General features: G+C 49.3%; 2 protein-coding genes across 4 annotated transcripts; one reads left to right on the top strand and one right to left on the bottom strand.

Annotated features, from left to right (window-relative positions):
• Positions 1 to 17,569: 17,569 nt before the first annotated feature.
• Positions 17,570 to 37,083, top strand: USP22 (ubiquitin specific peptidase 22). Its single transcript, XM_055407505.2, has 13 exons — positions 17,570 to 17,876; positions 26,049 to 26,181; positions 28,006 to 28,119; positions 28,637 to 28,738; positions 29,106 to 29,275; positions 30,368 to 30,515; positions 30,973 to 31,078; positions 31,171 to 31,329; positions 31,984 to 32,110; positions 32,877 to 32,968; positions 33,665 to 33,727; positions 34,210 to 34,359; positions 34,677 to 37,083. Exons 1-13 carry the CDS (start codon positions 17,739 to 17,741, stop codon positions 34,717 to 34,719), a joined length of 1,545 nt encoding a protein of 514 aa, XP_055263480.1. The 5' UTR covers positions 17,570 to 17,738; the 3' UTR covers positions 34,720 to 37,083.
• A 5,987-nt stretch (positions 37,084 to 43,070) lies between these two features.
• On the bottom strand, positions 43,071 to 65,789 carry TNFRSF13B (TNF receptor superfamily member 13B). Of its 3 annotated transcripts, none has more exons than XM_088828959.1 (6): positions 65,618 to 65,781; positions 52,973 to 53,110; positions 50,594 to 50,836; positions 43,935 to 44,120; positions 43,347 to 43,555; positions 43,071 to 43,163 (listed from the first exon to the last, which is right to left on the bottom strand). In XM_088828959.1, exons 1-6 carry the CDS (start codon positions 65,676 to 65,678, stop codon positions 43,134 to 43,136), a joined length of 867 nt encoding a protein of 288 aa, XP_088685085.1. In that variant the 5' UTR covers positions 65,679 to 65,781; the 3' UTR covers positions 43,071 to 43,133. The 3 variants fall into 3 exon arrangements, with proteins under 3 accessions (XP_088685085.1, XP_055263481.1, XP_088685086.1); XM_055407506.2 differs by having other exon boundaries at positions 43,292 to 43,555; positions 65,618 to 65,779; XM_088828960.1 differs by lacking the exon at positions 52,973 to 53,110 and having other exon boundaries at positions 43,292 to 43,555; positions 65,618 to 65,789.
• Positions 65,790 to 66,152: the final 363 nt, after the last annotated feature.

Raw genomic sequence — 66,152 nt, 5'->3', positions numbered from 1 at the left:
CCCAGACCATAACACCAGCCATCTCATCCTCTGTCATGCCCTTCTCCTCCTGCCTTCAATCTTTCCCAGCATCAGGGTCTTTTCTAATGACTGGCCTCTTCACATCAGGTGGCCAAAGTATTGGAGCTTCAGTTTCAGCACCAGTCTTCCCAGTGAATATTCAGGACTGACTTCCTTTAGAATTGACTGGTTTTGAAACCGTTTATCAGAGTGGGAATTGAACCCATGTGCTGGGACTGGAACCCAGCCAAAACCCTGCTTGGGACTGGAACCCACATGGCTGGGACTCAAACCTATCCAAAACCTAATTTGGGACCCAAACCCAGCCAAAACTCTGCTTAGGACTTGAACCCATGGCTAGGACTTGAACCCAGCCAAAACCCACAGTACTTGGTTTCAGGGCCTAATAATAGTCAAGGCTATGGTTTTTCCAGTGGTCATGTATGGATATGAGAGTTGGGACTATAAAGAAAGCTGAGCACCGAAGAATTGATGCTTTTGAACTGTGGTGTTGGAAAAGACTCTTGAGAGTCCCTTGGACTGCAAGGAGATCCAACCAGTTCATCCTAAAGGAGATCAGTCCTGGGTGTTCATTGGAAGGGCTGATGTTGAAGCTGAAACTCGAATACTTTGGCCACCTGATGTGAAGAGCTGATTCATTTGAAAAGACCCTGATGCTGGGAAAGATTGAGGGCAGGAGGAGAAGGGGAAAACAGAGGATGAGGTGGTTGGATGGCATCACCGACTCGATGGTCATGGATTTGGGTGGACTTGGGGAGTTGGTAATGGACAGGGAAGCCTGGCGTGCTGTGGTTCATGGGGTCGCAAGGAGTCAGACACTATTGAGCGACTGAACTGAACTGAACTGAATGCTCAGGTTCTTGATGTCTCTTCACAGAAAGAATATAGTGAGAGACAAAGTGAAAGGTAAGAAGTGGATTTATTCAGATTCACAGAGAAGCACACTCAACAGACAGAGTGTGGGCCATCGCAGAGGGCTGGTGAAGCTGCCAAATGTGGCCTGGTTATTTTTTATAGGCTGGGTAACTAATGAGTGGGAGGATCATTCCAACTATTTTTGGGAAGAGGTGGAGATTGCCAGGATTTGGGCCACTGCCCACTCCTTGGTCTTTTGACAGTGCTTTGGAACTGTCGGGGCACCTCTGGGTGTGTCATTTCACTTGCTGATTGAAGATCAAGGTCTAGTCTTGTCTGCCATCTTGGTCCCATTTGATTCTAACTGGTTTATGTTGTGTCCTTCGGCTATGCCATTCTTTCAGAAGTTGTGCCCTGTCTCTTTCCCTCCTGTTACGGTTTGATCTCCTTGCAGTCCAAGGAATTTTTAAGTCTTCTCTAAACCACTGTTCAAATACATCTATTCTTAAGCGCTCAGCCTTCTTTATGGCCTAACTCACATCTGTACATGACTACTAGAAAAACCATAGCTTTGACAATATGGACATTTCTTGGCAAAGTAATGTCTCTGCTTTTTAATATGCTGTCTAGGTTTGTCATAGCTTTTCTTCCAAGGAGCAAGCATCTCTTAATTTCATGGCTGCAGTTATCATCTGTGATTTTAGAGTCAAAGAAAATAAAGTCTGTCACTGTTTCCATTGTTTCCCCATCTATTTGCCATGAAGTGATGGGACTGGATGCCATGATCTTAGTTTTTTGAATGTTGAGTTTGAAGCCAGCTTTTCCACTCTCCTCTTTCATCTTCATCAAGAGGCTCCTTAGTTCTTTACTTTCTGCCATAAGGGTGGTGTCATCTGTATCTAAGGTTATTGATATTTCTCTCAGCAATCTTGATTCCAGCTTGTGCTTCATCCGGCCCAGCATGATGTACTCTGAATATAAGTTAAATAAGCAGGGTGACAATACGTAGCCTTGACCTACTCCTTTCCCAATTTGGAACCAGTCCGTCGTTCCATGTCCAGTTCTGTTACTTCTTGACTTGCATACAGATTTCTCAGGCAGGTAAGGTAGTCTGGTATTCCAATCTCTTGAAGGATTTTCCACAGTTTGTTGTGATCCACACAATCAAGGCTTTGGCATAGTCAATAAAGTAGAAGTAGATTTTTTGTGGAATTCTTTTGTTTTCTATGATCCAACGGATGTTGGCAATTTGATTTCTGATTCCTCTGCCTCTTCTAAATACAACTTGAACATCCGAAAGTTCTCAGTTCACATACTGTTGAAGCCTAGCTTGGAGAATTTTGAGCATTACTTTGCTAGCATGTGAGAGTGCAATTGTGCGGTAGTTTGAAAATTCTGTGGCATTGCTTTTCTTTGGGACTGGAATGAAAACTGACCTTTTCCAGGCCTGGCCACTGCTGAGTTTTCCATATTTGCTTGCATATTGAGTGCAGCACTTTCACAGCATCATCTTTTAGGATCTGAAAAAAACTCAGCTGGAATTCCATCACCTCCACTAACTTTGTTCATAGTAATGCTTCCTAAGGCCCACTTGACTTCACACTCCAGGATGTCTGACTCTAGGTGAGTGATCATACCATCATGGTTATCTGGGTCTTTAAAATCTTTTTTGTATAGTTCTGTGTATTCTTACCACCTCTTCTTAATATCTTCTGCTTCTGTTAGGTCTATACTGTTTCTGTCTTTTATTGTGCCAATCTTTGCATGAAATATTCCCGTGGTATCTCTAATTTTCTTGAAGAGATCTCTAGTCTTTCCCATTCTATTGTTTTCCTCTATTTCTTTGCATTGATCACTGCGGAAGGCTTTCTTATCTCTCCTTGCTGTTTGGAAATCTGCATTCAGATGGGTATATCTTTCCTTTTCTCCTATGCTTTTCATTTCTCTTCTTTTCTCAGCTATTTGTAAGGCCTCCTCAGATAACCGTTTTGCCTTTTTTCATTTCTTTTTCTTGGGCATGGCTTTGATCACCGCCTCCTGTACAATGTTACGAACCTCTGTCCATAGTTCTTCAGGCACTCTGTCTATCAGGTCTAGTCCCTTGAATCTATTTTTCACTTTCACTGTATAATCATTAGGGATTGATTTAGGTCATACCTGAATGGCCTAGTGGTTTTCCCTACTTTCTTCAATTTAAATCTAAATTTTGCTATAAGGAGTTCATGATCTGAGCCACAGTCTGCTCCTGGTTTTGTTTTGGATTAAAGGAATAATTGGATTAAAGATTTACTGAGCATGGCTCTGCCCACCAGAGCAATACTGTTTTCCCCACAGCCAGTCCCTCCCATCAGGAAGTTTCCATTAGCCTCTTATCCTCTTCCATCAGAGGGCAGACAGAATGAAAACCACAATCACAGAAAACTAAACAAACTGATCACATGGATCATAACCTTGTCTAAGTCAATGAAACTATGAGCCATGCCTTGTAGGGCCACCCAAGACAGATGGGTCATGGTGGAGAGTTCTGACAAAATGTAGTCCACTGGAGAAGGGAATGACAAACCACTTTAGCATCCTTGCCTTGAGAACCCTGTGAACAGTATGAAAAGGCAAAAATATCTGACACTGAAAGATGACCTCCCCAGGTTGGTAGGTGCCCAGTATGCTACTGGAAAAGAGTGGAGAAATAACTCCAGAAGGAATGAAGAGGCTGAGCCAAGGTGGAAACAGCACCCAGCTATGGATGTGACTGGTGGCGAAAGTAAACTCCGATGCTATAAGAACAACACTGCGGAGGAACCTGGAACATTAGGCCCATGAATCAAGGTAAATTGGAAGTGGTCAAACAGGAGATGGCAGGAGTGAACATCAACATTTTAGGAATTAGTAAACCAAAGTGGACCGGAATGGGCAAATTAAATTCAAATGACCATTGTATATGCTACTGTTGGCAAAAACTCCTTAGAAGAAATCCCTCATAGTCAACAGAAAGTCTGAAATGCGGTACTTGTGTGCAGTCTCAAAAATGACAGAATGATCTCTGTTCATTTCCAAGGCAAACCATTCAATATCACAGTAATCCAAGCCTATGCCCCAACCACTAATGCTGAAGAAGCTGATGTTGAATGGTTCTGTGATGAGCTAGAAGACCTTCTAGAAATAACAGCAAAAAAAGATATCCTTTTCATCATAAGGGACTGGAATGCAGAAGTAGGAAGTCAGGATATATCTGGAGTAACAGTCAAGTTTGGCCTTGGAGTACAAAATGAACCAGGACAAAGGCTAACAGAGTTTTGCCAAGAGAACGCACGGGTCATAGCAAACACCCTATTCCAACAACACAAGAGACGACTCTACACATGGACATTACCAGATAGTTAATACTGAAATCAGATTGATTATATTCTTTGCAGCCCAAGAAGGAGAAGGTCTATACAGTCAGCGAAAACAAGACTGGGAGCTGACTGTGGCTCAGATCATGAACTTATTGCAAAATTCATTTCCTATAGGCAATGACTCAACGCACTTAAGTAACAAATGAGCTCGTACAGATTACCACTCATGCACACCATTATATAACCCTTTGGAGAGCCGCCACTTTTGTTCTCAGAGCTATATAAGACTGCACGTAAGTCCCTGGCTGCTGCACCAGCTATCCACAAATAAAGCACATCTGAAGTCTTCTTCCAGCCTCCCAACTCACGCTTTACCTACCTGGGGTTCAGTGATCAGCATGACAATTGGTGTAGTTGGCAGGATTCCCAGCAGGTAGGGGAGCCAGAGGCGTCAATGGATGGAGGAAGCCAGTGGCCACCAGTCAGCATGTGGTACCAGGTGGCCATGCTCCTTCTGGCACGGGCCCCATTAGAAGGCTGGGAGGCAGAGGATGGGTCGCCTACTACCCTTGAAAAAGTGTTGCGGGCCGTGAGTTCCCATCTACTTGATATAGCGGCAGGTACCGCCGCTGGCACCTTAGGCTGGATATTCTTGACTGCCTTGAAGGTGAATATGGACAATGCCCTACCTGATGCTGCACAGGTTTTGAATTGCAGAGACAGGCGGAAGAGCTAGAACAGTGCATACGAACTTTTGCTGGAGCAAAAGATGTGTGGCCTTGATGAACCCAGCACCTCAGACAGCAAGGTACAGCAAAAGATGAAACATAACCTTTGATTCAAGGGGATCACCCCAGGGAGCCCCTAATATGGCTGAATTTGTGACCTATCAGCCATTACTCAAGCAGAGTTGTTCTATTTGGGTGAAGCATTCGACAGAGGCAGGGGGGGCATCTAGTGTCATGGCTCCTATAACTCTGGGCCACTGGGGTAGACAGTATTATCTGCACAGGGGATGAAATAGAGTATTTGGCATCTATGACCACTCACCCCTATTGCAGCTGAGATTGCATAACATGAGGCAGCATATCCAGGGGCCTCCCAACCAAACACGCTGCATGATGGAATGGATCAACCATCCAAACAGTTTGGACTAATGTGGGAATTCCCAGATACTGTTTAAATAAAGGGCATACATTTGCCAAATTGACTCAGGTCGTAAGGGAATTAGGCATGAAACAGTCTAACCTGAACCTGCGTGTTTAACCTGAACACAAAGAGCTCAGATGATGAACAATTTATAAGTGGCATGCAAAATGCCATTTTGAACGATGCCCTGTCCACCTCTTTTGGATCCCTGACTTCAGTTCTTGTACCCTCTGTGGGGTGCCTCATCTATGAGGTGGCCTCAATTGTAGCAAGTCTAGGAAAGGTGGAGGGGAGAGGGAGAGTGCGAGGCAAAAGGTACCAGTGATGTGAAGACCCCTAAGGGGGCCCCGTCTGGGTCACACAGATGCAAATGTGGGCCGATTTGTTTGCAGTGGGAGTTGACAGAACTAAAATTGATGAGCAGCCAAATGCTGTGCTCCTAGAATTATGGAGGCAACGGAGACCGGAACAGCAGTTCACCAAGTGTGGGACATGCCCATGCAAGAGACACGGGTGGCACAGTTAGAAGATTACATGGCACCCAAGGACGCCTCTTTGGATGCCTGTTTCCAATTTGAATAGGGCTTAGGCCAAGGTTCTTGCCCAAAAGGAGTAAGCGGAGACTGGAGGTGCCATGTAGAACTTGCATTTCACTGGTCTTAGACCAACATATAGAGAGAGTAATGGCCTTGGTTGAAACCAGTGCTGAATGTAACCTCATCTATGGTAAATCTGAACAGTTTTCAGGTCCTGGTGCAGGAACTGATGGATATGGCGACCGGACAGTGAGGTTAAGGCTGTGTCCTTACCTTTGGAAATTGGGAAAATTCCTGCAAGGCTATATACTGTGTATATGTCCCCGATGCCAGGAACTGTTCTCTCCCAGGATAAGAAACTTGCCTGTGTCTGACTAAATAATTGAGTTACCTGTGTTGGTACCCTTAATGTCTTTGTCCCTTGTCCAAAGGTGTGTCATGGCAATCCAGTCATAGATTGGACCCCCACTTATGCAGAAGTACAAAATGTGTCAGCTTGTTGGGGCCGCCATGGGATTTCCCTGGCAGATCCAACCCATGACACTCGCAAATTGGATTTGGAAATTAACCTTCTTTCAACCAGACTCAATGACAGCTGAATGGAAAAACACAAGGTGCTCTTTCATGCAGGATGTGAAGAAGCGCCAGAATATATCCCACCCCGGGGGGATCATGTGACATGGGACGGGTTCTTCTGGCTACCTGCTGTAAGTGTTGAACTACAGACCATAGTCCCCTTTGTGTGGAAAGGAGAGACAGGTTGGCCCAGCAGGTTGGACCCCCCTAACCCTCTGTGTTAACATTGGCATCGTCCAAGGGCGTCATTCAGGTAACAGTGTTGTTCCTGTTCCCCATGGGACCTTGTGGATATGTGAGCCATATGGATGACCATACTTGCCTAGGAACTAAACAGGGTGATGTACATGAGGCCAACTGTACCTGCCTGCCTTGGTATATACAGCCTTTCCACACCACACCACCAACTGGGACACGGTCTGTGCACGATTTAGGGTGAAACAGACACCATGGTGGTATTAGCCACTGGCCTTATTTGTACACCGAGTGGCCATAGTTAACTGAAATTATATTGCACGTTGCCTGTGCTTTGAATTACAGGCATCAAGCACTAACACTGTCAGATGAAGAGTATATCAAATGAGGAAGATGGTTTTATAGAACTAAATGGCCCTCGATTTTCTAACAGTCGCTCGAGGCAGAGTATGTGCGCTGTGAGGTGCTGAGTGTTGTGTGTATATGCCAGATTACCGTAAGAACATGAAAATGGGCCTGCAGCCTATGATGCAGGAAGTCGAGAAAGTACAGCATCTCACTGGAGACGCCCTGCAGGAGTGGTGGACCAAGTCACCCAGCACCTGCCGTGGGACTTCAGCGTGCATCTGTGGAATAGCCGGCATCCCGGCAGTGTGCTGCCACAGCCTCTCATTGTTGTGGGGTGCAGGCCCAGGGGCTGGTGTGACTCACCAAGGGGGTATCGTGGAAGACGGACTGCACGTAGATTGTGAGACGAGAGACCCTGGAGGGGTGGAATGTAGAGAAGTGTTACGACACCAAGACTGCGGCGGTAGGTGGCAGGTTCCCACCTCATTTCCTGTAGAGAGTGACTTAGCGTGCTATTGTATCCAATGAACTCGTACAGAATATGGCACCTGCACACCATTATATAACTCTTCAGAGAGCTGTCACTTTTGTTTGCAGAGCTGTATAAGGCCGTGCGGAAGTCGCTGGCTGCTGCACCAGCCACCCACAAATAAAGCATGTCAGAAATCTTCTAGCTCCCCAGCTCACTCCTTACCTACTCAGGGTTCAGTGATGGGCACAACACAGGTCATGGGTGAACAGCTGGCCTGGTGACAGGGGTCTTTCACAGACACACAGGGTGTCACTTCATGAAGTCCAGGAGAATGTGATGGAGGCGACGGGCCAGAGAAGTGGGGAGAGCCTTGAGAGGCTTGTGAGTGGGAATTCCTTTCCAGCTTGATGCGGGGCTGGTTGTACAGGTGAACACACACGGGAAAGTCCTTCAAGCTGTACTTTAAGTTTAGTGCACTTCATTGTTTGTGTATTACAGCTGTGTACATTGCACCCCAAAAAAGTGAAAGTTGGAACATTTCTTCTTTGAGTCGTCCCATATCCTCCAGAACTAGGCCAGGAGGTTTCAGTGTAAATTCTCTGCTTTTGTTATAATCAAGTCTCATTTTTCAATAAATAACTCCCTATCATTTTCAGTCTGAAGTGCAAACTCTGTTGGTTAGTGATGTAATACTGTAGTTAAAGGAGCAGGTTCTGGGACTTCCCTGGTTTTCCAGTGTCTAAGACTCTGCTGCCAGTGCAGGAGGCTGGGGCTCAATCCCTGGTCAGGGAACTAGATCCCACATGCCACAACTAAAGATCCTACAGTTCAGTTCAGTCGCTCAGTCATGTCCAACTCTTTTTGATCCCATGAACCACAGCATGCCAGGCCTCCCTGTCCATCATCAACTCCCACAGTTTACCCAAACTCATGTCCACTGAGTCGGTGATGCCATCCAGCCATCTCATCCTCTGTCGTCCCCTTCTCCTCTTGCCTTCAATCTTTCCCAGCATCAGGGTCTTTTCAAATGAGTCAGCTCTTTGCATCAGGTGGCCAGAGTATTGGAGTTTCAGCTTGAACATCAGTCCTTCCAATGAACACTCAGGACTGATCTCCTTTAGGATGGACTGATTGAATCTTCTTGCAGTCCAAGAGTCTTCTCCAATACCACATTTCAAAAGCATCAATTCTTCTGCGCTCAGCTTTCTTTATAGTCCAACTCTCACATCCATACATGACTACTGGAAAAACCATAGTAGCTTTGACTAGACGGACCTTTGTTGGCAGAGTAATGTCTCTGCTTTTTAGTATGCTGTCTAGGTTGGTTATAACTTTCCTTCCAAGGAGTAAGCATCTTTTAATTTCATGGCTGTAATCAGCATCTGCAGTGATTTTGGAGCCCCAAAAATAAAGTGAGCCACTGTTTCCCCATCTATTTGCCATGAAGTGATGGGACTGGATGCCATGATCTTAGTTTTCTGAATCTTGAGCTTTAAGCCAAATTTTTCAGTCTCCTCTTTCACTTTCATCAAGAGGTTCTTTAGTTCTTCACTTTCTGCCATAAGGGTGGTGTCATCTGCATATCTGAGGTTATTGATATTTCTCCTGGCAATCTTGATTCCAGCTTATGCTTCATCCAGCCCAGCGTTTCTCATGATGTACTCTGCATATAAGTTAAATAAGCAGGGTGACAATATGTAGCCTTGACGTACTCCTTTTCCTATTTGGAGCCAGTCTGTTGTTCCATGTCCAGTTCTAACTGTTGCTCTCTGTCCTGCATACAGATTTCTCAGGAGGCAGGTCAGGTGGTCCAGTATTCCCATCTCTTTCAGAATTTTCCACAGTTTATTGTGATCCACATAGTCAAGACCCTACATGCTGCAGCTAAAAGATCCTGTATGCCACAATGAAGACTGAAGATCCAACTACAAGTAAGACCTGGTGCAGCCAAATAAATAAATATATTGTATTAAAAGGCACAGGTTCTTGGGTCAGAATTCCTAGGCTTAAATCATATTTCTGCCTCCTACTGGTGGTATAGGCCTGAAGAAATTGTTTAACCAGTTTCCTCATTTGTAAGATGAAATACTCATATAACGTACCTCACAGGAATGTTGACTTAAATGAGTTACTGTATGACAAGTGCTCGGAATGTCAAGAACAGAAGAGCGCATGCTGCTGTTATTGGTGCTCCAGGCCCTCATCATCTGCCCCTTCTCAGCCTGCCACCATCACCTCTCCCCCTTCACCTTCCAGTCTCCACTCGCCCAAGTGAACTTACCCATGCTTTCTTACTTCTTGTCTTTTCCTGTGCCACTCCTTCTACCTGGAATACCATTCCCCCACACTGGAGCACCTAACACGTAGTTTGAGCACCAGCAAAGCAGGGATCCCCCCCAAAAAAAGAAAGTGAGGAAAAAAATACATAAGGTGTTTGATGGTTGATATCCATCCCCCCAACTCCCAGGATAGAGTAGGAGTTATTATGGGAAAGCCGATACTTTACTGAACCGCATTGCACCTGTATCGTGGCCGAGAGTTATTTATATTTGGGTTACATTTCAGCGGTGGGAGGAAACACAGCATAGTCTCTCCAGCACTCAGGGCTCTTACAGACCTTCTGAGCAGATCGTATTTTCCAAAATGGCCACAAGGATATCACCCATCCTATATCCTCTGATGAAGTGACATCGATATAACCACCACGGAGAAGCAGACTCTTCACCTTTGGCGGATTCATGTTGATGTTTGACAGAAAACAACAAAATTCTGTAAAACAATTATCCTTCAATTAAAAAAAAAAGAGAGGCAGACTCTTCCCTCAAACCTGGGAGGACTTGTGACTGGCAAAATGAGTCCATTCACTTCCCGGTGAAGGTGGGATAGCTTTCTCCTGGTTCCTTCAGGATGCTTACTCTTGGAATCCAGCTGAGGACGTCCAGGCTGCATGAAAGGTTCTGGTAACCCTATTTGTGGCTCCAGCTGGTGTCAACTATCTGATGTTTCAAGGATGAACCCAGTGCCAGCCACCTCTGTGAAACCATGAGAGATCCTGAGAGAGAACATGCTGGCCAGCCTCACTGACCATGAGAATTTATCGTACAGAAACGGATAACTGGAATGGCTTTCATGGGTGCTCCTCCCACCCTCTCTTTCCATATCTGGATAATCCTATTTGTTTTTCAAGGTCTGGTCCCAGGGACCCACCCTGACCGCTATGACTGGGTGAGCTGCCCATCACCTGGACCTGTACGGCCTCTGTGCACCCTCTGTCATGTCTCCACCAGGCCTGATAACCACTGTCGAATTGTCGGATGCCCCCACTTTAAACTTCTATGGACAGTGCCTGCATTCTTTATTCTCTGTGTTCCCAGTGGCTAGGACAAAGCTAGAAAAAATAAACGTAGGAGCGAGGGACTTCCCTGGCTTCCTAGTGGTTAGGACTCTGCGCTTCCACTGCATGGGTTCCATCCCTGGTTGGGGAACTAAGATCCTTCAAGCCTCATGGAGCAACCAAAAAATAAAAGCAGGGGCTTACCAGTCAAGCAATAGCTGGAATATGGCAGAGAGGGTCTGAGTGGGCTTAGAGAAAAGATTGGTTCCAAATAGGAAAAGGTGTACGTCAAGGTTGTATATTGTCACCTTGCTTATTTAACTTATATGCAGAGTACATCATGAGGAACGCTGGGCTGGAAGAAGCACAAGCTGGAATCAAGATTGCGGGGAGAAATATCAATAACCTCAGATATGCAGATGACACTACCCTTATGGCAGAAAGTGAAGAGGAACTCAAAAGCCTCTTGATGAAAGTGAAAGAGGAGAGTGAAAAGGTTGGCTTGAAGCTCAACATTCAGAAAACAAAGATCATGGCATCTGGTCCCATCACTTCATGGGAAATAGATGGAAAAACAGTGGAAACAGTGTCAGACTTTGTTTTTTTTGGGCTCCAAAATCACTGCAGGTGCTGATTGCAGCCATGAAATTAAAAGACGCTTACTCCTTGGAAGGAAAGTTATGACCAACCTTGATAGTGTATTAAAAAGCAGAGACATTACTTTGCCAACCAAGGTCCGTTTAGTCAAGGCAATGGTTTTTCCCGTGGTCATGTATGGATGTGAGAGTTGGACTGTGAAGAAGGCTGATCGCCGAAGAATCGATGCTTTTGAACTGTGGTGTTGGAGAAGACTCTTGAGAGTCCCTTATACTGCAAGGAGATCCAACCAGTCCATTCTAAAGGAGATCAATCCTGGATGTTCATTGGAGGGACTGATGCTAAAGCTGAAACTGCAATACTTTGGCCACCTCATGCGACGAGTTGACTCACTGGAAAAGACTCTGATGCTGGGAAAGGTTGGGGGCGGGAGGAGAAGGGGACGACGGAGAATGAGATGGCTGGATGGCATCACCGACTCTGTGGACGAGTTTGAGTGTACTCCGGGAGTTGGTGATGGACAGGGAGGCCTGGCGTGCTGTGGTTCATGGGGTCGCGGAGAGTCGGACATGACTGAGTGACTGAACTGAACTGAGAGAAAAGATTGCCTAGTTACCTGTTCCAGCTGGGCAACCCCAGGCAAGTTACCCAGCTGTTCTGTGTTCAGTTTCTGGACTACAATAATGGTTGAAGGAAAAAACCCTGTGTACGAAGTTGTTTTTTTGGCCGACGTGGGAAATGCAAGATCTCAGTTCCCTGACCAGGAATCAAACCTGTGCTGCCCCCTGCAAAGGAAGTGTTGAGTCAACCCCTGGATCACCAGGGAAGCCTCCTTGTGTACAAATTTTGAGCACTGAGTGAAAACAATGCATACATTGCTTTCATGTAATGCATACAAAGTCTGGTTTCCAGAAAAACTGGCTAGCAGATGAAAAGGGATACTGTATAGAGTTCAGATTATTATATACAATCAAATCTGATGGGGGAGTGTAGTCTTTTTTATGAAAACCAGATATTCCTGAAAATCAGGACATGGTTCATCTGAGATGCCAGGATTTTGGTGTTTGTGCTTCAAGGATCTGGGGAGGCTTCTTTATCTTGGCCTGTCTCAGAATCCAAGGTTTTTAGAAATGTAAACCTTTTTACTTTTTGTAGTATAAACATCTTTTGGTGCGGCGGGCTTAAGAGTGGTGCATCAGTATTAAGATAGAGCTAGTTTCCGTAACCACTTCATTGATCTATCAGGAGGGTGTTTATATTAATGGAATACTACTTGGTACAGAGTGTGTGCTAAGTCGCTTCAGTTGTGTCCAACTCTTTGCGACCCTGTGGACTGTAGCGCGCCAGGTTCCTCTGTCCGTGGGATTCTCCAGGCAAGAATATCGGAGTGGGTTGCCATGCCCTACTCTAGGGGATCTTCCCTACCCAGGGATCAAACCTGTGTCTCTTGTGTCTCCTGCATTGGCAGGCAGGTTCTTTACCACTAGACCCACCTGGGAAGCCCAGGTACAGAGTAAGTATGCAACAAACAATAGTTATTGCCATTACTATTTGTATAACTGCCGTCCTCAAAGGCTGACAAAACCAGACTGCCAATCCTCCTTCTGCCACAAAAGCGCTGAGCCTAAATTGGGCCCATCACAGGAAATTAATGCCTATTTCACAGGACTGTTGTGACAATTACACAAAAGTGTGGATGGTAAAGAGGTTCTATCAGGAAATATAAGAGGTTATTACTCTCTTGAATGTTTTCCCAAAGAAAGTTAAATACAGGATAGCTTAATTTCAAACCAGAAAAATTCAATACACTCCTCAGTTTCATGTCAGTATTAAGTAAGATCCATATTCAGTCTTTGCTCCATTTCTGCCAGCAAAAAGGCACTTTATAGATGTGTTCTTTGCATGTGATGTTGAGTAGAAGGCTATTTCAGAGCCAGGCCTTAAAAACTGGAAGTCTTAAGTATTAACAAAGGGAGCTTCAGAAAGAATTGAAGATGTAAGTGTTAAAGAGAATGTTCTGCACCATAAAGTATTTAATCTATTTAGGGACTTCCTTGGTGATCCTATGGCTAGAACTCCATGTTTCCAATGCATGTGGCCTTGGTCAGGGAACTAGATCCCACATGCTGCCTATACAATGGAGATCAAAGATCCTGCATGCTGCAACCAAGACCTGGCAAAGCCAAGTTAATAAATAATAAAATATTTTTAAAAATAATATATTTAAAATAACCAATCTTAAATAATGTAGTCTTTAAACAGTTTGTTACAATCACAATTTAATTAGTTTGATAGGATGGTGAGTTGAGAGTGGTCATAAGATCCCATCCTCTGATGCAAAATTGGGACTGGTGTGACTGTAACTTGTTTGTGATTAAAATAAATTTTTCTTGCAGGTGTTGTTTGAACACAGAATCTTTACAAATTGTTGCCACATTCTGCAAAAGCAAAAAAAAAAAAACCTACAGAAAGGACATTATTTCTACAGGGCTATATTAATTGATAGTTCATGGCTCTGGGGGAGTCTTGTAATTGAAATCTGTGTATTCTCAGTAGGACTTATCTGTTACATCTGACCACAAGGATCATTGGCCCCTTTCCTTTTCCCACATGCATGACAGAAAATGTCCAACCCTCCTAGGATTATTATTTAACAATGGGTTTGAGAGTTTAGATGAAGAGTATGAACACTGCTGATTAAGAAATTGTGATCATTCAGACTTCTCAGGACAGAAGCTGAGAGTAGCATCTAGAAAAACTTTCCCCCTGACACCACAGTTTTAGTGTTTGAATATAGTGGGCAGTACTAATTTCAAACTTAAAACCAAATAATACTTTTGGAATTACTTTATTAACACAATTATGGTTAGAAAGTCATAACATGATTTGGAGAAATTTTAACATTTTAAGATATTAATCACCACCACTTTTTCTATCTAAAATAGCTGAGGAAAAGAGCAACCAAGAAAACCAAAATTGATTCATATACACAAATATGATCAAAAATAAAAGTATGCATATTTACTAGTTTACTTTTAAAAAATAAATGCCTTAAGTTATTAAAAAAATATTTGGCAGGATCTTTCAGTTGCAGGCACATGGGATCTAGTTCCCTAACAGCAGATGGACCTCAGTCCTCTGCATCGGAAGCAGAGTCAGCCACTAGACCATCAGGGAAGCCCCATTAGTGATTTTTAAGTATGAAATAATATATAATTAATTCTTATTATAAAATAACTCAAATATTACAGGTGAAGTTCTCCCTTACAAATATTAACTATGATTGACAGTTTTGTTTCTTCCAGCCCTTTAATATACACCTACATACAGTATTATTTTTCAGTAAACATTACCATACTACTTGTATTTTTCTGCAACTTGCTTTATTCGTGTATCTTATATAATTATTAGTGTTGTTATTATCAGCTTCCCAGATGGCTCAGTGGTAATAAACCTGCCTGCCAATGCAGCAGACGCAGGTTCCATGTAAGTGGTGAAGATCCTCTGGAGAAGGAAATGGCAATCCCCTTCAGCATTCTCACCTGGGAACATCCCATGGCCAGAGAAGCCTGGTGCACTGCAGTCCTTGGGGTCACAAAGAGCCAGAGGCGTCTGACAGACTCAGCACAGCACAGCACTGATACTAGCACTTGGAGACCTACGTCATCCATTTTAACGGCTGCATAGAGTTCCCTACAAAGTCTAGTTAACAGGTTACTGAATCATTCATTTGCCTGTTAATGGTCAGTTACCATGTTCTCAGCTTTTTTCCCATTAGGAAAAAAAAAAAAAGTTGTGTTAAATAGTGTCAACTGTGACTCAGCTGGGAACAGCTTTCCAAGGATATATTGTGCTTTACATTTATTTATGTATAAAGCTGTTCTTTTAATTTCATGGCTGCAATCAGCATCTGCAGTGATTTTGGAGCCCAAAAAAATAAAGTCTGACACTGTTTCCACTGTTTTTCCATCTATTTCCCATGAAGTGATGGGACCAGATGCCATGATCTTTGTTTTCTGAATGTTGAGCTTCAAGCCAACCTTTTCACTCTCCTCTTTCACTTTCATCAAGAGGCTTTTGAGTTCCTCTTCACTTTCTGCCATAAGGGTAGTGTCATCTGCATATCTGAGGTTATTGATATTTCTCCCCGCAATCTTGATTCCAGCTTGTGCTTCTTCCAGCCCAGCGTTCCTCATGATGTACTCTGCATATAAGTTAAATAAGCAAGGTGACAATATACAACCTTGACGTACACCTTTTCCTATTTGGAACCAATCTGTTGTTCCATGTCCAGTTCTAACTGTTGCTTCCTGACCTGCATACAGGTTTCTCAAGAGGCAGGTCAGGTGGTCTGGTATTCCCATCTCTTTCAGAATGTTCCACAGTTTATTGTGAAAATCACTGCAGATGCTGATTGCAGCCATGAAATTAAAAGACGCTTGCTCCTTGGAAGGAAAGTTATGACCAACCTTGATAGTATATTAAAAAGCAGAGACATTACTTTGTCAACCAAGGTCCGTCTAGTCAAGGCAATGGTTTTTCCCATGGTCATGTATGGATGTGAGAGTTGGACTGTGAAGAAGGCTGATCGCCGAAGAATCGATGCTTTTGAACTGTGGTGCTGGAGAAGACTCTTGAGAGTCCCTTATACTGCAAGGAGATCCAACCAGTCCATTCTAGAGGAGATCAATCCTGGATGTTCATTGGAGGGACTGATGCTAAAGCTGAAACTGCAATACTTTGGCCACCTCATGCGACGAGTTGACTCACTGGAAAAGACTCTGATGCTGGGAAAGGTTGGGGGCGGGAAGAGAAGGGGACGACAGAGAATGAGATGGCTGGATGGCATCACTGACTCTGTGGACATGAGTTTGAGTGTACTCCGGGAGTTGGTGATGGATAGGGAGGCCTGGCGTGCTGTGATTCATGGGGTCGCGGAGAGTCGGACACGACTGAGCAACTGAACTGACTGACTGACTGAAAGCTGTTCTGATTACAGGGCATTTGAAATCATTACTTACAATTCAAGTAGAGAGCACAGAAATTCTCCCATGTTTGGATGACCAAATTCATGACCTGAATTTTAAGGGCACATTCTTAAAACTGAGTCATATTTGTAAGAACAATACTGGAATACTCATCACACGTTACATTAATAGAGATGAATCACACAGAATTTGTAATTCTTAAAATTTCAGAGTTCACTTGTTTTATATTGACACTCCTTTAACATATCTGTACTGTGCCTTCACTCGTGTTTTAGTCTGAGAATGACTGCATTAGATTCTATTAAAGTTTTTTTGGGTTAATTAGCTAATTAAACATTTTATTTTTGAAGACCTGCATATAACCGGTGGGCACTGCTCGATACAGACTTTAATAAAACAGAAAAATAATTACCATCATGGAGTTTTCGTGCTACTGAGGAAAATAGTTAATTTTTTAAAAAAGTGAATAAGTTCTTTGGGTAAGGAGATGAAGGATTGGGATAAGGGGTAAGTCGTAATGTCCAATAGGCTGTAAGGAAGGCCTCGCCGAGCATGCGGCGGGCAGGTGGCCCATGCCGCCGGGCCCCGAGCTCCAGCTGCCAGACGGCATCTTTTATTTCTGTCTTTTCTCTCGGGATGCGGGGCTCATTTGACCGGCCCCGAGAAACCCGCACCTGCCCTCACGGACCTCCCGTACCAGCGGGGCCGGCCCGCAGGTGGACAGGATCGCTCGGAGGTCGCAGGACTCGCGCTCCCCGGGCTACGAACGTGCTGCCCGGCGGGATGGCGACGCGTAGGCCGAACCGGACCGAGTCCGCGAGTGTGTGATGCTCTGCTTCCTACCCGGAAGCCCTGGCTATGTGGCTCTCCAGTCCGAACTCATCGGATCCGACTCAGCAGACCGCTACCGGGCCCCGCCCAGCAACCGCGCTACCCCGCCCGCCAGTCCCTGCGGCAGCCCAGCCTGAGCAAACCAGCCGCGTCTCGCCTCCGCCCGCGCCCCTCCTCGGAGGGCGGGAAGTCACCAATTCCCGTCAGAAGTCTCCTCCGCCACCAATGGCGAGGGGACGGGGCGGGGCCTCCTCAGCCCCACCCCTCCGGGCCAGCCCGTGGGGGAGGGGCGCGCCTAGCGCACGCGCGCCGGCCGCGATGACGTAGCACCGCCCCGGCCTCGGCGACCTGCAAGCTCCTCGCGGGCGGTGCCCGCCACTCAGTCGCGCTGCTCCGCTTTGTCCCGGGCCTGTCCGTCAGCCGGGCCGCCTGCAGCCTCGCGCCGCGCTGGCGTCGTCCTCGTCCTCGCCGGCGCCCCGGCCCGAGCCGGACGGCGAGGCTATGGACGCGGAGCTCGTGGTGACGCCGCCGGGCTGCGCGCACCTGGGCAGCTTCAAGGTGGACAACTGGAAGCAGAACCTGCGCGCCATCTACCAGTGCTTCGTGTGGAGCGGCTCTGCAGAGGCCCGCAAGCGCAAGGTGCGCCCCGGCGGCGCGGCTCCGGGGCGGGGGTCGCGCCTCCGCCGTCCCCTCCCCCACCGCCTGCGCCCGGCGGGGGCGGGGTGGGCGCGGGCGGGCGTCGTGGGCGGTCTTTCCCGGGGCTGCCGGGTGGGAGGGGGAGGGTCTCAGACGTCGCCGCGCGGGGCGTGTCCTGGGGGACCCTCCGGCGGGGGCGGGGCGGGGCGGGGCGGGGCGGCAGCCGCGAAGGGTGCGGCCTGTGCCGCCCACGCTGTGCTAATTCTCCGCGGTCCTGGCGGGTATTTGGGGGTAGCTGGGCGGGGGGCGGGCGGTCGGGCGGGGTCCTCGGGACGCGAGTACAGCCGCCTCGCGCCTGGGGTTTGCAGAGATGCGCGCCGCTCATTTCAGCTCTGGGCGCAGAGTCCACAAGGACGCCCTCCCCCCATCTCAGCGCCGGGATCAGAGTCCACAAGGACGCCCGTCCCCCCCCCTATTTCAACGCCGGAAGCCCTCGGGACGCAGGGTCCACAAGACACCCAACCCCACCATTTCAGCGCGGGGATCAGAGTCCACAAGGACGCCCGCCCCCTCCCCCATTTCAACGCCGGGCGCCCTCGGGACGCAGGGTCCACAAAACACCTAACCCCACCATTTCAGCGCGGGGATCAGTCCACAAGGACGCCCCCCCCCCCCATTTCAACGCCGGGCGCCCTCGGGACGCAGGGTCCACAAGACACCCAACCCCGCCATTTCAGCGCGGGACGCCTCCCCGGCCCAGATCAGCGGGGATTCCCGCCCCTCCACTTAAGCGTGGGCTAGAGTCCGCAAGGACGCCCACCCCACATTTCAGCGCGGGGCGCCTCCCCGGCCCAGATCAGCAGGGACCCCCGCTCTTCCAGTTTAGCGCGGGGCTCCCCGGGCCCAGGTCCTCAGGGACGTTCCAGGATGCGGCCCCTCCCTCCAGGTGTGCTTGATCGCAGATGCGCGTCGCTCTTGGCATGAGGGGATTTGCAGGTCACCTGTCGCTGCGCCGGAGCGGTGTAAAGGGGGCCTGTCTGACAGCACGGGGGGCCGAGGTGCTTCCTATCTGACGCGGGCGCCTCCCCGAGGGAGCTGTATACTCTGTGTCCTCCTTTGGGCTTGTTAGCTATTTGGAAGTTAGAAAATGGCGGTATTCCCTCCTCCTACCTGAAGAAAGTATGTTGTTTCGTGTCTGGCGATTTTTGCAGTTCGCAGCCCTCGGCAGGCGCTGTTAGGCAATGTCCACCTTGAATAGCATTTTTTATGGTAAAACTAACATCTGCTGAGCACGTAGGAAATGTTAAGCACCAGTTTTCTTTCATCAGTGTGGGTGTTGGGAAGAACTGGCTCTTTTAAGATGAACTGAAATCGGAGATAAAACAGGCTTCTACTAGGATGGAGTGAGGTTCTTGCTTATGGAGTTGTGTGCCCTTAAAATAAATCACTTGGTTGATTCTGTTCTAAAGGTGGTAATCTTGTTACTTACTATTCCATGTTGTTGGTTAAGATGTGTAATTTTTTAATACCGCTTCAAGGAGTCAAGTTTAACCCCTCGTTAACTTTGCCGAATTTCCTGAGAAAAGATTCACTTTTGTTGTTGTTTTTGTTATATGTGATTTGGGTTAATCTTCTAATGTTAATTGCTTAGTTTGAAAATTGTTGACACACGTCTGTATTACTCGCTAGTGAGAACTTGAGTTGCAGAGAGACAAGAAGTAAGGTATTACCCTCTTTCAGAACTGGGGTCTGTCGTGCTGCTGTGCGTTATGGTCATATCCCGGCAGTGAATCCTTGTGTCCTCCATCCATTATTTCCTGAATGTTGGGGACTCCGTGCTCTTCTAGAATCCTGGTGGCCCAGCCAAGAAGGAGTTTGGTTTGAGAAACAGTAATGTACGTTTGGTAATTTGCAGGGGTTTCTCAGAAGAGGTGCAGGCATAGTAGTTTGGTTTTAACACTAGAAAGTTGCCTGTAAAATACTTCAATCTAAGTTAAACTTCATTGAAGTTGCTCAGAGAAGCTACAGTGAAGTCTCAGCTCTAATGTAACTGCAGGAGTTCAAACCCTTCTTTAAGCAGAGGTGGGTTATGACTTCTGTATCCAAACTCTGCTTCTTCTCTTGGTGGGCACGATCAGATTTAAGAATTGAGGACTCAGTGCTGCTGTGCTTTTCTGTCATGGTTCTTGCCACTTGAGGGATTGTATGTGAAGACGGAAACCAACAATGAGGACAGAAGGAATTTTCAGTTCCCTGGTGGTTATGAGTTAACCCAGTCTGTATTATATTTAAATATATAGACGTTTGGGGAGGGGGGGACAGGTAATGTTTTTTAAGCAATCATTTCTCTCTTTTTGAACTGTTTCTGTGATTCTGAAGTTTTCCAGCAACTTGTCCTCAAAAAACAACCCTTTTTGTAGTCATAAGTGTTTTTACTGAAATATTTCACCACGGGTGAGGAAGCATCAGCACTCTTGGGCCGTTTCTGACTCTGGTGTAGTTTGGACAGTAATCTGGATGGAGGATGACAAACCACTTTTGAAGTCTTCTCAATACAACATTTGGTGACAGCATTCCTAATCCTTTGGGTTGGAAGTCTCTGAGGTTTTTTGAGGAAAGGGGCTGGGGACATTGTCTTTTTGTCTCTGGGTAGTCAATATTTTAGAAGCATGGTTCAAGCCTTTGGTTGTGGTGTGAAAAGGGAGGCATTTCAGATGGAAAATGGTCTTATTTATCTTGAGTCAGTGTTACTTTACAGTGTATTTTAGGAAAAGGTTTACTCTAGGGTTCTTACTGGTCACTTTTTTTAAACAGTGTTCCTTCAATTCTAGAGTCTGATATCTGAATGAATCTCTTACGTTTGAACTTTTTAGTAGAAATCATCTTTGGAGAGTAACAGTTCTGCTATCACTGGCTTAGACAAAATACCTGGAGCATCTGGTAGATAGATGGTAGACTTAGCTGTTAAATGTCCAGAGTTACTGACTGCAGTGACTAGTCTTTTGACCAGGCACTTAGATGATGGTGAGAATGCTGCAGACAGCTGTCTCCCATCTCTTCAGTTTTGTTTTTTAGTTCATCTTTTGGATATGTCCATTCTTTTAGGTATAGGGTTTTCTTTTTCAGAACTTCTTGCTTAGAGGAATTAACTTCTGCTTTATTTATTGATGAATTAGTTCTTTCAGGTTATTACACCTGAGCATTGCAGCACTCACAGGAAGCAGGAGACAGATGGTTCCAAGTAAAAGATCTAAAATGAAAACATTGTTCCTTTTGAGTTAATGTAGATTAACCTGGTGTTGTGAAAAATAGAGAACCTTTGGGTATGGTAACATCTGGCAAGGCTAATTCACTGTTAAAACCACTTGCCCCCGTGGATACAATCCACAGCTTTATTTCTGATTTTCCTGGTTTCCACTTTTGCTCATTTGTGTGTGTGTGTTTAGTTCTATGAAGGTTAATAACAGTAGTTTTAGGTTCAGATTTTAGATTTACAGAAAAGTTACCAGAAATAATACAGACGGAGAAGGAAATGGCAACTCCAGTATTCTTGCCTGGGAAATCCCATGGACAGAGGAGCCTGGTGGGCCCCATTCCAGGGGGTTACAGAGTTGGACACGACTTAGCAACTAAATAACAGCAATGACAATGGAAGATCTAGACATTATATGAGAACAAAAAGTTGTAAGGAATTGGGAGTTGGGGCTGAAACAGAAATCTTATTGTTTACAGATATGATTATCTATTTAGAAAAACCAAAATAAACTGTAGGTGAATATTTTATAAAAAAAAGATAATATAGAGAGGTCCTGTATCAATCCCTAGCATCTCACTGATGGTGAAGTTTTTACATTTCTGTGGTACGTTTTGTTATAACTAAGGTGCAAGCTTGATATATCATTATTAACTAAAGATCATACTTTATTCAGATCTGATTAGTTTTTCTCTCATCCTGTCTCAGGAGATATTTAGTCCATGTCTCCTCAGGCTCCTCTGTTGCCTCTGCCACCCAGCTTGTGGGATCTTAGTTCCCTGACTAGGGATTGAACCTGCACCCCCTGCAATGGAGTCCTAATCACTGGGAGTCCTAATCACCAGGGAAGTTCTTTAGTTTTTCCTCTCCCCTATTTTCCGTGATTTGCCTTTTGTTTGTTTTTAATGACCGCAGTGGTTTTGAGGAGTATTGGAGTATTAATCAGGTATTTTGTAGGATGTCTCTCAATCTGGATTTGTCTGATGTGTTTCTCATGATTCACAGCTGTGGTTCCAGGTTTGGGGGGAATCCTGAGCTCTGTTTGTGAAGGTCTGCGCTTTGTGCGGCAGGTGCAGGGTCAGAGCGCTCCCCGCCTCCAGCCCATCCTCCCTGGGTGCTGTCCCAGTGTGGCTTCTGTGTCTCCGTCTAGCTCCAGGCTTCGCCAGGATCATTCCTGGGTCTGGATTTGCTGGCTGTAGGCTTAAGTTTCATGTTTTGTTCTATTTCCTGTAAGTTGGCAGCCAACTCAGAGGCTCCATCAGACCTGAGTTTGGTCCCCTGGCAAGATCTGGAGCGGTGCTGTGTCTTTGCTGAAGGTCCTGCTGTCTTGAGCACCCATACTTAAAGGGGCAGGTGTCCAACAGATATTGAGAAGTGAGGTACAAATAAGGGAACTTGGTTTCTAGGGACTGAGCTGACCTGCCTCATCTTAACCTTAGCAGCTCCTGCGGCAGTGGGCCTGTCAGTCACTTTCATCACCTGTTCGAGGTTCTAGGGAATGAAATGGGACGGGCAGCTTATATGAGGTTCTAGGAGAATCTGATGGCTCCCAGGAGGCACTTGTAATTGACAGTGGGGAAGGTGATCGAAATGTGAATTAGGACTGAGTGAGGTGGTCAGTACTGAGGTGGGGGGGGTGGTTGTTTGCCTGAGTCTTGCTTCTGCCCAGGTGTGTGACCTTTGACCTTGTATGGTCCCACATCTCTTGGGTTCACAGATTTCTCATTTATAATACTACTACTTTGTATTTACATAGCATTTTTCATCTTATAAAACATCTCTCATGGTATTACATTTTGATTTTGGAACTCAGGTTACACTTTTTAGGTGGCCTTGGCAGTTAAATCTCTTGACCTGTTCAAGGCTGCAGATTAAATGCCAAGTTTGGACCTTGAAATTAAGTCAGTCTGAAGTTTGTGATCCCACTAAATTATTTGGGCATGTTTTCCAGCACCACCAAGTAATTGTCCAGTCTGCACCAGCACCAACTGGGTGTCTCCCAAACCTGGCCCAGTCTGACTGTGCCCACTTGGAGTTAGTGTCTGATCCTGCAGGTTCCAGCGGACACCCTCACTTCAGTCTCCAGTCATAAGACTGCTCCCCTCCTGGAGCTCACAAAGCTCAGGGAAACATTTACTCAGTTTTACTTGTTTATTGTAAAGATTATTATGAAGAACACTGATGAGCAGCCAGATGAAGCGATACTTGAAGTGAGATCTGGGGGACCCAGAGCAGAAGAGCTTGTGTCCAAGTGGGTTTGGGGTGCATTCCCCAGCACAGTGATCCATTCATCTCCCCAGAAGTGCTCTGAACACCATTATTTAGGGGGTTTATGGAGGCTTTATTATGTAGTCAGGATTAACAGGCAGTGATCAAATCATTACACAGGTGTGGCTGATTAAATTATAGGCTGATTGGGGGGAAACTGGACATCAAAAATGAAAAGACAATGAGCAGAAGAGGTTCTCATTTAGTGGTGTAGCAATTCTGTATTGGTAACAAAGAAGCAGCAATTGATTGTCTTATAGTAGCCAGGTAGCCTACCCTGTGCTAATGAATGAATCATTGTAAAATGTTGATGGCCCACAGCCTTGCAGTTCTGTTCAGAAAGTGGTATTAGAAACATTGTTACATTTATGTAACACCATGAAGACTGTGCAGTGTGTGTGTTGGTATAATTTCAGAGTGGACTTGGGTATTTTTTGTTGTTGTTGGGTGTATAATCCATTCCTTTTGTTACTCATTTTTATGCTCAAATCTGGCCAGAATTTCCTCAGGGAATTCCCAAAGCAGCTCCCATTCCTTCTCAGGCCCATCAGCGTCAGCTGGAGTCAGTGGCTTGTAAGAGGTGCGGTTTGTGTTTGTTTTTATTTGCGGAGCACCAATTAATCCAAGAGTTGTTTACTCTAGGATATGTGGCAAATCCTTGGTGTTTACGGAAAGTGTATTTGTGCTTGGGACTGCCTGCCAGTGGAGACCTAGTTGTAAAATCTGAATCAGGGCCTTAAAATGAGTCCTGAGCATGGGCTTTTTGTGTGTGAAAAAGACTTAGTCAAATTGTGTGTGTGTGTTTGTTACCTCAGGCTTTCTTTCCCTGATCTTGATAGTTTCAGGATGTGACCAGTTTGTTACTAGTTGTAGCCCATCTGCCTGTGTTTAATTCTTGTGGTTCCCTTTTTGTGTTGCTAACATTCTTGATGCCTTTTTTCTTTCAGCAGATTTTTCTTTTGGGAGGTGCTGCAAAAGAACAGGTGATGCAGATTTAGATTTAAAATTCAGGGCTTAAATTTTTATGTTTTTAAAACTCTTATATGTTTAAAGGGGAAATAATGTGTTAAAATTATGTACTTAACCTGATATGTTTATATTTTAAAAGTCATGCTGGTCTTGAGTTTTTTCTTGAATTATATAAATAGAATTGGATTTTTTGTTTATTAAGGTCATAGAAGAGTTTTTGTTTTTTGTTTTTAAAATAAAACCATGGTTATGTATTTAATGTATCTAGAAGGCAATGACAAGCCACTCCAGTACTCTTGCCTAGAAAATCCCGTGGATGGAGCAGCCTGGTAGGCTGCAGTCTGTGGGGTCGCTAAGGGTCGGACACGACTGAGCGACTTCACTTTTACTTTTCACTTTCACACATTGGAGAAGGAAATGGCAACCCACTCCAGTGTTCTTCCCTGGAGAATCCCAGGGACAGGGGAGCCTGGTGGGCTTCCGTCTGTGGGGTCACACAGAGTCAGACACGACTGAAGTGACTTAGCAGCAGCAGCAGCAGAGTGATACTAAAGCTGAAACTCCAATACTTTGGCCACCTCATGCAACGAACTGACTCACTGGAAAAGAGTCTGATGCTGGAAAAGGTTGGGGGCGGGAGGAAACGGGGACGACAGAGAATGAGATGGCTGGATGGCATCACTGACTCGATGGACATGAGTTTGAGTGAACTCTGGGAGTTGGTGATGGACAGGGAGGCCTGGCGTGCTGTGATTCATGGGGTTGCAAAGAGTCTGACACGACTGAGCGACTAAACTGAACTGAGAGAGATAAAAACAAGGAACACCTCTTAATCTTTTCTTTACATCTGTAGCCATAGGGGGCAGTAAACAGATTCCAGGAGTCTGTTCCTAACAATATTTATATAAAAGGAAAACTTCCAGGCTACTGGGATGCATTCATTGTTACACATCAGGTAACCACTATGTAACTTAAAACATCCCTTGTGTTACTGAGAACAATTAGAATTAGTTAATTCCTTAGATTGATCATTGGCAGAATAAATGGGTGATAAAATTACTGTTTCTTGTATTGCAACATTTTAGAAGTCTTTCCCATGAACCTCCTAGTCCTAAGGAATTGCCCTGGAGCAGGACTTCCTGCTGGGAGGGGAGAGATACTTGGGAGGTTTGGGTGGAAGAGAGTTGTTTACCATGGTGCTCATAATTGCTGAGGTTATAAAACTTTAGGTTTCCGTGGTCTAGTTCTCACCCACAAACCATTCTTTTTCTTGTTTCTGTGTATTACTTTGATTCATATCCATCTTGATTGATTATAGATTTGCTGTGGTCTTGGAACCTAGAATATCAAACTTGAACGGTGTGCTGGTTACGGGTGCCCTAGGGGTGGGGGGCCCTCGGATTCAGAAAGACCTTTTCAGCTCCTGAAGCTTCACACCCCTGGCTTCGTGGCTTCTGGTTGGTGGTTGAGGCTGGACTGAGTCCTCTTTTGAGGAGCCAGTCTGAGCTAAGTGACCTACATGCCTTTTGGGTTGATTGACAAGATTAAGGTAAAGATCTTTTAGGTGGGGAGACCTTGAGAGGAAACCCAGGCTTCCACTTCCTCCCGAACTCTGCCTGTCAGAATGACCTTGCTCCGGTGTCTCTGAGAACCCCGGGTTTCCATTTCTCCCTTCTGACTTTTAGGCGAAGTCGTGCGTCTGTCATGTGTGTGGCCTCCACCTGAACCGGCTGCACTCCTGCCTGCACTGTGTCTTCTTCGGCTGTTTCACGAAGAAGCACATTCACGAGCATGCCAAGTCCAAGAGGCACAACCTGGGTAAGACCCTCCTGATGCACACCTCCTGGGCGTTGGGGTCATCTTCCCAACCGGCCTTTGACTCTGACCTTCCACTCTCCCAGGAGTCTGCCCTTATCTGAAGTGCTTTGTGCTCTCCTTGGAACTCCTGTGGGGAGGGGAGAGAAACTGAGCCTGCAGGTGTTACTGTCCAGCTTGCCTGAGGTCACGTAGAGTTGTGTGACCCTAAAGGACAATTTTCTCTGAAGAGTGCATTTCCTGCAACGGAACATCGGAGACTTGTCTTTCCCTCTGAAAAGCATGGTTAGGTGTTAGATTAGGCAGAAATCTGCAAAGGCCTTCCATGCAGCTTTAGGTTATTGGTGTCATTATGGGGTTGAGGGTACTGGATGAGTTTAGTGCTGTGAGGGGTTTGCCTTGTTGTTTGTTCATGGAGGTGCTGGCATCAAGGTGGGGTTGCATGAAGCTGAGTTTTGCTCTAGTCTTTATTTTCTGACTCCTGTCACTAAGTTTTTCTCTCCTTGAGAATTGTGTTTTCTCTCAAATGATGATGAGGTGGTAAGGATCCCTGTAAGGAAGTCTGTTTCACAAGGTCCAGGCCACAGGCCCTTTCCTACAACACGGCTTCCTGTGATCCAGTCTTCCTGTGTAGAGATGACATCCGAACTCGGTCATTTCCAGAGGTCGTGCTTCATCTCTAGCTGAGAGCTTGAACCAGGCCGGGGGAGGGGTCAGCCCAGGACAAGGTGTCAACCGGCCTTTTCGGAAGGAGAGCCGATGACACTGATGGTGCTTCATAGGCCATGGGTGGGTGGCAGCCCAGTAGGGCCAGCAGTCAGCAGTGGGATCTCATCCGGAGGAACCAGAGAGAAGGGCTGATGGTCCTGGTGGGGGGTGGGATCCTCTGGTGTGTGGTAGAAGAACTTTGTGCTTCGTTCCATCTGACTCCCACACGAGACCATGTAGGGTCTCACATGTGGGCTGCGAGTGTCTGTGATTAGGAGGGCTGTGCAAAAGTGGGAGCACGTTTACACTTAAAAGACTGTCTGAAGAATCTTACTGAAACCCAGTGTCATCTACAAAAGTCACTTTAGAAATGTGGCATTTGTTCACGTTATCAGCCTGCTTGATAAACTCTGCCTCTACTTTTGCCAGAATGAGTCAGTTTTAGAAAGTTTGCTTTAAGAGACAAAAGCACAGAATAGGAGCAAGATCCTGCCCGTTGCTGTGTTAGAACGATGCGGTTTACGGAAGAGTGTGTGTGTGTATGTGTCTGCTTTAGGTGCTTCAGGTTTACATGTTTACAGGAGAGAGACAGTGTGTGTGTGTTCCAGGCTTACGTGTTTATGGAAGAGTGTGTGTGTGTGTGTCCCCTTCAGGTGCTCCAGGTTTACGTGTTTACGGGAAAGAGAGTGTGTGCGCGCACGTGCATGTGTGCGTGTTGGGAAGCCCTGGGCACGGGTCCAGGTTGTTTGCTTGGTGGCTGTGCTGCCTGCATCCTGGCACAGTGAGGGCTGCTGGGTGCCCGGGTCACAGAGCTCTGGTCCGGGAGTCTCTGTGGGTTGATAGGAATGCAAATTTCCCTTGTTTCAAAGGAAAGGCAGAGGGTCCTGGTACCAAGGGGTTGGGTCCTTTGTAAAGTTACAGACATGGCACCTCTTTCTCCTTCAGATTGCTCAACCCTTGAGGGAGCTTCCAGAGAGAATTCCCGTGCCTCACCTGCTTTGGATACACTGTCTGAAGCGGGGGCACAGCCTTTGGTAGTAGTGGGATTTTCTGGTTAGAGAAATGCATTACCTTTCGATTTCTAATTAAGTTTTGTTTCTTCTCTCCTTTGTCTTTCAGCCATCGAGCTCATGTACGGAGGTATCTACTGCTTTTTGTGTCAGGACTACATTTATGACAAAGACATAGAAATCATTGCCAAAGAGGAGCAGCGGAAAGCTTGGAAGATGCAAGGTTTGGTTTTCCGGAGCTCTGTGAGCCTGGTTGTGACTTACTCTGCTTGCCCTGCCCCTCGTCTGTCAGGGCACGAGGGGAGAGAAGTGGGAGGTTTCTTCTGTGGGGGAGGGGGGAGAGCCCCCATTACCTGCATGCTCCCTTCTGCAAGCTCTGGAGGGGCCTGGGGAGGCAGGTGCGGTGCCCACGGTTTCCTGGACCTGTGCTTTTGCCCGGGTCCCCACAGGCTTGCGACTGCCGCAAGGGGCTCAGCCCTGGTCCCTCTACTCAGGGATTAAGGCCAAGGAGATGCTGGTCTCAGGACCGCTGACACCACTCTGAACAGGTCCTGCTCTCTCCTCTGGGAACGTGGCTTACTCACAGCACATTCTCTGAAGGAACCTCCTTTAAGTGTCTGGGATGGGGTCTTAGAAGGACCCCACATTGCCCCATCTTTGAAACACAGCCTAATAAACTCTTGTTGCCACCACACTGGTTCATACACACAGTGTGGCTAACAGCATCCTCCACCGCTTAGGTGTCGGGGAGAAGTTTTCAACGTGGGAGCCAACCAAACGGGAGCTCGAGCTGCTGAAACACAACCCCAAGCGGCGGAAGATCACATCCAACTGCACTATCGGTGGGTGGGCGCGTGCCCAGTGGGGCCTCGGGTGTGCCCAGCAGGGTGGGGCTCTTCAGGAAGCGGGTGTGAGTGTGAGCAGTCTCTGTGGCCCTGCCAAGACTGCAGGGGACGGGGCGTGGCTGCCAACTTGTCAGGGAGACTTGTCTCTGACCTGTGCCCTTGTTACCCGAGGCCTTCTGGCAATTCTGCCAGAATGGTTGATGCTGAAGTTGGGGGCCGAATGCTGGGGATCAGCACTCCTCGGGGCCTTTTCCTTATTATAAGAGGAGCCCAAGGCTTGGAAAGAGGCTCCATTCTTCTCACATGAGCGGGACCGTGGGCTGGCAGGGTCCTGATGCCGGCTGACCCAGCTCTCCGCCGCCAGGTCTGCGCGGCCTCATCAACCTGGGGAACACATGCTTCATGAACTGCATCGTGCAGGCGCTCACGCACACGCCCCTGCTGCGCGACTTCTTCCTGTCGGACCGGCACCGCTGTGAGATGCAGAGCCCCAGCTCCTGCCTGGTCTGCGAGATGTCCTCCCTCTTCCAGGAGGTGCGGGGTGGGGTGGGGAGGAGGGGCCTTCTGTCACCTCACCTGCAGTGGGCAGCTCATACACGCCCCTGTTGTGAAACCACGTTCTTCCCAAGATGGTCAGCCAAGAGACTCGGCGTCATTCTCAGAGGCTCGCTGCTGCCATAGATGGGCTGTGAGCAGCGGACGCTGGCCCCCTTGCCTCCCCAGTCCCCATCCATCACCTGCTGCTTTGTCCACAGGGCGGTGGGTCTTGTTGCCAGCCTTGCTGACTGTGTCACCAGAGGTCCCTGTCCCTGATGGGCTCGCAAGCTGACCCTCCAGGCTCAGGACCCAACTGCAGGACAGGGTCCTGCTCCTCGGGTGCTGTAAGGTGTCTTCAGGCGTTGACCCCAGGCCTTTGATTGCATCTTCTCATTTCCCTGTTGCACCCCGGCTGCCTGGAGCCTGCCTGACTGCGGTGCTGGAGTTATCCACCATCTGGCCCTTTTCAGAAGTCTCCCGATCCCTGGCCTGGCCCATCCAGTCCCCATGTTCCTGCAGCCTGCCAGCAGTGGCTGGCGTTACAGGAGTGAACAAGCTGAGTGGTATCGTTGGGCTGGAACAGTCTGGTGGGGGTCTCATTCAGGCACTGTTGGTGGTCAGTTCATCTTGTCACGTTGCTTACTTTAGGCTCCAGTTTATGGGGGTACAATTTACACAGAGCAAAAGTCACCGTTTAGTGCATATGTGTGAGTGTGTGTTTAAAAGAAGTTTTTTATTCACATTTGACCAAAGTAAAAGCGTTAGTTGTTTCATTGTGTCCAACTTTTTGCGGACCCATGGACTGTAGCCCACCAGGCTCCTGTGCCAGTGGAATTCTCCAGGCGAGAGTGCTGGAGTGGGTTGCCATGCCCTCCTCTCTGTTTCGATGAAACTTTGCTGCGGTTCATCACTTGGACGTATTTCTAGAAAGCGGATGGTGGGAATGGAGAAAACTTACGTGCAGACTCCAAGTAAAAACCCAGTTTGCGTGAGGAGAGGAGACGACCGCCCTGGCCCGCTCGTTGTCGGGTGTGCACGTGGGGGTCTGTGTTGCTCCTGACGAGGCTGCCGCTCCTTCTCTCTGCACAGTTCTACTCGGGGCACCGGTCCCCCCACATCCCGTACAAGCTGCTGCACCTGGTGTGGACGCACGCCCGGCACCTGGCAGGCTATGAGCAGCAGGACGCACACGAGTTCCTCATCGCGGCCCTGGACGTCCTGCACCGACACTGCAAAGGTGGCGCTGCGGGGGTGGACCTTCCATGGGTGGGCTCTGCAGGGGTGCACCTTCCAGGGTGGGCTCTGCAGGGGTGGACCTTCTGTGGGTGGGCTCTGCAGGGGTGGACCTTCTATGGGTGGGCTCTATGGGGGTGGACCTTCCATGGGTGGGGCTGTGGGGGTGGACCTTCCAGGGTGGGCTCTGCAGGGGTGTGGGCTGCAAAAGTGAGGGCCCAGCAGGGGTGAATTCAGTGCTGCTCCTGGACTAGTTACTGGACATGAGATATGTTTAGTGTCCGACCCACGGCAGGCAGGTCTTCTTAGGGAGAAACAAGGGGAGGAAACGGAACATACGGCAGGTCCACCCAGGCTCTCCTGCTGCAGCCTGGCCTTGGGCACTGGCCTTGCCCCTAGGCTCAGCAGCTTGATGGCAAGCTGCCCTGGGGCCCAGGGTCACAGAGCCGTGGTCTCCCCAGGTGACGATAACGGGAAGAAGGCCAACAACCCCAACCACTGCAACTGCATCATAGACCAGATCTTCACAGGGGGGCTGCAGTCCGACGTCACCTGCCAGGTGTGCCAGTAAGTGCTCCCCCCGCCCAAGGGTTCTGGGGCCTTGTCGCTCTGCTGCCCACAGAGCCGGCCTTGCTCACACGTGCCCTGCTTGCTCCTAGTGGGGTTTCCACCACCATCGACCCCTTCTGGGACATCAGCCTGGACCTCCCTGGCTCTTCCACCCCCTTCTGGCCGCTGAGCCCTGGAAGCGAGAGCAGTGTGGTAAATGGGGAGAGCCACGTGTCAGGAACCACAACACTCACTGATTGCCTGCGGAGGTGAGGTGGCCGCGCCTCCTGGGCAGGGGGGCCCTCCTTGTGGCTGCCTGGGGAGTGTCCTGAGAAAGCCAGACCGCCCCGGGCCCCACGTTCCCACACAGGAGCTGAGGGGGCACATTCTAAGAATGTTGTATCAGTGGAATTGTACATCACGTGATCTCTCAGGGTTGACTTTTCCACTCACCCTAATTCTCTGGAGGCTCATCCAGGTTGCGTGTATCACCAGTTGCTTTCTTTTTTTTAATTGCTTAGTAGTATTCTGCAGTGTGCATGGATTAACCACTCATTTGTTGAAGGACATCTGCGTTGTTTCCAGGTTTTTCTTGGCCCTTAAAAATAAAGCCGCAGTTAGTAACCACTCACATACAGTTTTGTGTGAATGCTGGTTTTCACTTTTCAGGGAGTAGTTTGACTGCTGTGTCTTACAGTAGTTAGAAAATCATTACTTTAGGATGAGAATTCTTTATGATAGAGAAGAGGAAGAAGTAGCTTTTTTCTTTTTTCATTGTAACGTCATAAGCGTCCTTAATTGTGCATGTGTTTAGGAACAAAATGAACCCACTGAAAGTGATAAAAAACTTTTCTCTTTTTCGTCTCTTAGTGTTCTCTTTTTTTTTTTTTAAACTAAAAGTGCACGTTTTTGACGTGTTGCAGATTTACCAGACCAGAGCACTTAGGAAGCAGTGCCAAGATCAAATGCAGCGGTTGCCATAGCTACCAGGAGTCCACCAAGCAGCTCACCATGAAAAAGCTGCCCATTGTGGCCTGCTTCCACCTCAAAGTGAGTTCCCTGAGCACGTCCCGGGCCTGAGGTGGGTGTGCAGTGCCCACCTTGCCTCTGGAGCACATAGGCCAGTGCCTCCTGTAAGTGACTGTTCTGTCTGTTGTCGGGAGGTTTGCTGTGAATCAAAAAGGAGTTACTTTGTAACTGAAACAGGACAAGTTACTCTGGGTAGGGGTGGTTAGGGGTTTACTCCTCCTCCCCTCCAAATCCTTCCATCCTCACACCAAGTTTTCTGATTTACTTAAAAGCAAAGACACTTTGCACTAAGGTCTAATCCTGGGGTCAGCATGCCTTCTGTGAAGGGCTAGTAACAAGCGTGAGTCCTGTGTGATGAGCTAAGAAAGACTACGCGGCAGAGCTGCTGTGTTTGCTCTTCTTGAGCATTTTTTAATGATCTCTGTTGCTTATTCTTCTGTTTTGTGACCCTTTAAAGGTGTAAGACAACCCAGAACCCCAGCCCTGCCTTGCTAGTGGTCCAGTGTCCCGTTTTGTGGGGAAGAGTCCTGTCTGGCAGGGGGCACAGGGCTTGGGGTGTGTGCTTTGTTTTTCCTGCCAGACTCTATGTCATGTCCACATCTGCCGTCAGGCCCATTGTTTCAGGGGTGGTGGGCTAAGCCCCATGGAGTTTGTCGTCCTGTGGATTCTGAGCTCTGGCTCTGGGCAGAGCAGGGCACTTAAGAAAACACAGGAAGGCATGTTAGAAGCCCTGGAGACACAGTGGGAGGAGCCCTAATCCGTCTTCCCCATTCCTCCGTTTCTGCAGCGGTTCGAACACTCAGCCAAACTCCGGCGTAAGATCACCACCTATGTGTCCTTCCCCCTGGAGCTGGACATGACCCCTTTCATGGCCTCCAGGTTTGTTCTCTGTCCATGGTTGGGCGGGTGTGGTGCCAGGTGCCTGATGAGGCCCCAATGAGCCCTGATGTCATGGAGCCCCTGACCCCTCACTGTTCTGACACATCTCCATGTGAGGGAGGCTGGCCCCCAGCTAGCTGTTGTAGAACTGACTCAGGCATGGGCTGTCTGCCCTTCGGCAGCATTTCAGCTACAGGCACTGGGGTTAGATACAAATCAGCAGGGTGGTTCTGCAGCTGCAGCTGTCATTTGTTTTGTCTTCAAGTCTTTGTTTCCTGGACCACTTAAAATTTACTTTCACAGAACGCCAGGATACTTACTAGTGTATCAGACGAGGGCTGCTGTGGTGGACGACTGCGGGGGGTATCGAAGCAGCAGAGACCTGAGCCCATGTAGGCCGGGCCCAGGAGGGTCCAGTGGGGCTGACCCCGTGGCCAGGAGTGGAGTGGGGAGACAGGTTGGGTTGGGGGAACTGTGGGTCCTGGCTGACTCCAGCTCTGTGCCTTGGTGTGGATGGTCCACTTGGCCAGTCTGGGCCTCGGTTTTCTCACTGTAAGTCGGAGGCCGTCTCTGCCTGAGGCAGAGTTTTAGGGAGAACCAAATGCGTGGAAGCCACATAGTCGTGACTCGCAAGTCCCTGGTGAGGGTGATCAGTTAACGTTTTGATCGAGGCTGAGTGTGCCGCTGTCCTTGCAGCAAAGAGAGCAGGATGAATGGGCAGTACCAGCAGCCGACAGACAGTCTCAACAATGACAACAAGTGAGTGGCTCCACCTGGCGGGTGGGCCAGCGTCTTGAGCAAGAGTGGGCCCTGGGCCTTAGGGAGGCCCCACCTGCATTGCCTGGGAGACTGTGTGTGTGTGTGTGTGGCTGACCACGTGTGTGCGTGGCTGGCCATGGGGAGGGGGTGGCCAGGCTGTGTGTCTTCTAGTCACTGGCTGGCTTCCTGTGGTGCTGCAACCACTCCTCTGTCAGGGCAGGGCCTCCCCACACCTGCATCTCAGCTTGCCCCCTTTTGCAGGAGCCTGACCTTCCTGGCACCTTGACTAGGCCCTGTTCTCCTTTCCCGTCCTTCCTACTGGTGGCCGAGGGGAGGCTGCAGCCGCTCCAGTGTCTCCCAGGCGGCCTGTCCCCTTCCCCTTCCCCATCAGCGTTCATTCTTGGGCTGCTGCCTCTGGGGACTGTGGTCCTGGGTGGTGACAGGGTTGAGTGATCTCTGTGTCCCTGCTGCCATCCCATCAGGTACTCGTTGTTTGCGGTGGTCAACCACCAGGGGACCCTGGAGAGTGGCCACTACACCAGCTTCATCCGACAGCACAAGGACCAGTGGTTCAAATGTGATGACGCCATCATCACCAAGGCCAGCATCGCGGACGTGCTGGACAGTGAGGGGTGCGTCCCGCAGGTCCAAAGGCCCCTGACCACAGCTCCCCCTGTGCCCATCTGGGAGGCTTCTGCCCCAGATGATCTGCTGTGACACTGACAGCATTTGGGCTTGGAGTTCCAGGCAGCGGGGCAGCCTTGAGATTCTGTGGTGGCCCTGAGAGGGTTGGGTGGGTGGAACCCGGGGCAGGCGTCCTTCAGAGAGGGACTCTCACCCAAGGGAAGGCGGTCTCAAGTTGGGGCATGGGCTGGGGGCCTCGGCTGTGTGGTGACAGGTGCCCCACAGCCGCCCCGGGTGGGAGGTGAACTTGCCTTCTCCTCCACAGGTACTTGCTGTTCTACCACAAGCAGTTCCTGGAGTACGAGTAGCCCCGCGGGGGCCCCCGCACGCCAGGAGGTGGGCCCAGGGGTTGGGGGCAAAGGAGACAGTGCCCGCATGTCTCCATGCCTCTTGGAGTGCCAGTGGCTCCAGGCTGGGGGCTCAGAGCGGGCCGAGAGATGCGGGCCTTGCAATCTCTTTCTTGGTGAATTTGGGGTCTTGAGTGTGCGCAGTGTGGATCCAGGGCCCGGAGCCTGTGGAGCTGACAGCCCTGCGCAGCCTCCAGCTTGTCTGTCCTGCAGACGCCAGTGTTGTCCTGCATGCAGAAGGACCTTCCCGTTTTCTAGAAATAGGAGTTTTCTTATTCTCCCTTTTTCTCTCTTTTCCATGATCGTGAATTTCATGAATGCAGTGATAGAAATGTGAACGAATTACCGAGTTCAGACTGAACCTTAGATCGTTTTCCCTTGATTCTGGAGAGTGGGTCTTGCTTCTTCACTGGTGCTGCTTTTGTTGCCCCCACCCCTCATTCCCAGGGACCTCCATGTCCGTGCCAGAGCCGCGGGTGAGGAGCGGGCTGGGCAGGGTACGGTCTCCTTCTTTAAGTAACTCAAGTGTGTCTGGTGGTTTCACTGTTTCTCTCCTGTGTTTCCTTCCTGGCCACCTGGCCCATGAGCTCTCCCAGTCGCTGCTGGGCAGTGGACGTGTTGAATGGCGTGGGGGGCCTTGCAGGGTTGGGGGGTGTTGCTGCGTTCTCCGCTGGGGGTCTCTGCTTTCTGTTCTGCTTGTTTCTGTTGCAGCACGAAAGACAGCCGGGACCGAGCCGGTGGGACGGGCTGAAGGAGCAGATGCACCCGTCTGTCCACACCCTGACTTAGATTGTCCATTCTGAGAGTCCAACCTGGAGACGGGGACGAGCCTATCTGCCCTGAACTGTGAGGGCTGCTTCCTTCCTGGAGAGGAGCACATCCCCGTGCAGCTAGGTCTGCGGACTTTCCGCAGAGGGCCGGATGGTTGGTCCTCCCGGCTTGTGGGCCCTGTGGTCTCTGTCACAGCTGACAGAGAGATGTAGCTGTGTTCTGGAGGACTTTACAGGAGCGTGGAAATGTGACTATCACATGCTCTTCCCACGTCACAGGGTGTTAACTTTTTTCACTCTGTAAAGGTGTGTGCGTAGTTCTCAGCCAGTGGGCAGTGGACTGGGTCCAGCTCATCAACTGCTTAGGTCCAGGAGCAGCGGCGTTGCTGTGCGGGGTGGAAGGTGCTGGCTGGGGTTCCTAGGCTGGGTCATGATACCCGGTAGATACGGCCCAAGTGCCTGCCAGGGTCACTCAGTTGTGTTTCTGTATTTCAGGAACACAAGTTGTTAAGCTTATTTTGAAACAGCCTGAGCATCATCAGACATGCAGGTGGGCACCCGTTCTCAGAAACCACCCTGCATGGCCCGTGCACCCTGCCTGCTCTGAGGGCCCTGGGCAGAGGCCTTGTGGGCTGGGCCCTGGGCTGGAGGTGACTGTGGAGCTCTGGGCCCGGGGCCTCCACGTTAAGTGGGGACAGAGTGGATATTTTGGCTTTGGGTTTCTGTTGGGTCACTCTGTCCCTCCCTGCACCCCTTCTGGGCCCTGCACTTATGTCCATAGCTCCTGGATGGGGAGACAGTGAAGCCAGGTTTCTCTTTTCTAAATGTTGTTTTGAATTTTTATATCCGGATTAATGCTCTTTACTCCCTCTGGCCTGGTGTTCTGAGCACTTAGCTCTGTCTGCTGACGAGATCGCCCCCTGACTGTTAGAGCCACGTGGGGTGGAGGCGGGGTGGGCATTACGCTTCGGCTGTGCCAAGGTCCTGCTGTGATGTCAGGAACAGAGGCTGCGTTTGGGAGTCCTTTCTCTCAGCTCCCGATGCAGCTGCTGGAAACAGTTTCCTGTTTCTCACAACCACTCGCGTCGACGTCTGGGCCACGGAGGACTCCTGGGCGACCCCTCCCCCCGCAATCATGTATCGAAGTGACTGTGTGTCTGAGACATCGGCTGCTGTGTCGACACGTCATGGGGAGGTGGTGGCTCGCGCTCTCTGGGGTGTCCTGAGTTGGAGAGTGGGGGCCTCCTGCCTGCACCAGAGCGCCTGGGACTCGCCCTTCTGCAATGTGGACACTCGTGCTGTCGTAGCTTGCTTGGTGTAGATGCTCCCATCGTATAAAATTGCCGTTCTTTTGACAGTTCAGGTAACTGATTTACTTTAACTTTGACAACAAAATCATAAGAACAAGATGCCAGTGATCGTGCTGTGGATTTTATCATGGGGATGTCTCCATGTCCCTTTCCTTGCCGTTCTGAGGGACTGTTAGGCTCTTCTCCTCCCTAATGGCTTGTAGTCTTTCCTGTGTCGTAATAAAAGCTACATTTTATTCTGAAAACTGGTGGTCTCCCCTTTATGGCACCCGAGGCCCGTCTGAGGCCCAAGGCCCTCCAGAGCCCCTTCATTTGCTCAGCCCAGACCTGCCTTGGGCCAGGAAGTCCATGTCATTTGCATCTCCTTCCTCATCCTGGCCATGATGGTGACTTGAGGAGCCTGGGGCTCAGGGCCATGTGGTCTGTCAGATTTTGAATTTAATGTCACCTGAAGGGCTCTAGATGCAGGAATCCTTGGACACTGAGCACAGGACCTGGGATGTGGGGAAGGCCACCCTGCTGTTGAGCTGGTGGCAGGTGTGAGTCATTGAGCAGAGAAGGTCCCCGGCCTGGTCAGTGCTGTTTGACTCTGCACTTGTCCTGAGCTGTGGCCCCACCAGCCCGTCCACCCTTCATTTCTGAAGCGTCCCTTTCAAGATGCCTGAGGTGCAGACTTCAGTTCTCTCACACGGAAATACCAGGAAGCACCAGCAAGTTCACGGGGCTCCAGAGTAGCCGTCCGTGCCATACCCCACAGTCTCTCCACGTTAACCAGGACCACTGCTGTATCCCTGCAGAAAGGTGCCCCCAACCTCTCCCAGAGTCTTAGACCTTCAATCTAGAGTTGTCCAGGCCGGGAATGAAGACCTGCAATGAGGTTGTTGGTATAAAGCTGTAGTGTTCCAGTCCTGCCTCAGCTTTCGCCCTCCGTTCCAGGACCTGTGCGCTCTGACCATGGTATGGTTAAAAGTGTTAAGTTGTCCTGGAAGTTGTGCCTTCAGCGGTTGGGCTCATGGAGTGTCATGACCTGGGTAGTGGACAGGCAGGGCAGGTGGAGCTGAGACCAGAAGAGGGGTCCATCCCACAAAGACAGACGCTGACCCTTGTGTAGTCGGCCGGCCAGCAGGTGGCCAGCTGCTGCTGTGATATGGGACGTGACCTCCAGGCTTCCAACTGGTTTGGGAGCTGGGCTGGGCAGGCATCCCGCAGGAGTGACTGGTGAGCTGGGCCCAGGGCCTGACATGGAGCCTGTTCCAGTATCCCTCTGCTACCCCATTTTGATGACCCCTTTGCGGGCCCTTGGATCAGTGGCCTGGGGGCAGTGAGCCATCAGCACCCACAACAGGCGGCTTCGTCCACCTGGTGAGCATCCTCTGTCAGGCTTCTTGGTGAGCACAGTCTGTTCCTGACTTGAGAGGTCTGTCCCCACCCACATCTTCTGTTGCTGGCCTTTTAATCCTGTTCCTTCTGAGTCTTTAACTGTCCAGCGAGCTGTTGGCGCTGCCCCAGGAGTCCACATAGGTCAGTGCTTGTGGCCGGTCTCGTTCCTGACAAGGTGGGTGACCAGATGTAGTACTCAGAGTTCTGCTTGGAGCGGACTTCCCTTTGTTGCTGTCCTTCGGGATGCCCTCGGGTCCCTGGTCACAGGGTGCATGTGGACGTTGGCGCCACCACACCCGCTGCCCGTGCCTGTCCACTGCTGCACACTCACACTCGTGTGTTCAGGGCGCTCGGGCCATGTGGTTGCTGTGTCCGTGTCAGGTGCTCGGCCCGGGCAGCGGCTCTTCCTGTGGAGGAGGCTGGACCCTCAAGGTGGGAAGAGGTCAGTGTGCTTGCAGCACCTGTGCTGGTGCCCTGGGTCCCTGCTGGACTCTCGATGTGTCCTAAGGCTCAGTGGTCATGCAGCACGCTCGTGCTCCTGCAGGTCCTGCTTTAACTGGGAGCCGTGTGCTGCTAGTGTAGACAGGTGGACTTAACATGCCCAAACGTGTCAGTAGGGCTGCCGTTCACACGGGAGGTGTGGGGGTGCGGCACCTTGTCTTCCTGCTTCAGACCATGGAATCCCTGGAAATGCCACCAAATGGGGGGGCCCATGAGTTTGGGGGTTTCTCATGCATTTATAATTTTTTAAATTCTTACTTGCTTTTTTATTGGAATATGGCTGATTTACAATGTCATGCTGGTTTCTGCTGTACAGCAGAGTGGATCAGTTACACATACACATAAACCCACTCTTTTTAGATTCTCTTTCCATGTAGGCCATTACAGAGTATTGAGTAGAGTTCCCTGTGCTTTACAGTAGGTCCTTACCAGTTGTCTAGGAGTGTGTATAAGTCAGTCCCAATCTCCTAGTTTATCCCTCTTCTTTGTTTTCTACATCTGTGACTCTTATTTCTGTTTTTGTAAATAAGTTCACTGGTACATCTTTTTAACATCGTGTTTTGTTTAGTTCACTATTACTAAATTAGCAACTAGTCGAAACCAGTCTGCAGAACGTTGTCAGCTTGGGGAGAGTGATGCTCTGTGCAGTATTGAGATGGTCCATGCGTCTGTGGACTCCAAGCAGAAGCAGGGTCAGTGTGGCCCTGAGGCTCCAGCAGGAGGGACACTGAGGGCTCCTGCTCTGAGGGTGTGGGGTGGCTAGCAGCTGAGATAGGACCCCACGGGAGGAAGCGCTGAGTGACATGGTGTGCATTGTTGAGGGAGGCAGGAAGGCGCACAGCAACTGGGGAGCCACTCCCACCTGAGAGTATGGCTGCAGGGTGGTCACAGCAACAACAACGCAACCAACTCAGCCAGTGACTCAGCGACTCGGCCCCTCACTGATGGCCGGGCAGAGAAAGGCTGGCCAGTTCCAGGCATGGAAACTTCGTATCTCGGTCTCTGGCATCCTACACAGATCTGGTGTTCAGTAAGAAAAGCACGGGACTCACAAAAGAGCAAATAAAAACAGCTTCCTGCCAAGAGACAGAGCAGCAGAGCCAGAGTCCGATGACCTGAATGTTGAAACTGTCAGGTGGAGATTCTGAGTCATTAGGGTTCATGTGTTTAAGGCCCTCGGAAACCGTGTGGAACAGATGGGCCCTCAATGGAGGTGGGGGGAGCTGCTTGGAAGGACCTTCTAGGAGACACGATCATGGTGACAAGAAGGACACCCTTGACAAACGTGACAGCACGTGACAAGGGTGTGTACTGGCCTCAGCCGGGGAGGAGGCACTGGGACCACCCAAAGAGAGGAATGGGGTAAAACCCCAAAGAATAGGGTACCTGCGATGTGGGGCAGTAACCAGCAGTTTGAAGGGATGACTATAATGAAAAACAAAAAAACTGCAGATACAAGCTTTCTCAGAGAACCCCAGGCAGGGTAAATAACAAACCTACCCACAGCAGAAAACTCCAGGACACATTTTCAAACTGCTAAAAAACAGAAGAATTTATAGGCACACATTGCAAAGAAACAAAAGTGGGAATTCTAGCAGCTGTCTCATCAGAAACGGAGCCAGAGAGAGTGGAGCAGTGTCTCTGAGATGCTCAAAGGAAGAAGCTGGCTTCCCAGAATCTGCCCAGAAATCTCAGAAATGAAAGACTTTCAAACTGAATAAATTCATCACCTGCGGACTTGCACAAGAAGTGCTGAAGGAAGCTCTTCAGACAGACCTGGGTCTGCGCACACAAAATGATTTCTAGACTTGAAGGTAAATATACACAGCGTCGTTTTTCTTCTTTTTAATCACTGGTAAGATGCTGAGTTTCTAAAGCAAAAATAATACTGATGGATCATGGGCTTCAAGACAGCGACAGGAAGATGGGGCAGCCAAATGAAGTGAGGCTGTTTATGGGTTAACTGACATCAAGTAAAGGTGTATGTTGCAAATAGCTCTTGCAAAAATGTAGAGAGGGGTAAGGATAGAGACCAGTGTTTAGAGAAAGTGCAGAGTGGTGATCACCAGGGCTGGAAGTGGGGAAAGGGGGAGATGCTGGCCAAAGGCATGAACTCTCAGGGGTGAGACTGACACGCTGTGACACTGTGTCACATGAGAGATCATCTCATGGGGTCAGGGGAGGATTGTGGTCGGGGGTCCAGGTGTTCCTGATGCTATGTCGAGTATATCCCAATGTATAAATGTGTCATGTGTCAACTTGCACAGTGTTACCTGTTGGTTACATCTCAGTAAAGGTGGTGAAGGGGGGCGGACAGTCTGAGCTGGAGCCCAGGCGGCTGACCCACTGCCTCATCCTGGCCAGCTGGGTATAGCCACAGTAAGTGGCCACAGTGGGTGAGTGCTGAGTAGTCGCTGCAGACTCTGTCATCCCTACCTTCTCAGAAGAGCTTGCTGAGCTCTGGGCTTGGGAGACAGGGTGGCCTCAAGGAGGCCAGTGGGGACTGGTATCCCGGGAACTGGGCTGGAACTGCAGCAAGCAGCAGGAATCAGATCCATCAGAACAGAAAACATGCATAAAATGGTACTTAAAGTTTCAGATTTTCTTTCCAGCAAGGAAACTCAGTCTTAAAAAGGCAGAGGGGAGAGGAGGCCAAAAAAAACCACATAAACTAACACAAAACATCAGTGGAAAAACTGACCAAAAGATTATTTTTGTCTGTGGAAAGCTATATAGTCAGGCATGCATTTCCCTGTGTTTTCAGCAGCTCCCACTTCCCCCCCACCCCGGCTTCGGAAGTCTCCCCTGGGGTTCAGAGAGCTGCAGAGGGAAGGTGAGTCTGCACACCTTTGGAACGAGCCTACCTTCATGTCATGAGCACATCAGTGCAGCTCAGAGCTGTGCCAGGACTCTGCCGGCATCCAGCAGGGCTGCCCAGAGACGCTGCACCAGGCCATCCTCATTGCCACAGGGGGCCCTCTGAACAGCAGGTCAGAGCTCTGCCTTCAGACAGCTGAAGCGGAGGCGGGCTCTGGAAGAACCATGTTTTGGGCAGGATGTATCCCCACTCTCAAGGGCTGAGGTCCTAACTCTGAGCACCTCTAAGTGCGACACTTATTTGTAGGTTTACAGTCATGATCAAGTTCAAGTGAGGTCACAAGGGTGACTGGTGGCCTTATAAAGGGAAATTTGGACAGAGACACACATTGGCCGTTTGCAACCCAGGGTGAGGGTGGGGCAGCCCCTCCTGTCACTGGCATGGCAGGAACAGCCCTGCAACACCTGGGTAGGGAGGCAGGAGGGTCCAGAGCTGAAACCGCCCAGTCTGGGAAGCAGACAGGCCTGTTAACAGAGGATGGGGAAAGAGGGAGTGTCCTGTCTGCACCTCCCGGAATGTGTGTGTGAACCTTTGGTGCGTGTAGGTGTGCCAGGCAGTTTGGGGGAGATACAGGATGAATGGTTCGTATAATGTTGTGTTTATCTATGTAGCTCCTTAGAATAGTTTTGTATTTTCAGGTTTAAATGCTACTAAAATATAGGTTTCATTGCTTTTTTATATATATATATATATATATATATAGAGAGAGAGAGAGAGAGAGAGAGAATATATATATCATATAGATATTGATATAAATACATGGGCATCCCCGGTGGTTCAGAGGGTAAAGAATCAGCCTGCAGTGCAGGAAACCTGGGTTCGATCCCTGGGTTGGGAAGATAATCTGGAGAACGGAAAGGCTACCCACCGCAGTATTCTTGCCTGGAGAATCCCCATGGACAGAGGAACCTGGTGGGCTACAGTCCATGGACTTACGAAGAGTCGGACATATATGTAACATCAAAAATTTGTGAATTCCCAGATATAGTGTTACCAGTTAAAATCCATAAAATTTACCAAGTAGGTCTGAAAGAAAATTTGATGTAAAGAAAAATACAAAACAGTAGTGCAGGTTGGTGTCTAAATGAGAACACTCCTGCCCATGAACCCGTGGCATGGTCCCAGGCTTTCCAAGCAGCTTGATGCCTGGTTTGAGCCCGCCTGCCCTTCTGTCCACCCCACGCCCCTGACTGGTGGGGGCAGCGCTGCGCAAACACATGTACAGGGCACACAGGCACGCTGCTTCACACCTTCCCGAGGAGACACGGAAGGGAATGGGTTTCGTGAGATCGATGCAAGCTGGCACAGCCCTAGTACACCATGTGTGGGCCATGTGCAGAGCCCGCCACCTCCGTCCACATGTGATCTCAGATCTGCGGAGACCAGGCTTGGAACCCAGGGGCAGCAGGAGCTGTGAAACTGGGTGGTCACCACAGGGAGACAGGACCCCAAACCAGGACAGTGAGGAGCGGGCAGTGTGGGAGGTTTTATTTCCGCGAAGGGGCCCGGGGGCTGAGTCCAGCAGGGGCGGTGCCTTTACCGCAGGGGCGCTGAGGTGATGGTGACCTGCAGTGGAGACCTGGGGTCAAGAACGGGGGCCAGGGACCCCCAGCTCTTCCCCCCTCCTCCCCCATCGCCTCTCCCTCCCCTTCTGCCCACCCCCGTACCCCACTTCTCTCCCACTCCCCCCTCACCAGTCCCCCAGGTTCACGTGGCCAGGCCTCCTTCCTGCGCGGGCGTGTACACCACCTCGATCCCGCCGTTCGCGGCGCGCACGCAGGGCTGTCCGGCTGCGCTCTGGCCGCGGGGCGCCCTCCTCCCTGTGCGTTCGGACCCGGGTGTCGCGGGCGCGCCTGCGCTCTCCTGGGTGGGCGCCCTGCACTCCGGGAAGCAGAAGCTACACGTCTCCACCGGCTCGGGCGGCGCCCCTGCCACGCGGCCGGCTTCCATCCAGTGATCTGTGCAGGGAGGAGAGGGCGTTGGCCTCGGCGCGGACCCCTCCTCCTCGGCCCTCTCCCCGAGGCAGCCCGGCCACGCCCTCCCTTTCCGCCGGGCTGATGGGCAGGTGCGGGCTTTAGAGTCCCAAAGCGCCGGGGGACCCACCACCTCCGGTTTTAGCGCTGCGGTCCCCGCACCCACACCCCACCCCATGCGTCCACCCACCCTTCCTCAAGCCCCTTCTCTTCTCGCCTTGATGTCTGACCTGGTTCATCTAGTCTGGCGGGTGCTGCACCAACCAGCCCCAGGCCTCCCCAGGAGGAGCTGCCTGGCGCTGTCCACTTAGAAACGGGGCAGGGCCAGGACAGAGAGATGGTTGGGACCCCAGTGAACACTCACCCTTGGAGGTCTTGGCCCGCGTGGGACACGGCCCTGGGCGGGTCGGGAAGGAGACCTGGACCCCCCTCCTCTTGAAGAAGCAGGCCACGGCCAGCAGGAAGCAGCAGACGATGGCACAGAGACATAGGCCCAGCGTGCTGTAGACCAGGGCCAGCTGGTCAGCGCTCAGCTTCAGCCCTGTAGGCGCTGCAGGACAAGGCCGGGGTGAGAATGAGCAGGGCCTCCCTGAGGCAGCTCTCCTCAGGGAGCAGCCCTCCTCCTCCAAGCTCGCTCTGGCCCTGTCAGCCCAATGCAAGCTCTGTGGTTACCCTGCACCTGCTTGGAGGGTCAGGCTCAGCCTGCTGCCACCCCGGCCTGGTGCAGCCTCTGAGATGGTGGAGCTGGACATCGTTTTTATCATCTCCTTTGGCGTGTGACTTGGGGCAGAACCAGAGGTGGCTGGATGAACGGGGGATAGCTATCCAGGGAGGGTGTGTGTCTTTCTGACCTGGGGGCACAAGCTTCGAGAGAGAGACACTGCAGTTGCTTCTGAGTTTGGGGGGCAGGGGTAAAGCCGGGGGCCCTAGGGAAATGGGGCGCTGGTCCCTCTGCCTCTCAGGGCCTGAGCCAAAGCCCTGCCCTCGACACCTGCCCTGGGCCTCCTTCCACCTGGAGGAAAGACTGCTGGCCGCCTGCTGCCCTTGGAGCATACAGCGCTTTCTTTCGCATCCCCAGATCCTTGTGCTCTGGGAGTGAGGGCTCGTCACCTCTTTAGAGACTGAGGTGTAGTCCGTGGCTACATAGCTGTAAAGCAGAGGAGGCAGGGGTTCAGTGTGTTTGCAGGGTTGTGCAGCCGTTGCCTGTGTGCCTGGGGGCGGGCCCAGCACTGCACCCATCGTGGTGACCCCCCTCTCCCAGGCTCCACTAGGCTGTCTCTGCACCAGTTCTGGCCACCGACAGACTCTTGCAGCACGGGGCCTTTGTGTCAGCCCCTCAGGGTGTTTCCAAAGCTCAGGCCTGTGGTCACATGTGTCATTTGTCTGTCCACAGGGGACATTGGAGTGTGTCAAGCTTGCAGGTTTCCACGTGGACCTTGTGTTCACTCTCATGGATGCATCCCAGGGGCGGAGTGTGGGGCAGATGGCAGCTCCTTGTTGAGCTGTTTGAGGAGCCTGACGGTTTTCAACAGTGGTTGTACCATCTTACAGTCCATCTTGCAGGAAACAGAACAGCCTCAGAATCACCGTGGTCCCAATTGCAGAGCTGCACTCAGTGGCAGGCCTGATGGACTCCAGGCCAGGGCCTGGCCAACCACACATATACATGACGATTGTGAACAATGGTCCTCTTCCTTACACACACTCCCAAGACAGAGTTGTATAAAGTGACTGCTGGCCTGTGCTGCCTTGATGTTTACAGAGCTCTGAGCAGGCTGGTGTCACCACCTCAGGCCAGCAGTGCTGACCAGAGCTCAGAGAGGCCTTGGGTGGGGGAGGGAAAGCAAAGACCCTGAGTGAGGTTACAGATCTGGAGGCCGAGATCCTGAGAGGTGAGAGGATCCGGGGAGAGGTCACAGGGTGTGCAGAACCAGATGACACCAAGTTTCCCAGCTCCCAGGTCTCTCCTGCTCCTACACACCCCAGGATAAAGGGAAACCATCAGGCCAGCTGGACAAGCCTTCCCATCAGAAGCGGGATTACCAGCCACCAGCGTCTATTCTCTGATGCTGCTCAGTACACAGAACCACCAGGTCAATTCACAACCACACATCTGCATATTTCAGGTGTTTTCAGTGTGAATTCCAGCACTCAGACTGACTGGAGACTGGCTGCTGGCATTTGGAGATGATTCCTGATTTCCATCCTCAGGTCAGGCTGGGCTGGGCCCCCCGCTGCGCCCAGCAGAATGTAGCCAGGGTGACACAGGGTCTGGCTTGTGCCCCGAGGAGTCCTGTCAGCTGCCCCTTTGCTTTCTTGTGTGCCCTGAGCCCCCACATGAGAAGCCAGCTGAAGAAGCCCCATGGAGAGTGTCCGCTTGAACTAGAACGAGGAGAGGTGTGGTTCAGTCACCGGAGCACCAGGGCCAAGCCTCTAGGTGACTCCATCCACAGCACCATCCACCTGCCATGGTGACCCTGGGCGCCATCAGCAGGGACCTGCCTCCCGAGCCCGCCGTCCCCCTTCCTCTCCCTGCTCAGATCCGCAGAACCAGAAGTGAGAACAGGAGTGGTCTTCTGCCATCTGAGAGTTCATCTGCTTTCAGATGCCACACTAGACAACTCTGCTTCTGAAAGGCAGGTTCTGCCTTCTCTCTGTCCCTCGGCCCAGACCGAGATCTGGGGCTTCCCAAGGAAATGGACCTAGTTCCTGCCTGGCTCCCCTGGCCCCAGCACATGCCTCACAGAGGCCCTGGCCTGGAGGAGAAGTGCAGTTAAAACGGCAGAACATGTCACCTTCCAGCTGCACCCAGGCTGGAGACACGGGCATGCTTTCAGAGTCCCACAGACTGCACTATCACTTCCGGCAACATGGATGCAGTCCTTGACTGGGGACCAGCTGCATGATGGATACTGAGATGGGCTGGACCTCAGGGGCAGGGAGTGAGGAAGGAGGGGAAGGTGGGCACTTGGGGTACAGCCTGGGATGAGATGTGCTTCGATGGGAACACCTAGGAATCGACAGCCCCACCTCCAGCAGGCGTTGCTTCCGGGGAGAAGGCCCCAAACCTCGGTATTAATGCCTTTTCTCTCCCATCACAATTCATGCATGTCACTCCTTCCAGACAGGAAAGAGTGGGGAGCCTGCAGGCTGCCACACAGGAGGACAGGGTCCCCGCCTCTGCTCTGCTTCCTGTGCTCAGTCACCAAGCCATCTGCAACTTGGTTGCTGCCCTGCCTCGGCCCTAGTGACCTGGCCCTGGGATGGAGCGGCCTGGCCCGGTGCCTCGCTGTCTGCTGACCCCAGGCCCAGGGACTTCTGTCTGGAAAGGACGTGACCTCCGTGCTTGCTTAAGAACCAGGCTGGCAGGTGCAGTTCTGAGCACTGCCACCAGGGGCAGTGCTTGGTTCATTTCCAAGCAGGTTTTCCAGCAATCAATGCAAAGAAATAGAGGAAAACAATAGAATGGGAAAGACTAGAGATCTCTTCAAGAAAATTAGAGATACCACGGGAATATTTCATGCAAAGATGGGCACAATAAAAGACAGAAACAGTATAGACATAACAGAAGCAGAAGATATTAAGAAGAGGTGGCAAGAATACATAGAACTACACAAAAAAGATCTTCATGACCCAGATAACCATGATGGTGTGATCACTCACCTAGAGCCAGACATCCTGGAGTGTGAAGTCAAGTGGGCCTTAGGAAGCATCACTACGAACAAAGTTAGTGGAGGTGATGAAATTCCAGCTGAGCAATTTCAGATCCTAAAAGATGATGCTGTGAAAGTGCTGCACTCAATATGCCAGCAAATTTGGAAAACTCACTAGTGGCTACAGGACTGGAAAAGGTCAGTTTTCATTCCAATCCCAGAGAAGGGCAATGCCAAAGAATGCTCAAACTACCGCACAATTGCACTCATCTCACACGCTAGTAAAGTAATGCTCAAAATTCTCCAAGCTAGGCTTCAACAGTACGTGAACCAAGAAATTTCAGATGTTCAATCTGGATTTAGAAAAGGCAGAGGAACCAGAGATAAAATTGCCAACATCCGTTAGATCATCGAAAAAGCAAGAGAATTCCAGAAAAACATCTACTTCTGCTTTATTGACTACGCCAAAAAATCCAACTGTATGGATTACAACAAACTGTGGAAAATTCTTAAAGAGATGGGAATACCAGACCACCTGACCTGCCTCCTGAGAAATCTGTATGCAGGTCAAGAAGCAACAGTTAGAAATGGACATGGAACAACGGACTGGTTTCAAATTGGGAAAGGAGTACATCAGGGCTGCATATTGTCACCCTGCTTATTTAACTTATATGCAGAGTACATCATCCACATTGCCAGGTTGGATGAAGCACAAGCTGGAATCAAGATTGTTGGGAGAAATATCAATAACCTCAGATATGCGGGTGACCCAACCCTTATGGCAGAAAGCAAAGAAGAACTAAAGAACCTCCTGATGAAAATGAAAGAGGAGAGTGAAAAAGTTGGCTTAAAACTCAACATTCAGGAAACTAAGATCATGGCATCTGGTCCCATCACTTAATGGCAAATAGATGGGGAAACAATGGAAACAGTGACAGACTTTATTTTTTGGGCATGAAAATCACTGCAGATGGTGACTGCAGTCATGAAATTAAAAGATGCTTACTCTTTGTAAGGCAAGTTATGACCAACCTAGACAGCATATTAAAAAGCAGAGACATTACCTTACAACAAAGGTCCATCTCATCAAAGCTATGGTTTTTCCAGTAGTCATGTATGGATGTGAGAGTTGGACTATAAAGAAAGCTGAGTGCAGAACTGATGCTTTTGAACTGTGGTACTGCAGAAGACTCTTAAGAGTCCCTTGGACTGCAAGGAGATCAAACCAGTCTGTCGTAAAGGAAATCAGTCCTGGATATTCATTGGAAGGACTGATGTTGAAGCTGAAACTCCAGTACTTTGGCCACCTGATGCAAAGAACCGACTCAGTGGAAAAGACCCTGATGCTGAGAAAGATTGAAGGCAGGACGAGAAGGGGATGACAGAGGATGAGATGTTTGGATGGCATCACTAATGCAATGGCCATGAGTTTCAGTAGGTTCCGGGAGTTGGTGATGGACAGGGAAGCCTGGCATGCTGCAGTCCATGGGACTGCCAAGAATCGAACACGACTAAGCGACTGAACTGAACTTTCCATTTGATTTATTCAACCCTTTACACTGTTTTCAGAACCAGTCTTGCCTGGAAACTGCTGCTGCTGGGCTGGAACTCTGGCCAGCTAGACTGGTGGTGCTGTGACCATCCTGAGGGCCCTGGTGGCTTTGGCTTGGCTGGTGTGGCCGAGGGAGGACAGGATTTGAGCCTGGGCCCACGGCCACTGGTGCTCATGGTCAGGTCTGCCTTCTGGGGGAATGGGGCAGACACTCCGACCTCCATGCTATTGGCTGCTGCTGGACCCAGTGGAACGTTTGGCCAGCATCTCTGCGGCCCTGGCCCAGCAAGTGGGCAGGCTGGGGACGAGTGAGGTAGTTGCACAAAGCTGTCTGCACCTCTTCCCTGGCTTCAGGCCTGGGGCAGCCCTCACAGTGCTGACGTCATGTGTCGCAGTGGCGGGGATGGGAAGAGAAAACAGTCCATGCTGCAAGATAAGCAAAAAGCCTCAGATAAGACTGACCACCAGGCTACCATGCCAGTGTGCCCCCAAGGAGTCCCCTAGGCGGGCATCCCCCAACACATACATGTGACCTGATTTGTGAGAGAGGAGCCTTTGTGGATATGACCAGGTTAAGGGTCTGGAGAACTTCCCTGCTGGTCTAGTGGTTAAGAACCTGCTTTGCAGTGCAGGAAACAGGGGTTCGATCCCTGGGCCAGGAAGTTCTCACATGCCATGGAGCAACTAAGCCCCTGTGCCACAACTAGAGAGCAGCCCACAACTCACCATGAGAGAAAACCTGCCGGCAGCAACAAAAACCTAGTGTAGCCAAAAGTAAATAAAGTTGGGGGAAAAAAAGAATCCATCTTGTAATGCAGGGGGCGGGGGTTCAGTCCCTGTTTGAGGAACTAAGATCCCACATGCCACAGAGCTAATAAGCCTGAGAGCTGCAGCTACTGAGCCCTGAAAGATCCTGAATGAGGCAGGGAAGATCCCATGTGCCACAACTGAGACCCGATGCAGCCAAAACAAAACTTTAAAAAAAAAAAGTAAGGATCTGGAGGTGAGGCCACCCTGGATGAGGGTGGCCCTGAATTCAATGACAAGTGTCCTTAGAAAGAGGAAGACAGACCCACAGAGACGCCCCATGAAGACAGGAGGGAAGTGGCCACAGGTGTGGGCGCCTGGAGCCCCAGCCCAGCTAAGCTTCCACTGTTCCCATCAAACAAAGGAATGGCCTTTCCGAGAGATGTGGAGTGGGCCAAGGTAGGGGTTGGCAGGGTGCAGAGTGAGTGGGGGTGCCGGATGTGGGGAGCAGGAGGGGATGGAGAGAGGTCAGCTCTGCTGTGTGACCATCCCCCACGCCCCACCCCCACCCTCAGGACCCGGGGCCTGGACTCAGCACCTTCTCTTTCCAGCCCTTGCCAAACCCAGCTCCGGCCTCACCTGCACACACACGTGTCGGGACACAGTGGGACACGTGTAAGGCCCAGACCTCCGGAGGGACACGGTATGGGGCAGACATGGCCTGCAGGCCCTGATGAATCTCCGCTTCTCTGAATGGGACTGGGGGTCTTGCTCACAGGTTGGCTGTGCTGGTCACTCGTGGCCCTGTGTTCTGAGAGCTCACTCAGAGGCTGTCAGGAGACTCCCAGCCGTCTGGTCTTTTTTTCTTCTGCTGCTTTCTTCTTGCCCACAGACTTCTGTAAACTTTGCCTAGTTTTTCTTCCTGTGATGACCACCCCGCAGTCTGGCTTCTGGTTATTTGCATGCACTGGACTTCCTGCTTTGCAGCCCCTCCTTACTGAGGCCTGGTGCCTGACTTCCACCCACTTGGACCTTGAACAAAGCTCAGGCCAAACACAACAGGTGGCTTACCTGGACCCGCATCCAAGCCTCTGTGCTCTGGCACCTGGTACCTCCCCGGGGCGTCTGCTCGGGTCGGGGCCTCTCCGGCCCGTCTCCTGACCTCTGGTAGGAGGCTCACTTGGCTCCTCAGCGTGTTCTCACAGTAGTGTGTGCACTGCTTGGGGTGACGTCCGCAGATGGAGGCACAGCTGACGCAGTCCCTCAGGAGCAGGTCATAGTACCTGCCTTGCTCTTGGCGGCAGCTGAGTGACTCTGGGAGACAGAGATCAGTGATGTTACTGGGTGATGGACACACACAGGACCTGCAGGTCTGGCCTCAAAGGGCATCCCAGTGTAAAAAAATCCTAGACCAGTTCCCCAAAGGCAATTCCAGAGTAATCCCAGTCCTTTTCCATGATGCAAACACTACACGGTACCTTGTCCACTGTGTACTGTCTAGCTGCACTGCATGTGTTTTGATGTGTAGTATTTTTTTCTATATCTAGTTTGAAATGTTCTTATTTTTCATTAGTATTTGTTCTTTGCTCTACATATTATTTAAAAGTGCATTTCCTAGTACTAACCATATAAGGATTTTCTAGTTATATTTTAACATTGATGTCTTAAGTTATTACATTGTCACAGGAGTTCTTTACTTGGATTTTTCAAATCTCATGAAGGAGAAGCATATCTCTTATAAATACAAGGAATGGAGAAGGAAGCCAGCATACCCCTTGGTGAGCTGGGGAGGACTCTGTTCCTATGGAACTGTGACCTGCAGGCAGGTTTGCAGGCAGCACACGACAGAGGCCCAGAAGCCAGACCTTGAAGCTACTCAGGCTTGGGGCGCCCTCATCCACACTTCACGTGGCAGCTGGGCCTCTCTGTGGCTCAATCTCCCGTTTTCCAGGAGAGGGATAATCACAATATAATATGGTGATTTCTTACAGTTGCTCTGAGGATGTGAAGTCCCCAACACAGTTCCTGACACATACTGAATAATGCTCAAGGTTTAAGTAGAACATTCACCGCGCCTCTTTGCAATGCAGACACGCCAGCCCTTACGTCCTTTTCAGAGTAGAGGACAATACCAGGGAGGTGTGGATCTGAGACCTTCCCTTGCCCTGCCCAGCCCTGGGCCCCCGACCCCAACACAGGGGGAAGTTAGCCTAATGGCGGCCTTGTCCCAGGGTGACCTCCTACCCAACTCGGGTCCCCCATGTGCCTGTGTAGGTGACAGCTCCACAGGCCACCACCCTCACTGCCAGACCTCACAGACTCCCCACTAGGCCTCAGTGTTTCTGCTGTACTTTCTGGGTCTTGTGCCTTTGGCCACAGTGGTCACTTCTTGGGGGATGCCCTTCCCCCTCAACTGGCCTCCACATCCTCAGCTTTCAATGATCAATCTCGGGTGGTACCTCCTACAAGAAAACTTCCGTGCTCCTCAGCCCATTGGCATGTGGTGGTCTCTCCCAGTGGTGCTTTATGGTTCATCTTTTAACCATGAAACAGTCATTTCCATTCCTCTTTCTAGGATTTGGCGGTCAACATAATGAATGACCACCTCATTACTGGATAGTGGCTCAGTCATGGTGCTGGTGTCAAAGAGTCATTTTTCAAATCCTATCTCTTCCACTGTTATGCTCTGTGTTCTTGGGCAAGTCACTTAGCCTCTCTGAGCTCCACTCAGCCAGTATTTGTATGAAGCACTGTGTGTCAGGCACTGTGCTAGGCTTAAGAAAGGACTTGAGCCCGCAGTCTGGTGATTGAGACACACAAAAAACAAACCCACAGGAAAGAACATGATACACGTCATGATGAGTTCCATCAGGTAAGCAAAATAGACTTGTCAACTTGTCAGAATTGGATATGGCGTAAGTGTAAACAATGTTAAAGAATTACTTCTGGAAGTGATAAAATGTTGAGCTTGTATTTTGAAGGCCTATGTGTGAAGTATTCACAGGTAAAATGATATGAGTTCTCAGATTTACTTTAAAATACACAAGTTAAAACATTGATTGGGGACCGAAAAAGCAGTATTTCTAAAGCTGCTGACGGGTTTGTTATGCTGTTCTCTCTCAGTTTGATAACTTCTATAGTAAAAAGACTCAGAAAGAAGTGCAAGCAGAGAATGGAGAAGAAGGACCCACTCTCCATCCGACAGTCAGAGAAGAGCTCCGACTTGGTGCTGGGACCTAAAGTCAGGCAGGAGGGAGCCCTGGTTAAATATCCCTGTGCAAAGGCCCTGAGGCAGGAAGGAACAGGGCACCCCCGGGAAGCTGCAAGCTGGAAGGAGGGTCGAGAGGCAGAGGGTCCCACACTGTCTGTCCTCCTCCACCCCACTCAGTCCCCATGTGTGAGGAGTAGAGGCTGCTCGCCTGCAGCGAGGGCCTGGGCCCCAGAACTCACTGCAGAAGGCCGCACAGGTGCGCGGAATCTGGCTGCTGCAGATGGGTTTGCAGGAGACGCAGGTGTTCAGCAGCGAGTCCCAGTACTGCTCTTCGGGGCAGGGCTCCATGGCCACCCCCCGCCGCGGGCCCTGTGGGGCTGAGAGGCGGGATCGTGAGGGCAGCTGGAGGCCGGAGTCCAGGCGGCCTCCCACTCTGTGAGTGGAGGGGCAACAGACAAAGCTAGCCTCTTCCCCAGCAACGCTCGCTGGGCAGCCGGGACCTGCCACACTGAGCTTCAGTTTCCCAGCCGGGACTCGCTGGTTTGGAGGCCCCTCCCGAGACAGCGCGCCCTGCTCGGCCCTGTTCTCTGCCCTTGTGGACGCGCACCTTCACGGGATCCTTGCGTGCGCTGGTCCCTCCGCATACCAGGCTCTTCCTGCTCCGCGGCTGCTCACTTCCTCCTGACCCGTCGGATCTGTTTCAACTTCGTTCTCACGGGGAAGCCTTTCTGACACCCTGTCCTCGCCCCCCATCAGCATGTACTCATCACAGACTCCCCCTCCCTGGTGTCTCCCCGGTAACCAGCAGTGCCTGGCAGGCACAGGCGCTACTTGTTTTGTTTGCTGCTGGGTCCCCAGGATCTCAGTGGTGCCTCGGACATCGCAGGTGCTCATTAAATGAATGAATCAGAAAGAAAAGCAGACCGAGCCAGTGCCTAGCAAACAGCAGGCACTCAATAAATGTCCGTTTCCATCCCTTCTGCTGAGACACACGGTGACACGTCTCAAAAGTGCAGCCTGACAAACCTATCCATGCGTGCACACCTGTGCCACAGCCACCATGTCAGGGTGGTGAATGTTTCTTTCCCCCTGGTGACTTTCATGGGCCCCCCCACCCAACACCTGTTCCCAGCGGTGACTCCTGGTCTGAGCTTGAGAACTACAGGCCCACAGGATGCTGGCACCACCCAGTCTTGAACTTCTGTGTCTGGTTCTTTGGCTCCACAAGGCGCCTGGGACTTATCCCAGCTGGTTGTGTGTTGCTGAGTCTTTTCTAAATTTCTGTCTGATTTCATGGTATTTACATTCCCAACAACTTCTCTTAAACGTATCATGAGGTTTTTGCTTATTCTTTAATGAAAAACCGCCAAGAAAAGACCAGTGGCTCCCAGTGACTTGGCAACTTAAGCACATCTTCCTTCCCTCCTGAAACCAAACTAAAAGGACAGGGAAAGAGAGTTGTCCTCGGGGGCTTCCCTGGTGACTCAGTGGTAAGGAATCCACTTGCCAATGCAATAGAGGTTCAATCCCTGATCCAGGAGGGTCCTACATGCTAAGCCCGTGCATCACAACTATTGAGCCTGCGCTGTAGAGTCTGGGAGCCACAACTGCTGAAGCCCAAGTGTCCCTGAGCCCGTGCTCCACTTGAGATCATTCTCCACAATGAGAAGCCCGTGCACCACAACTAGGGAGTAGCCCCTGTTCAACGCAACTAGAGAAAAACCTCTGCAGCAATGAAGACCCAGCACAGCCAAATAAAAGAATAAATAAATAATTTTTTAAAAATATAATCATCCTCAAGAGTAGAATGGAAGAAGTAGCTGCAGCAGGGGACAAATAACAGCAACATCTTGGAAGATGGAAAGCAGGTGGCCTGGGTGACTGGCTTCAGGTGATGTCTCTCTCTTTTGAAGTTCACAGCGAACAAAGCAGAACTGGGTCACTGAACCTTAGGAAGCTCCTGGAGTGGAGGCTCTGGTGCCTCTGACATCGGGGATGGAGTGCAGAACCATGGAATAGGGTTGGGGGAAATTTACACAAAGAGGGCTTGACCCCAGGCAGGTGATTGCCCCTCATCCACCCAAGCAGGAGGTTGGGGGTCTCCTCAGACACAACTGAGGGTGGATTTGAGGTCCACTCTCCCCCCAGCCATACCTCAGAAGTGTCATGGCTAGGTCTGTAAAAATGTATCTTTCCCCATCCTGCAAGTGGCAGAAAACCAGCAGATTTGGCTCTGGAAAAACTGACCCAAAGGAAAAGGACTGGAAGCACTGCCTGGGAGATTCTCTCAAGAAAATGACTGACCATTCGGAGCAAAACTTCTACATGAAAAGCCCGATCTGTTTACCTACAGCTTCCAATCAGCTGTCAGTGCCGCAGTCTGAATTGTAAACCACAGCCAGGAGTCACCCAATACTGGAAAACCACCTCTGAACCTGGGACAAGGCAAGCACAAGAAACCCACCCCGAGCCAATTGAGACAATGCAGGGAACAGAGGAAAACTAAGAGGCGATCAGCAGACATCCTCAGAAAGAGAACTTTTGCATCCATGAAAAAGATAATGTCCTTCTTTTATTGTTGTTAGGATCTTAGTTCCCCGACCAGGAATTGAAACCAGGCCCTTGGGAGTGAAAACACGGAGTCCTAACCACTGGTTGCCAAAGAATTCTCAATGATGTGCTATTTTTAAAGAATAATATGCATAGAACAAATAAGAATGACTAGAAGTTTAAAAATATAATAGCTAGAATAAAAACATCTATAGAAGGGTTATAAGATGTATTTAAAGAAACATCCCAGAAAATAGAGACAAGACATGAAAATATGGAATTATTTCAGGAGATATAAATGTTGACCGATGGCAGTTTCAGAGACATGTTTGAAAGACATTAGCCTCCAGATTCAAAGAGCCAATCAGGTCTCCTGTACAATGACTTCTCTCAAACAAAGACCCATCATCATGAAATTCAGGAGCAACAGAGACTTGGGGAAAATCTTTGTCAGGTCACTGGCTGACTGCGGAGATGAACAGAAACTTTGGTGACCACACACAAGGAATACATACTTTACAAAAATAGTTTGGAAAAGTCACAGACTCCAGCTCTCAACAACAACAGCAAAATCAGCAATCCCTGAGGAATGAGGGAATTAAATTTCCAGAGTTACCACAACACAATGCTCAAAATATTCAGTTCTTAAAAAAAGTACGGAACATGCAAAGAAACTGGAAAATATGGCACATTCACAGAGGGGGAAAAAAAGAGGATTTGACAGAAACCATCCCTGGGGAAACCTAGACATTGAAAATACTATTCAAAGATGTTAGATCTGCTGTCTTAGATGTGTTCCATGAATTAAAGGAAACCATGGACAGAGAACTAAAGGAAATCAGCAAAAGGATGTAGAATAAAATGAGGATATGAATAAACAGAGCGATTGTAAAAAAGGAACCAAAGCTTGGAAGCAGCCAAAATGCCCTTCAGTAGATGACCTGAGAGATAAACTGTGGCTCATCCAAACAACGGAATTTATTCAGCACTAGTAAGAAGTGAGCTCTCAAGCCATGAAAAGACGTGGAGGAACCTTAAATGAATATGACTAAGTGAGAAAAGCTAAGCTAAAAAGTCTACACACTGTGATTCAGCCATATTACATCCTGGAACAGAAGACAAATCAGTGGCTGTCAGGGGTTGAGGGGAGGGAAAGAGAAAGTTGGAGCAGAGGGGACTATACAGAGCCATGAGACTCTTCTGTGTGATACGGTCACGGTGGGCGCAAGTCATTATACATTTGTCAGCAGCACTGAGAGGGAACGCTGATGTAAACTGTGGAGTCTGGGTGAAAATGATGTGTTGAGGTGGCGATATGCCACTTTAGTGCAGGATGCTGGTAGTGAGGGAGGCTGTGCTTGTGTGGGGGTAAGGAGTATAAGGGACTTCTCTGTCATTTCCACTCAACTTTTCTGTGAACCCCAAACCATTCTCAATATTCCGTTAAAAGATGGAAATGAATTCTGGAATTGAGAAATCCAGTAACTGAAATGTAAAGACTCCCCAGTCAGTAGCAGATCTGAGTAGCCAGAAGAAAGGATCAGTGCGCCTAGAGATAAGACTATTGAACTATTTAGAATGAGAAGCAGAAACGAAGAATGATGGAAACAGACCTGAGGGACTTATGGGAGTCCATCAATATACCACTGTATGGAATCATTTGGAATTCCAAACCCCAGAGAGAAGAAATGACTTGAGACTTCCCAAAACTTAGGAAAGACACGTATATACAAGTTTGAGAATCTCAGTGGACTCCAAGCAGGATAAACTTAGAGACCCACATTGAGACACACTGTAATAAAATCGTGGAGATCCAAAGACAAGGTGAGAATTGTGAACTATGAAAGCAACAGCAAAGAAACTAACTCCTCCCTTATTCACGGAGTCAGACATTTAAGGAAACCTTAGCTGGATTGACTAAAAAAGAAATAGAGGAAACCCAAGTTACCAAAATCAGAAATGAAAGTGGGACATTGGTACACATTTTATAGATTTTAAGAAAGTGCCGTGAACAGTTGTGCACCAACCAACTGGGTAATCTAAGTAGACAATTCCTAGAAAACATGCAATCTACAAAAACTGATTCATGGAGAAGGACTATCTGAATAGACCTATAACAAGTAAGGAGGGTGAATCAGTGATCAGAAACCTTCCGGCAAAACCCAGGATTCGACGGCTTCATTGGAGAGTTCTACCAAACTATTAAAGAAGAGTAAAAACTAATCCTTCCTGTACTCTTTCAAAAAAGTTGAAGAGCGAGCACTTCCCGAGAATGAGTGACCAGTGAAGAGGCCAGCATTATACTGATGACAAAGTCTAATAAAGACATTGTCAGAAAAGAAAATTGCAGACCAATATGCCTTATGAATATAGATGTGAAAATTCTCAACAAAATATTAGCCAGTCAAATCCAACAGCATGTTAAAAAAAATTATACATTATTACCAAGTAGGATTAAAGAGGAGAGTGAAAAGGTTGGCTTGAAGCTCAACATTCAGAAAACAAAGATCATGGCATCTGGTCCCATCACTGCATGGGAAATAGATGGAAAAACAGTGGAAACAGTGTCAGACTTTATTTTTTGGGGCTCCAAAATCACTGCAGATGCTGATTGCAGCCATGAAATTAAAAGACGCTTACTCCTTGGAAGGAAAGTTATGACCAACCTTGATAGTATATTAAAAAGCAGAGACATTACTTTGCCAACAAAGGTCCGTCTAGTTAAGGCTATGGTTTTTCCCGTGGTCATGCATGGATGTGAGAGTTGGACTGTGAAGAAAGCTGATTGCCGAAGAATTGATGCTTTTGAACTGTGGTGTTGGAGAAGACTCTTGAGAGTCCCTTGGACTGCAAGGAGATCCAACCAGTCCATTCTAAAGGAGATCAATCCTGGGTGTTCATTGGAAGGACTGATGCTAAAGCTGAAACTGCAGTACTTTGGCCACCTCATGCGACGAGTTGACTCACTGGAAAAGACTCTGATGCTGGGAAAGGATGGGGGCGGGAGGAGAAGGGGACGACGGAGAATGAGATGGCTGGATGGCATCACCGACTCTGTGGACATGAGTTTGAGGGAACTCCGGGAGTTTGTGATGGACAGCGAGGCCTGGCGTGCTGTGATTCATGGGGTCGCGGAGAGTCGGACACGACTGAGTGACTGAACTGAACTGAACTGAACTGGAGGATTCATTCCTTCCCAGAATGCAGTGCTATGTTCAACATATGAAAATCAATCAATATACATTACTACGTTACAAGAATGAAGGAGAAAACTACAGGGACATCTCGATGCAGAAAAACCATTTAACAAAATTCAGCACCTTTTCATGATGAAAACATTCATTAGAGTGTGAATAGACGAGAACCTCCTCTACATGAAAACAGCCGTGTATGACGAACCCATAGTTGACATCACACTCAGTGATGAAAGATTGAAAGTTTCTCTCCTGTGACTGTTAACAAGAATGCCTACTCTTCTTACATCAATTCAACACAGTACTGGAAGTTTCAGCCAGAGCAATTAGGCAAGAAAAAGAAATAAATGTATTCAAATTGGAGAGGAGAAAGTAAAATTATCTGTTCATAGATGACATGATCTTATATGTAAAATCTCTAATAATTTCAAACACTGAAAACTGTTAGAGATGAAAGCTCAGCAAGGTTGCAAATACAAAATCAACACACAAAAATCAGTTGCATATACATATATTTGCAATGAATGATCCTAAAAGGAAATTAAAAAAACAAATCTATATACAGAGGCATAAAAATGAGTTAAATACTTAGGAGTAGGAAGGATTTCCCTAGTGCTCCAGTGGCTAGGACTCCGTGTTCTCAGTGCAGGGGACCCAGGTGTGATCCTCGGTCAGGGAACTAGATCCCAGATGCTGCAACTGAGACCTGGCACAGCCAAATACATATATAAATAAATAGTTAAAACATACTTAGGAGTTAATTTAACCAAGGTGGCAAAAGAAGTATACCCTGAGAACTAGAAAACATTGCTGAAATTAGAGACGATCCAAAAAAAGACATCCCATGTTCATGGGTTAGAAGAGTTAATGTTGTTAAAATGTCAGTACCACCCAAAGTGATCACAGATGCTATATAATCCCTAAGAAAATCCCAATGACTTTTTTTAAACAAATAGAAAAACCCTCCTCCTAAAAATTTCATTTGACCCCGAATAGTCAAAACCACCTTGAAGAAGAACAAAATTAGAGGACTCATATGTCCTGATTTCAAAACTTAATACAAAGCTCAACTAAGCAGTGTGATGATGAAATAAAGACAGATGGTCAGACCAGTGAATAAAATGTGTGCATGCATGCTAAGCTGCTTCAGTCATGTCTGACTCTTTGAGACTCCATGAACTGTAGCCTGACATTCTCCGCTGTCCACAGGTTTGTCCAGGCAAGAATACTGGAGTGGGTTGCCATGTCCTCCTCCAGGGAATCTTCCCAACCCAGGGATCGAACCCATCCTATGTCTCCTGCATTGGTAGACGGGTTCTTTACCACTAGTGACACCAGTGAATAGAACAGAACCCAGAAGCAAGCTCTCCGTCTGCACACAGTCAATTGATTTTCAACAGATGGAGGAGAGGGAAAAGCAGGTCCATTGCAGCCAAGAGGTGCAGGTAGAAATTCTCAGAATGGTGGTGGAGAAAGTCCCGGAACTTGGCAGGAGGCCAAGCGGGAGCTGTAGCTCAGCTAAAATAGGTGGGAAGCGGGAGGAACATCTCCAGTGGAAATGCAATTGCAGATAAGGGAATCTACTTGCCCAGTTGAGAGGCTGGATCTACCGCAGAGCTGGGGGTGAGCTACTGAGGTGAACTGCACATGGCTTAGCTATGAATACAGTTTACATCGTCATAACGATTGAACACCAGTCAGGGAATAACTGACTTGAATTGTGTCTACTGTAAAATAGTCACTCACCTGTGACAGGGGACACCCTTCGACCACTGTTGTAAACAGGGCAATGACATGACTTAAGTGACAGGAAGGAAGGAGGGAGAAAAACTGCAGAGGGTTTTGCATTTGGGGCAAATGGCTTAGCTGGCAGCAAAGTGAGCGGTCTATCCTTGAGCACCTGGTGGACTGGAAGGTCTGAGAGAATTTGAGTAGTTTCATTATTTGGGGCAACACGTGGGAGAATGACAGTGTGTACAGTCTCTCTTTTATGAATCAGGAAGAAGGAGGAAGAGGAGAGGGGGAGGATAAGAAGGAAGAGAGAAAGGTGGGGATGACCCTTCCTCCCTGATTTCGGCCTTCCGTTGGCTCATTCTGAAACCTGATTTGCCGCGTTTCAGCGACAGAATGTGTGTGATAGCGGTGCCTGTGGGGGGTGGGGGCTGGGGGGCAATGCAGCTGAGTCACCACAGTCAGCTTGGGAAAGCTGGTCAGCACCACCCTGGTTTTCCTATTCTGTAAACTGGAATGTGTGTGCTCCTTTGCAGAGGAGATTTCCTTAAGGACATGCATGTGACATGCATAGAGTTGACCCAAGGCAGTTGCCAGGCGGTAGTTATTATTTGGATAAAGTGGTTTAAAAACATAATGGATTAATCACAATCATTTCATAATCACCAAACTCGTGTTCCAGACCTGAGAACTGTCCCCAGAACCTCAACTTGTGGCTGAAACACTGTAACTTCCCAAAGACATTTGTTCCTGCAGCTGCCATGTCGCCTGGCCTCTGAGATGTCTCAGGTATGCCTTCCTGGATGGCCATGTAGTCTGAGCACCCTCTACCTGGCCGCATTTCTTTCTTTTTAATATTTATTTTTTGGCTGTGCGGGTTCATTGCGGCACTTGGAATCCTTAGCTGCAGCATGCAAACTGTTAGTTGTGAAGTGTGGGATCAAGTTCCCTAACAAGGGATGGAGCCTGGACCCCCTGCACTGGGAGTGCGGAATCTTAGCCACTGGACCACCAGGGATGTCTCAACCTGCTGATGTTTCTTATTTTGAATTGGATATTTGGGGGTGTAGCCGTCTGCCTCCTTACACTGTCTCATCTGTCTCTGAGCCCACTATAGTGGGCATCCATAGTACGGGGTGCGAGTAGGTCCTGAGCAGATGCTCACAGAGCCATCCTCAGGGAGGACGGGTGGAGTGGGAAGCAGTCCTCGTTCCTGCACTGTGCGTCCACTGATGCACTGATTGTGATGAAGAAGAGAAGCGAGGACACTCTCTCTCCCTATTGCTCTTTAAGCAGAAAAACAAAAACCAAGTTCCATAACAGCATGGCTCATAGGCTCCCTTCATCTCTTTCTTTTTGCAAAAAGGGAGAGAGTTCTAATCTACATTTACGGGTACATACATAAAGAAACACTGTAAGGAAACATAGGAAACCAAAAACAGTGTTTTAAATAAAATACTTAAGAATACATTGAATGAAAGAAGTACAAAATTTGTACATTGAGAACTACAAGACCTAGATAAATGGAAAGATATCCCACATTCATAGATGGAAAGACTTAATAGGGGTAAGATAGCAATATTCTTGAAATTATTCTACAGATTCAATGCAATCCCAATTGAATTCCCAGATGGCTTTTCTGCAAAATGTGACAAGCTGATCCCCTAAAATCATATGGAAATGCAGGAGACCCAGAAGAGCTGAAACACTCTTCAAAGAGAGCAAATTTGGAGGACTCACATTTCCCAATTTCAAAATTTACTACAAACCAGTTGTTAATGAGACAGTGTGGTGCTGGCATAAGGACAGACATGGGTCAATGAAATAGAATTTAGAGTTGAAAACTAAAGCCTAGCATTTACAGTCAATTGGTTTTCAACAAGGGTACCAAGAGGATTCAACAGGAAAAGGTATAGTCTTTTCAACCCATGGTGCTGAGACAGCTGGATAGCCACTTTCATAAGAGGTGAATGTGGACCTCTGCCTCACACCAGAAAGTAACTCACAGTGGATCATAGACCTAAATGTAACTAGATAACTTTTAGAAGAAAACAGGAGTAAGTCTTCATGCTTGGGGGCTAAGCAGTGAGACCAGATGCACAAATGATTAAAGAGAAGATTGAGAGATTGGGCTTAATAAAAATTTTAAACTTTTGTGTTGCACAGAACACCATCAAGAAAATAAAAAATAGTTCACGGACTTGGAGGAAATATTTGCAAATTGAGTATCTGATAAGGGATTTGTATCCAGATTATAGGCAAAAACTTTTGCCACTGAATAATGAAAAGACAAATAACCCAGTTTATAAATGGGTTTCGGAGTTAATGAGACATTTTTCCAAAAAGCTGTCTGAATGGCTAATAAGCACATGGGAAGATGCTGAACAGCGTTTGTCGTCAGGGAAACAGTCAAAACCAAACTGAGCCACCTGCTGGGATGGCAGAAATGAATGCACGGACTACAGCAAGTGTTAGGGAAGACAGGGAGGAACGGAACCCTTGTGTGTTCAGCAGGACCTTGAAAACATACAGCCACTTTGGAAGACAGTCTGTCAGTTCCTCAGAACGTTAAACACAGAACCGCCATAGTAATGCAGTAGCGCGTGCTCTGTCATGTCGGACACCTTATGGCCCCACGGACTGGCGCCCACCAGACTCCTCTGTTCATGGGATTTTTCCAGGCAAGAATACTGGCGTGGGTTGCCATGTCCTCCCCGAGGGGATCTTCCTGACCCAGGGATCGACCCTGTGTCCATTGCATCTCCTGCGTTGCAGGCAGATTCTTTTCCACTAGTGCCACCAGGAGTCATAAGAGATGCAGTCCATCCATACTACGGGATGTTACTTGGCCATATAAAGGTGTGAAGTATTGACACCCTGCCACATGGATGAGCCTCAAAATCATTGTGCATGTGGAAGAAGCCAGTCATCAAACAGCACATTCCATTTTTAGAAAATGTCCAAAATAGGCGAATCTAGCCTAGGGCTGGGGGTGGGGAGGACTGAGGCGTGATGAAGATGCTCTAAAATTAGATTGTAGAGATGTTGCACAACTCTGTAAATATACTGAAAACACTGAGTTGTAGATTTTAAACTGGTGAACTTTATGTCATGTAAATTCTCTTAACAAAGCTATTTGTTGCAGAAGAGGCAGGAAAACTGGGCAGATGGAGGACCTGGCGGAGAGGAAGGCTGTGTCCTGTACCTTTTATACTTTCTGGGCTCCCAACCTGGGACTGGCATCTATTCATGAAGCAAAGGACCTAAATTAGGGGTTTGGGTCTAGCAGATACAGACTACTATATATAAAATAGAGAAACAACAAGATCCTACTTTATAGCACAGAAAACTATATTCAGTATCCTGTAATATCCACAGTCTTTTTGCTATACAGCAGTAATTAACACAAACATTACAACACAATCATTGTAAACCAATTAGTTTAAAAAAAAAAAAAGCAAAAGGGCCAAACAGAATTGAAGGGAGACTCCTGATGGCTCTTCCTTCATTTGGGGAGAAGGGAGGGGGACACCAGCCACCCCCAGCCCTCTGGGAGGTGATGGCTGGTGGACAGAGGTAGATGGGAACCACCTAGACCCACTCATGGTCGAGAGGCACTGAGCCACTGGGCCTGACAGGGACACAGAACACACTTGGCCAGATGACAGCCACCCAGCTGACCAAAGGGCGCTGTCCCTGCCCACCCCTCCTCCACCCCCAGGACCTACGTAAGGTTCCAGAACCATCCTCAGCCCCAAAGGAGGGCAGGAGACACCCGAGATTGATCCTGGCTGGCAGGATAGAAGCAGTGCTGACCACAGGGAAGGAGGGAGGGCTCTTGCAGGCCTGGGCTCCCCGGCACCCCAGCTGTCTGCCGTCTCCCTCACTCGCCTGGCCTCGTAGGCATTGGACCGAGAAAGGCCCGTGTGGTCAAGTTAGTTTGAAAAACACTGGGCTAAGGAAAGTCAGAGTTTAGTTTTGTTATTTCCAACTGCAGTCCTTCTCAGAGCCTTCGCCTATGGCCCTTCAGATGGGGCTCTGGCAGGTTCAGGGCCCGGCTGTATTTTCTCAGGGATATCTGGTAGGGCAGAGGCAGACCTTTGTTTTACAACCGACGGAGAGGAGCCCAGAGATCAAACCCAATCCCCTGCACTGGGAGGGGAAGTCTTAACCACTGGACCACCTGGGAAGTCCCACCCCTTACTCTTGTAGAATATCTCTACTTTCTATAATGTCCTTTGGGGTTTTACTACTTCTACCAAACAGGTGGGTTAGATCATTCAAAACGTTTTTTTTCCCAGGCAAATACACAGGCTTTCCTAAGGAGTTATAATTAACAGCACAGCGAGTCAGTGCACTAGGGAAGCCAGGCCTGACTCTGCTGCTCCTGCGGGCTCTGGTAGTGCCAGGCCCAAGTCTGGCAGTCTCCTGACTTGTGGACTGAGGGGTCCACCCTGTGTCAAAGCGACCCCTGGTCCCTGCCTGGTCCAGCTCTCTCAGAAGTCTTGTATATTCGAGCCCATAGCTGGGGACACGTCTTGGGATGTGGCTGCTCCCCACAAAGAGAATCACAGAAAGGTTGTTCTCCCTGCCTGGTGTGTGAGGATGGAACAGCCTCGCCCTGAACAACGAGGGACCTGGATGCTGCCTTCTGCTTTGGCCTTTGAACAAACCTTCAAAACCTCCCCTGATAAAAATTCTACAGGATAAATCATCTGTTTTTTTTTTTTTTTTTTGATTAAAGAAAAGCAGCAAGGGAAAACATGAGGCATGATGGGAATGTTCTAGATTAAATCATGTAACCAGAAGGATGGCAGTTGGGTCCTGACTTGAACAAACCAGCCGGAAAAGACACAGGACAGCCGGGAAGTGTGAACACAGGCACTTGGTGACATTGAGGAACCATTCTCTGCAGAAGTCATCCTGGCATGAGGGCCCTTGGGGTTTTGTTTTTAAGAGGGAGATCTGGAGGTATTTACAGATCAGAACCGTGATGGCCTTTGAAGGCCCCGGCCGGGCCCAGCGGTCCTGGAAAGCACACACTGGGCCATGTCTGTGGGAGGCTCCTTAAGTTCTCCTACTTTTACATGTGTCGACTTCAACATAGAATGTCTTAAAAATGTCCTGGCCCACCCGGCTCTGGGTCCTGGGCAATAGAGGGACTTCCTGCCCATGTGGCTGACCCTCCGGCCTTGTGGCTGCTCCCCTGGAAAGCAAGGCAAGCCCCCACCCTGGGCCCCCAGTCTCTCTGGGCACTCCACGTGCAGGGGTGTAGGAAGCCCTGGGGGGCCCCGAGCTCATCCATCTGCCATAGGTGCCATTCCCCCTGCACCCCCAAGGCCACACAGAGCCCCCAACCAAACCCCCTCACGCCCCTCCCCTCCCTGCACCGCCTTCCCGGCTACTTACTCGGCTCCTCCTGGCCCGCTGGGCTGCGGCCACCTTGCCTTCTCCGGCCCAGGCCACTCATTACTCAGGACGTTTATTCTTAGCCCAGATTTGGTTAGTGCCCGGCTGCACTTCCTGGGTTTCCCCCCCACCTATAGGATGTAAATCAGCGGCTCCCTCCTGCCGCACCTGCGCTGTCTGTCTCGGCCAAGGGGGTGGACTCGCCTGACGCTCCAGAAGCCCTGAGTGCTCTCTGCCGAGCCCCTGGGTGCACTGCACATGCCAGGCTGCAGCATGGTGGCCCAGCCCTCTTTCCCAGCAACCTTGTTCTCTTTCATTGCCCGGTCATCTCCTCCTCTTCCTTCTTCAGGCCCACCTCCTTCAGGAAGTCATCCCTGACTGCCCCCAGGCCAGGTGAATTCTGATTCTCTGTGCGTCCCAACCCCTGACCTGACTTGCAGCAGAGCAGTCGTGAGGCTGAACTAGAGGTGGACAGACTGGGCTGGGGTCTTGGCTCAGCCATATCCCAGCAGGAGGCCATGGTGGCAATTTAGTA

This window comes from Moschus berezovskii, chromosome 20 (assembly GCF_049115385.1).
Source record: "Moschus berezovskii isolate FMDL1 chromosome 20, NW_MosBer_1.0, whole genome shotgun sequence".
In the NCBI taxonomy this organism is placed as follows: domain Eukaryota; kingdom Metazoa; phylum Chordata; class Mammalia; order Artiodactyla; family Moschidae; genus Moschus; species Moschus berezovskii.
This window is presented reverse-complemented; position numbering and strand designations above follow the sequence as displayed.

Bases quoted from the DNA above. Each gene is read 5' to 3' on its own strand.
- TNFRSF13B (XM_055407506.2), bottom strand. From the start codon at position 65,678: ATGAGTGGCCTGGGCCGGAGAAGGCAAGGTGGCCGCAGCCCAGCGGGC. The intron at 53,111-65,617 runs GTAAGTAGCCGG...CCCGCCTCTCAG, and splicing joins AGCGGGCCAGGAGGAGCCGA to CCCCACAGGGCCCGCGGCGG. The intron at 50,837-52,972 runs GTGAGTTCTGGG...TCTGTCTCCCAG, and splicing joins CACCTGTGCGGCCTTCTGCA to AGTCACTCAGCTGCCGCCAA.
- USP22 (XM_055407505.2), top strand. From the start codon at position 17,739: ATGGACGCGGAGCTCGTGGTGACGCCGCCGGGCTGCGCGCACCTGGGC. The intron at 30,516-30,972 runs GTGGCGCTGCGG...TGGTCTCCCCAG, and splicing joins CCTGCACCGACACTGCAAAG to GTGACGATAACGGGAAGAAG. The intron at 31,330-31,983 runs GTGAGGTGGCCG...GACGTGTTGCAG, and splicing joins CTCACTGATTGCCTGCGGAG to ATTTACCAGACCAGAGCACT.